We start from the raw sequence: 72,089 nt of genomic DNA, 5'->3' as shown, positions 1-72,089 counted from the left end.
CTAAACTCTATCCTTCCCATAACTGTAGATAACAACACTATCCTCCCTGTCTCAGAGCCAGGGCATTATCTTCAACTCATCTCTCTTGTTCAGCCTACTGATTCAATCTGTCACCAAATCCTGTCAGTTCTGCCCTCTCCTCCAGTCCAAACTGTTATTGCATTGATCCACGCACTTATCATATCCTGCTTTGATTACTGCATCTGCCTCGTCCCCAACCTCCTAGCCTCCTGTCTCTCTCCCGACTCCAGTCCATACTTCACTCTGCTGACTGGATCATTACTTTTAATAAAACATTCAGTCCACGTCTCCCCAGTCTCAAGAACTCCAGTGGTGACTCATCCACAAACAGAAATTCCTTGCCATTGGCTTTAAACCACTCAATCAGCTCTCCCCTCCTACCTCACCTCACTGATTTTCTACTACAACCCAGCCCACACACTTCACTCCTTGATTTCAACTATCCCACTGCTGACCCCTTGCCCGTATTCTTCCTCTGGCCTGGAACTCCCTCCATCTTCATATCTGACTGACAATTACTCTCCTCACCATCAAAGTCTAATTGAAAATCACATTTCTTCCAAAAGGCCTTCCCCAACTAAGCCCTCATTTCCTCTACTCCCTCTCCGTTCTGCATCACCTACACACTTGGATCTGTACCTCTTATGCACTTGATAATTACCTCACCTTTAGCCCCACAACATTTGTGTACGTATCTGTAACTTATTTCATTGTTTGTCTCTCCCTATAAACTCTGAGCTCACGGAGGACAGGGACCGTGTCTAATTCTGTTGCACTGTATTCTCCCCAAGTGCTTAGTACAGTGCTCTATACATAGTGTAAGCCTGATAGTATCATTTATTAATATTCAATAGAATCTCAGCCCAGAGAAACAGCATGGCCTAATGGATAGAGCACGGGCCCGGGAGTCAGAAGGATCCGGGTTCTAATCCCAGCTCCGCCACTCATCTGCTGTGTGACCTAGGGCAAGTCACTTCACTTCCCTGGGCCTCAGTTACCTCATCTGCAAAATGGGGATTAAGACTGTGAGCTCATGTGGGACATGGACCACGTCCAACCTAATTAGCTTGTATCCACCCCAGTGCTTAGTACAGTGCCTGGCACACAGTAAGCACTTAACAAATACCATAAAAAATTACAGACCCTCCTATCCAGCATCTTAATAAGAACAGAAAAACTTTGAGAAACTGTAATTTTTCTAAAAAAAAAAACTAAAACTGAGCATTATAGACCAATCTACTCCAGCAAGAGTCTCCCCAGGGAGAGAGTTGAGACCAGTTTCCCCAGCTCTCAACAGAAGGATCTAATATGTGTCCACCAGGACTTGAAGAAAAGCATCAAGTTCTTTGTACATCTGTAGTCTAATTTTCTAGAGAAACTGATTATCCTGGCCATTCTTATCCTGGCCTAAAATATGGTCTTTATTTTAGGAACTTTAGAGTTGAATTAAAAATATAAAGAAATCTAATCCCCTATAATCCTTTCTCTACTTTAACCCTTTTAACTCTTGCTACAGGATTCCACATTTTTACAGCACATCTCTCTCATCGCCCTAACTTTACTTTCAAATAAAATCCAAAATTATACCAAGGAATCTCATTTTTACCACGTTTTCATGCAGCCACTTCATACAATCAGCATCTCAGCATAATTTCCAATCAACATGTATTCTAATTGCTATCCTAGTGTGGGCACCTGATTTTTTTTGGTGGGGGACAGTGGTATTTATTGAATAAGGTTATCATAGATCATCTTGTTTTAACCCTTCCACTTACTCTCCTGTCCCTTGAGTTCTCAATTAACTTTTCTGAAATTCCATCTTGACGTGTAACCCTTGTTTTGCCAGACCCTCTCCTGTGAGTCATTAACTTAATTGGATAATGATCGCTAACCCATGTATGTTTCTCACAAAATTCCCCATGTACAACTGGATGCAATTTCTTCCAAACTCTCCACAGAAAGAAATCTCTTCCAGATAGAAAGAGTGAGGCCCCAGCATTTCAATTTAAAGTTACAAAAAAGCAACTTACTGGCACTCGACCCATGGTACGCTGAATCGTGGAAATGAATAACTGAATGCATTTTATAAGCTCATTACATTTTCTTGAAAATCACCTCAATTTTCCATGCGTGAGCTTGTAGAAACCATAGAAGTTGAAAGCTTGGATGATTGCTGTATTGTTATGGCATTTATTGATCACTTACTATGTGCCAAGCCCTCTGCTAAGTGTTGGGGTAGATACAAGAAAATTAGGTTGGATGTAGTCCCGTCCCACCTAGGGCTCCCAGTCTCACTAGGAGGAAGAAGGATTTATTCCCCATTGGACAGATGAGGAAATTTAGGCATAGAGAAGTTAAATGACTTGCCCAAGGTCACACAGCAGGCAACTAGTGAAGCCAGGATTAGAACACAGATCTTACAACTCCCAGTCCAGTGCTCTGTCCACTAGACATTGAATTTTGGCCTATGATGAATCTGTGCAGTGATTAACAATCATTCGCATGTCCTGTGTATGTGACTATGCACAGCAGCTGCATCTTCAAAAATAACAGTGCAAAATAATAATAATGACAACAGTGGAAGTCAGACAACCTGGAAGTCAGAGAACTGTGTGACTTTGTGTGAATCACCTAACTTCTCTGTGCCTCAGGTAACTCACCTATAAAATGGGGATTATGGCTATGAGCCCCATGTGGGACATAGACTGTGTCCAGCCTGATTAGCTTGCATCTTACCCCAGTGCCTAGTAAAGCTCATAGTAAGCTCTTAAACAAATATTTTAAAAAAACAAATCTATAGTGAACTTCAGAATAGTTCTTCCTATGTCAAGGAGGGGACACTTAGATGCAAGAAAACCAACCAAATCATGAAGGCATGAATGGTTTCTCAAATTGGAGCTGCCCTCCAGTCAATCCCACGTCCCAGTGTGGGTCACATCTAGCCCAATGCCTTCAACAGGGCCTGGCACAAAGTAAGTGCTTAACTACTATTAAAAAACCAATTAGTCAATGGAATTCACTGAACACTTACTATGTGCAGAGCTCTACAATAGAATAGACTTGGTAGGAATGATCCCTGTCTTCAAGGAGCTTACAATCCACAAGCCAGGATAGATAGGAAAGCACCAGACATTACCAAGCAAGTGGGAACTTGCTCCTCAGAATGCCCACCAAGTTGCTCATCAACATAGGATCACTGAGGAAATCAATCAACAGTATTTACTGAGGGCTTACTATGTGCAGAGCACTGTTCTAAGCCCTTGGGAGAGTACAATACAATTAGCAGACATGTTCTCTGCCCGTAAAAGATGTCTCCATAATCACCATTTTCAACAAAAAAAAGGGAACCTCACAGCTTTTTTTTTTATAAGCTCCTTGTGGACAGGGAATGTTTCAACCAACTGTACTCCCCCAATCGTTTAATACAGTGCTCTGCACACAGGAAGTGCTCAATAAATACCATTGATTGATTTTCCATTACCAGCAAGATTCTTGCTGTAATCCTTCCAAGTGGAATACTGGAAAACATAGCTTGGAACAGCCCGAGTCGCAAAGGGGCTTTAGATCCAAAGTAATCGCTCTTTGGGCAAGGAATCTGTCTGTTTATTGCTGTATTGTACACTCCCAAGCACTTAGTACAGTGCTCTGCACACAGCAAGCACTCAATACGATTAAATGAATGAATGAGAAACTGTTAAAATGCAAATCAATCAGTCCATCATATAAGAGTTGCAGGCCTCTTTCCATGTTCACTGATCTTAAAAAAGGAGAGCCCCATATGGGACAGGGACTGTGAACCTTGAGTGTTTGGCACAAAGTACCATAGTAACAAATAGCAGACCATTTTTATTCTACATCACCAGTCTCTAAGTATTGCTAACCCTACACAAGGACAATAAATAGCAACTTGCACCAAAATTTCTACCTGCTAGTTACCAGAGGAAAAAGTCATGCAGGAAAATCGAAAATGCAAAACTTCCAAGCTGTTGAACTGCTCTTTCTAGGGTAAACAAGACACCCACTGAACTTCAAGAACTGTAATATTTTCACTATGCAAAACATCTGGAATCTCACTCCAAATGTGTCCTTTATTAATTCATTAGCTGAAAAGATCCATTTACAACTATGCCCAATGACTTTTTGTTAAGGGGTACAAAACATGGAGCACTAAACTGTACATACCTTATCTCATTTACAGTCTCTTTTAAAATTTCACATTTAGACTTGATTACCAGGTCATCTCACTGAATGTAGAGGCCAGTAATAAGCACAATCGGATGGTTAGTAGAAAGATCATGGGTTTGGTAGCCAGAGGACCTGGGTTCTACTCCTGGCTTGGCCACATTTCTGCTGTGTGACCTTGGACAGGTCATATGACTTCTCTATGCCTCAGTTTCTTCATATATAAAATGGGGATTAAGTTCTTCTTTCCCTCCCCTGAGACTGACAGCCCCATCATTCAATTAATGGTATTTGTTAAGTGCTTACAGTGTACAAAGGACTGTACTAAGTGCTTGAGAAAGTAATAATTATGGCATTTGTTAAGCACTATGTTCCAGGCAGTGTACTAAGCACTGGGTAGGTGAAAGTAAATCGGTTGGATGCAGTCCCTGACCCATATGATGCTCACCATCTCAATCCCCATTTTACTGATAAGGTAACTGAGGCACAGAGAAGTTAAGTGACTTGTCCAAGGTCACACAGCAGACAAGTGTCAGGGGCAGAATTAGAACCCATGACCTGCTGACTCCCAAGCCCATGCTCTGTCCACTATGCCAAGACTGTGAGCCCACTGTTGGGTAGGGACTGTCTCTATATGTTGCCAACTTGTACTTCCCAAGCTCTTAGTACAGTGCTCTGCACACAGTAAGCGCTCAATAAATACGATTGATGATGATGAACAGAGTTCGTAAACACTTCCCCTGCCAACATCGAGCTTACAGTCTAGAGGGGGAGACAGATGTCAATATAATTTACAGATCTGTGCATAAATGCTGTGGGGCTGAGAGTGGGTAAGTTTTTAACAAATACCAAAATTACTATTGCTACTATTATTGTTACTGAAGTAGTTTGTGGCTTCCCTCCTCACCCCCACCCCACAAAAGCAACCTGGTGAACTCTTCACAATCAGCAATCAAACTCCTTTCATTCAGCTGAATTATAAATAGAATGAGGGAAAAAAAACACACAAATATTTTACCTCAATTAATTCCATTAGAACATTAGAATGTGTCATGCCACCATTATCAACCCTACTATATAATTATAACAAAACATCTTGCAATACATTGTAGCAATCACTCTCATTTTTCATTCCTACTTGATAACTAAATTTACCATTTTAAATCTTAATGAATAGTCCACCTGGATTTTTCTGAAAGTCATGGAGACCCTGAAGAGAACAAACCTGTAAAACTATTCAAATGACTTGTATTTAGATGAGGCACAGATGGCAGACCTGGATATAAAACAAAATAATAATGCATAAGGCTCCCAGATCTGGTCAGACCAATCTTCATTCCAACTAAATTTTCAGTCTCCACCAGGGGTAACAAAAAATGTCTGGAGAAATGATGAATGCAGAGATCACATCTAAATCCATCTTAATTTCTACCATGCTTAGAACAGTAGACTCATGATAAATACAATTGATCAATCAGTTGACTTCTTCAAGATCCATCCAGAAGCTTGGAATGTGTCACCTAATAACTTTAACGTCTCTTCATCCATAAACTTTGGCAATAGCCTCCACGAATCTCTCTCATTCAACCCACATATTCAATCTCTAACCAAATCCTGTCTGTTCTAACTTCACAACATCGCTAAAACCTGTATTTTCTCTCCAAACTGCTACCCACATGAATCTAAGTGCTTATCCTATCCCATCTTGATCACTGCCTCCACCTCCTTGCTTACACCTCCCTGTATCCTGTCTCTCCCCACTCTAGTCCATACTTCACTCTGCTGCCCAGACCATTTTTCTACAAAACAGTTCAGTCCATATCTCCCCACTCTTCAGGAATCTCTCCAGTGGTTGCCCAACCACCTCCACATCAAACAGAAATTGCTCACCATCAGCTTTAAGGCACTCAATAAGCTCACTCCCTCTTAATCTACTTTGCTGGTTTCCCAAAACAGCCCAAAACTTTGCTCTGCTAATGCCAACTTACTCAATGTACTTCAATCTCGTCTATCTCACCACTGACTACTTGCCCGGACCTCCATCTCTCTTCATATACACTCTCCTCACCTTCAAAGCCTTACTAAAACCATATCTCCTACAAGAGGCCTTTCCCAATTAAACCCTCATTTCCCAAACTCTTTTTCCCTTCTGCATCGCCTATGCACTTGGGTCCGCACTCTTTAAGCACTTGATATTCACCCCACTCTCAGCCCCGCAGCGCTTATGAATATATCTGTAATTTATTTTAATGTCTGTCTCCCCCTCCAGACTGTAAGCCTTTTGTAGGCAGGAAACATATCTACCGACTCTGTGGTATTGTACTCTCAAGCGCTTAAATTTATTTAATCATATTTATTGAGGGCTTACTGTGTGCAGAGCACTTGTATACTGTGCTCTTCACAAAGAGCTCACAAAATGCCATTGGTTGATGGACTGGGGTTTTTTTTCCATTTTAAATATATTTCTTGACTTTTCCTGATGATGCCCTGTAGTTTGTTGACCCTCTGGAACTGATCATTTCAAGGATGATCTGTTTCCTGAGCCCATAGCCATGTCATAGTAGCTTGGATTATGATCTGTTCACAGTGAAGCACATCTGCCACTATTCTGCACAAACACTCAGTCTCTGAAGTTTTCTTGTAGTTTGACCCATCTGGACAGGAAAAGTTAGTTTCACTTGAAAATATAGTGATTACATCTCAAACCCCTTCATTTAGGTTTTTTAATGTATCTGTTTAATGGAAAAATTCCCAGCAACAATCTTTGGGGTTCACCCATATTAACACTAACCCATCTTCTTCAGTGTTTCATACCTTGGCAGCAGTTTTCTTCTCGTAGTAGCAGCAGTGGTATTTACTGAACACCTGTTTGGTGTGGTATGCTTTATAAGGCGCTTGGGAATTACAAATTAACAAAGCGGCACATTCCCTGTCCTCAAGGAGCTTACACTCCAGTGGGGGAAGACAAACACTTAAATTTTCCGTGCCTCAGTTTTCTCAACTGCAAACTGGGAATTCAATTCCTGTTCTCCCTCACACTGTGCCCCATCAGTCAATCAGTCATATTTATTGAGCACTTACTGTGAGCACCGTACTGTTCTAAGTGTTTAGGAGAGCACAATATGAACTATGTACGTCAAGGACTGTGTCCAACCTGATTACAGTGCTTGACACATAGTAAGGACTTAAATACCACAATCACTATTACCATTATTACTGTGGGTTCTAATCCTGGCTCTGCCACATCTGCTGTGTGACCTTGGGCAAATCACTTAACTTCTCTGTGCCTCATTTACCTCATCTGTAAAATGGGAATTAAGACTGAGCACCACGTGGGACAACCTGAGTACCTTGTATCTGCCCCAGCACTTAAAACAGCGTTTGGCACATAGTAAGCGCCTAACAAATACCATCAATATTAAATACCATCTCGTGACAGAACATTCTTGCCTATCCATAATTACTCAGGGGTCAATTTTTAAGCCTTTGGTGAGGAATCTTGCCAAAGGCTTTTTGAAAATCTAAATATATATTTGGTCTTCTGACTCTCTAGTTGCATGGTTTTTTACCTCTTCAAAGAATTCTGGAATATTAGTGAGGCATGATTTCTCCTTATAAAAACCACAAGGTCTCTCCTCAACAGATTGCCTTTATGTAAGTGCTACTGGTCCCAAGAATGATAGAGTCTACCAATTTGCCAGGTAAATACATTCATTCAATCATATTTATTGAGTGCTTACTGTGTGCAGAGCACTGTATTAAGCGCTTGGGAAGTACAAATCAGCAACATATACAGACGGTCCCTACCCAACAATGAGCTCACAGTCTAGAAGGGGGAGACAGACAACAAAACAAAACATAAATCCCAGGATCACCACAACAATCCTTCTGTAGATAGCAATTACTTAGTGATCTACTAATCTTCTGGTAAACTTGAGGGCAGAGATCATATTATGCGCTTGTCATAATCATTAGTATTATTAGAGAAGCAGCATGGCTCAGTGGAAAGAGCATGGGCTTTGGAGTCAGAGGTCATGGGTTCGAATCCTAACTCCACCACATGTCAGCTGTGTGACCTTGGGCAAGTCACTTAACTTTTCTAAGCCTCAGTTCCCTCATCTGTAAAATGGGGATTAAGACTTTGAGCCCCACGTGGGACAACCTGATCACCTTGTATCCCCCCCAGCGCTTAGAACAGTGCTTTGCACATAGTAAGTGCTTAACAAATGCCATCATTATTATTATTATTATTGTGGTATTTCTTATGTGCTTACTATGTGCCGAGCATTGCATTGAGTAGATATAAAATAATCCAGTTAGACACTGTTCCTGCCCAACATCAGGCTCACAGTCTAAGGGAGAAGAACAGGAATTTAATCCCCGTTTCTATGGAGAAAACAGAGGCCCAGAAAAGTTAAGTGACTGACCCAAGATCATGCAGGTAGCAGAGCCGGGATTAGAACCCAAGTCTTCTGACTCCCGGGCCTGTGCTCTTTCCACTAGGTCATGTCACTTCTAAACAATTTCCCAAGCGTCTCATCCAACACTCATAACTAGACTGTGAGCCCCATGCAGGACAGGAGCTGTCTCAACCTGTTAACCTAGTGTCTACTCCAGCAGCGGTTACAGCAGTGCTTGGCATATAGTAAGCAGTTAAATACCATAATTATTACTATACAATAAGTGCTTAACAACAGTTGTTGATTATAATGATAAACCATTTGGTACAATGCATTGCTAGTGGATTCATTCATTCATTCAATTGTATACATTGAGCACTTACTGTGTGCAGATCACTGTACTAAGCGCTTGGGAAGTACAAGTTGGCAACATATAGAGATGGTCCCACCCAACAACGGGTTCACAGTCTAGAAGGGGGAGACAGACAACAAAACAAAACATGTAGGCAGGTGTCAAAATCATCAGAACAAATAGAATTAAAGCTATATGCACATCATTAACAAAATAAATAGAATAGTAAATATGTACAAGTAAAATAGAGTAATAAATCTGTACAAATATATATATATGAGTGCTGTGGGGAGGGGAAGGAGGTAGGGCGGGGTGGGATGGGGATGAGGAGAGGAAAAAGGGGGCTCAGTCTGGGAAGGTTTCCTGGAGGAGGTGAGTTCTCAGTAGGGCTTGGAAGGGAGGAAGAGAGCTAGCTTGGTGGATGTGTAGAGGGAGAGAATTCCAAGCCAGGGGAAGGACATGGGCCAGGGGTCGAATGTGGGAAAAGGCGAGAACGAGGTACAGTGAGGAGGTTAGCGGCAGAGGAGCAGAGGGTGTGGGCTGGGCTGGAGAAAAGGGAGATGAGGTAGGAGGGGGCGAGGGGATGGACAGCCTTGAAGCCAAGAGTGAGGAGTTTTTGCTTGATGCTCAATGGATGCTCAGCATACATTATTAGTACTACTAATGAAGATGGCATAATGGCCATTTGTAATGACAGGTTACACATTCATGACATGAGAAAAACAATTTTCCTACAACATTTCATTGGATGCCATCTAGTCATGGTGATTTGTTTGTAACCAGCTTATCAATTTTATTTGAAATGTCTTGGAGGTTAACATACTTTCATCAAGTTCCTTGGACCAATCTGCTCAAAATTACTTGAATCTGGGACTCTCTATTAGCTTCCTCTGTCAAGGAGGAACAAAATAATCCACTGAGCTTTTCAGTTATTTCCTTTTCATCTCTGGGTGTACTTTTTATGCTATAATCAAATAGCCCCACTGATTTCCTAGCTGGCATTCTGCCTTTTCATATCCAAGAATCTTTTAATATTGACTTTGCATCCCTTTGCTCTTCAAACTCTTTTTGGCCTGCATACATTTTTATTTTCTCTTGGCATAACACTTTTTTATGGGTTTCCATTTCTCCTTACTCAAGCGGGATTTAGAATAATACGGAATAAATGTGACCAAGAATTCAGTTTCTCACCATCCTTTTGGAGAGTCACCGCCTTGAAATGTACAGCCAGGTGTAACTTTTCACATTTCCATGATGGAATTACAAGCAACTAAGAGTCACGTACATTGCATTCAATCACCTGAGAAATGATAAAAATAACTTGGGGGAAAGTGCTACATAGACAGATTTTTTATTACCTGATACTCCCTGATTCAAATATACTTTTATTGCCAGGATTCAAGAAAGTGCTGATTAGATTCATAGTTCCACGGCTGTATTATTAAACAAAATAACAAATTTGCTATGATGTAATCTAATCATTAAAGCCAGTTTCCACAGAATGTCACCATGGATGCAACCTTGCATGGGTGGCACTTAAGAATGATGGGGGGCTGGGTCGAAGGGAAGGCTGATGGAGCTAAGTGGAATACACCCTAAACTCCCTCCTTATGCAGAAACCACTAGAGGCTCTGGGAGAAGTTTGGGTGGAGGGAGTGGCAGCAAGGTCAGCAGACATCAAGGTGTGGACTTCTGGATCTTCCCAGGGGTGTGGTCAAATGCTATTTGCCTACATGATTCACATGAACCTTGAAAATATGTACCTCCCCTTCCTAAAGCAAAGTCACAGTCAAGAAACAAAACCATGAAGGAAACCACTGATTAAACACCTTTTGACTTTTGGAAAAAGTCTGGTGGTGCCTGCTTTTTCCTCTGCACTTCATATTTCTACCAAGGCAGGAGTAGAATGCTAAAACCCCATTAGAGGAGGTATTCCTAAAGCGTTGGTAGTCTCCAAAGAAACAGGAAATACTTGCTCTCCTGAGATTTCCAAGCAAGTTTTTCTAGACTCCAGAAATTCAGAATGCTTGGCTAAGTAGTGAAATTTTGCTACGACATCCAAAGCACAAAACCTAAAAAAAAAAAAAAAAAGCCCTCCTGAGTTTCCCAACTGCAATTCATAATGTCACCATAACCCCTTATACAATTATATACTTGCCCGGCACTTTTTATCCATTCTACTATTTATATAAATATCAATTTTCCCTTTCTAACTGTGCCGTGAGTGGGCTGAGAGCACTATAGAATTACAATCAGCCCTGCACGTTTTGTTTGTTTCAATAACAGTAATAATAACTAAAAATATGCAATAAACATGTTTCTCTCCCATCTGGTCGGCATTAAGATAGTCAAATACATTGCAAGTATAAAGGAAGCTTTGGCTGTGTTCATTAAAAGCCTTTCTGAAGCTTTGCTTGACTTCTCATTGTGTGCAGTTGCTGCCTGAATGCATTAAAGGATTGGTTTCCTGCTAGGTCACCTGAACTCCCATTCCAGAGAGATGAAGGAATTCTTCCAAGAACGCCAAGCAGGATGGAAACAAGCAGCAACAAATTGCAACCGAGATTCCATGGTGGTTGAACTTTCCTTGTAATGATTTGAGGCTAATTTCTAGAGGAAGAGCGACTGGTCTACCGCCCACTGAAGGTTTAACTTCAAGGTTGTCATCTCGATGAGCTACCTTCTAGGTTTAAAAGACATTCTGAGATTTTCTAAGCTTCGTGAACTTCCTACCAAATTTATTTTCCTAAATATTAAATGACAGGAAAAATGATTTGAGGATATCTGAGACTATTATTTTGCACATAGCCCTTTGGGCAGGTCTAGACAGAAGGACGGTGGAAGTTGTTCTACACCTTACTGCCTGCTCTGGAGAGCACAGAGGAAAGGAAAGGGAAAGGCACAGTTCCTGGCCTCAAGGAATTTATGCTCTTATGGGTGCATCAGAATAAAGCCCAGAACAATATATCCAGGGACAAGTGACAGATATATATTATAGAAAGAGAAAGTCAGCAAACTGCAACCGAACAGAGAGATATTTTCTTTGAAGGAATCGGAAGAGGGATTAGGGTAGAGTGGTGCTTTGCCCACAGTAAGCACTCAATAAATAACTTTGAATGATTGAGGAAATAAATGCTGTCCTGAGGCCTCAAATTCGGAGACCCTTAGAGATATGGCCAAGGTCATTTCTGGTCAGGACAGGTTCATATTCGTTTCTAACTGCGGCAACTGGATGCATACAGGAACTCCTATTGTTACCCTGTTTTTCAGCCCCCAAGCACCACAGAAATACCAGTAATTAATAAGTGGCATTTACTGAATACTTCCTGCATGCAGAAGACTGTATTAAGAGCTTGGGAAAATGCAAAGGGAAGTGCAAAGTGCTCCTGCCCTCAATCCAACAGAAGAGATATTAAAATAAATTGCAAGTAAGGAAAGGAACTGAGTATAAAAATCCAGGATAGGTTGAGGGGTGGGGTGTGAGGTAAGTACTTACGTGCTTAGGGGCCACAGACTCAAGTACATGTTTGACATAGTAGAGTGGAAACAGGACAGATTTCAGTGACAGATTAGTCAGGGAAGGCTTCCTAGAGGAGATGTAATTTTAGTAGGGTTTGAAGATGGGGAGAGTGGCAGTCTGAAGGATATGAAGGCGGGAGAGGGGGTGAGTGTAAGCAAGGGTTGGCAGCGAGAGAGACAAGATCAAAGCACACTGAGTAGGTTGGTGTTAGGGGAGTGAAGTGTGTGAGTTGTGTTGCAGTGAGAGAGGAGCAAGGTGCTTAGAGTAATGAGTTTCTGTTTAACAAAGAAATGGATACAACCACTGGAGGTCTTCAAAGAGAGTAGATGTGCTCAGAATGTTTTAGAAAAGAGGTGCAGGCAGGAGACTGATGAAGTTCATACTGGAAAAGGGTGAAGTGGAGTCATTGCTAGTCAGTCCATCCAAACCACTCAGGCACATCAGACAGTCACGATACTGGCCGTCGTGACCTGGATTTCCTTAGAAGCTTCAGCTGCCATGTTGACCACCCAGGCCAGTTCTTGGAAGTTCCCAGCATAGTCAAATACAGCATTCTGAATTAACCAAAATGCTAGGAAGTGCCTGTGTGGCTACTACCAAAGAGGAGATGGAAGAACTAGAAAGAGGAGCTGACAAAGGTTTAAAGGAGTCTGCACAGACACTTCTCTTCCTTCCATCCCTTGCTGTTGCCTCTCTACGGCTACCAGCCAGACTGGAAGTGGGACTCGAAACCAGGCAAAGCGCTTTTGGGTTGTGAGATGGGATGCCAGAAAGCAGAGTGGGACTGCATAATATCTGAAGACCAGTTGCATTACCTCCTGGGAGGCTGGACAAAGACCAACACCCCCTGCCAAACAGCCAGAGCTCTGAAGCATCATTTATGCTCATGGGGCCACTTACATATTGGTTCTGCCTCAAACAATTCATTTTAAATTACAGGGATCAGGCAAGGTGGTCCCCAAATTTCAATGCTTTTATGTGTTGGGCCAAACTTCTCCTGGGGTGGGGCTGGTCAGGTGAAACCTTATGGAGCTCCATTGTCTGTGGGACTTCTCGAGAAGCAGTAGGGTCAGGTGGAAAGGGCATGAGATTGGAAGCCAGAAGACCAAGGCTCTAGTCCCAACTCCATATGTCACCTGCTGTGTGACTTTGTGCAAGTCGCTTTACTTCTTTGGGCCTCTGTTTCCTCATCTGTGAAATGGGGCTAAAAAGAATTGTTTTCCCTCAGAGTCTGAGCCCCACATGGAAGAGGAGTTACAGCTGACCAGATTCTCTAATATCTACCCCAGTGTTCGGCACATACTAAGTGCTTAATAACTACTATCATCATACCTTGACAGTGACAGTGGGTTTTATATTTGCTTTCTCTATAATTTCCATTAATCATATTTATTGAGTACTTAATGTGGCAGAGCACTGTACTAAGCACTCAGGAGAGTATAACAGAGTCAGTAGACACATTCTGTGCCCACAGTGAGCTTACGGTAATGAGGGAGAGACAGACATTAAAACGAATAAATTACAGCTACGAACATAAGTGTTTGAGACCGAGAGACGGGTGAATAAGGGTGTAAATCCAAGTGCAAGGGCAATGCAGAAGGGAGTGTAAGAAGAGGAAATGAGGGCTTAGTTGGGGAAGGCCTCTTGGAGGAAATGAGCTTTTAATAAGACTTTGAAGGTGGGGAGAGTGATCCTCTGTTGGATAGGAAGTGGAAGGGCATTCTAGGCAGAGGCAGGACATGGATGAAAGGTCAATGGCAAGATAGACAAGATTGAGGTAGAGTGAGTAGGTTGGCATTAGAGGAGTTACGTGTGCAGGCTGGGTAGAATTAGGATATCAAGGTGGTAAGGTAGGAGGGAGCAAGGTGATTGAGAGTTTTAGGGCTGATGGAAAAGACTTTCTGTTTGACAGGGAGTTGGATGGGCAACCGCTGGAGGTTCTTGAGGAGTGGGGAAATATGGACTGAACAATTTTGTAGAAAAATGATCCAGGCAGCAGAGTGAAGTATGAAATGGAGTGAGGAGAGGCAGGAGGCTGGGAGGTCAGTGAGGAGGCTGATGCAGTAATCAAAGTGGGATAGGATAAATACTTGGATCACATAGTAGCAGCTTGAATGGAAAGACCAGATTCCAGAGCTGTTGAGAAGGTTGAACCAATAATGTTTGGTAACAGATTAAATAAGTGGTTTGAATGACAGAGATGACTTAAGGATAATGCCAAAGTTATGAGATTGAGAGAAATGGAAGGATGGTGGTACTCTCTACAGGGATAGGAAAGTCAGGAGGAGGACAGGGCTGGGGTGGGAAGATATGGAGTTCTGTCTTGGACATGTTAACTCGAGGTGTCAGCAGGACATCCAAGTAGAGATGTGTTGAAGGCAGGAAGAAATGAGAGACTGTAGAGGAGAGAGAGCAGGGCTGAATATGTAAATTTGGGTATCATCTGCATAGAGATGGTAGCTGAAGCCATGGAGGCGAATGAGTTCTCCAACGGGGTGGACCCAAAACTGATCCTTGAGGGACTCCCACAATTAGGGGGTCGGAGGCAGAGAAGAAGCTTGTAGAAGAGATTGAGAATGAGCAGTCGGAGAGATAGGAGAAGGAGGAGGAGAGGAAGATGTCAGTGAAGCCAATGTTGGATAATGATTCCAAGAGAAGGGGTTGGTTGAAGGACTAGGATGGAGTAGAGGTTATTGGATTTGGCAAGGATATTAGTGGCAACCTTTGAGAGGGCAGTTTCTGCAGAACAAAAGGGGTAGAAGCCAGATTAGAGAGGGACAAAGGGAGAACTGGAGAGGAAGTGGAGAGAGCGGGTGTAGACAACTTGCTCAAGGAGTTCTGAGTGGCACGTAGGATACCGTGCCTCACAAGTAGAAGCATAGTAAATGTGATTAGTCTAAAGACTATCGAGGAATGATAACATTAATAACAATATTAACTATGAAAAGTGATATTTGCTGTGTTTACTAAGAGCCAAGCAATGTGCTAAGTGCTGGGGTATATAAGACAATGAGGACAAACACAGTCCCTGTCTCAGATGGAGCTTGCAGTCTAAAGGAGGAAGAATAAGCAACTGCTGCCAATTTTCCTGGGAGAGACAATCTCCTAATCAACACAGTTCATATCCTTGAAGTTAACTCCCTCTTTCTTTGCCCAAGGCATTTTGTCAGTCTGCGGCTGCTTTCTGCAGTCAGCTGTTAGATTATTTACTAGTAGAAAGACTTTCAGAGTCTTTTAGAGAGTCAGACGAATCTAAGTTCTAAACCCAGGTCTGCCACTTGCCTGCTGTGTGACCTTGGGTAAGTCACCTATTTTCTCTGTGCCTCAGTTTCCTCATCTGTAAATACCTGTTCTTCCTCCTACTTTGAGTCCTGAGAAGGGAAGGGACTGTGTCCAATCTGATTACTTTGAATCTGCTATAGTGCTTGGCACACGGTAAGCACTTAACAAATACTAGAATTATTTTAGAACTCGAGCTTTTTTCCCTTCTGGATTTGGAGAAACTGAACAGATCATCACAGTCGTTCCTTTTTCTCTTCAAAGCAGAGCTAAAAATACTGCTGACTGTACTGCAGTCTCCATTTTCCCTCTTTGTCGATTTGCCTCTCTCTGCAGTCATTATCAGTTGCTATTCTCGCACAAGTAAATCAGTCACTGAAAGGCCTTGTACCTCTTTCTGTGAAAACTTAGTAATGTTCAGTGACTAAGGTGATGTAATTAAATCTCAAGAGTGACAAGGTGCAGATACCTGATATCTGAACATGCTGACAGTTTGAGGTTTGAGGTAGACTAGTGAACATGCAACTCATTTCCTCTCCTCTAGACTTAATGATTCTTTTTTTTAAGTTCACACCAAAGTCTTTATTTTTGCACACTGAATTAGATGTAAAAGTGCAATGTTTGCACAGGCTCAATGCAAACACTATATACTTATTTCACACTCAAGCACAGTGCTTGATTGTGCTAGATTAAATCGTGCTCAATATGAAATAATCGGCTAAATTTTTTGTTTTGTGTTTCTACAGTACTGCTCAATTCAGGCAGAAACTTTACATTTCTAATAAAAAAGAATCCGATGCAAAAATTCCACCAAGGAGCATGATCGTACTATGCATAGTATCTCTTTTCATTAGAACTGAACGGTTTTCAAAGAGCAGGCCAAGGCAAGAAGGAGGTCTTTTTGCCTATTTGGAACCAGAATACAGACACAGCACTACTGTTTAACACTGAAATGCTATTTATTAGATAAACACTACATTTAAATAGCACATGAAGCCATTACAAGAGTGAACCTATTTTTATTTTTTTTTTTGCCACTACTTTAAGTCTTTCATGTTACTCCCCTTAAAAGAGGGACTTTCATACAGGAGAAAACTTGGAAAATATGAGACGATAAAAAATGTCTTTCAATGTGCCAGTTTTCTGAGCTTTCCAATCCATTATTTTAGATATTTATTTTTGAACGTGGACTCTTTTTCACAACCAAGTCTTTGGCCTTCGGACTATCCTTCAGTGAAGTTGTAGTCATGTTTGAATTTCCACAGACTGGTGCTTGGAAAAATTGTGCTGCCCATTCAATTTAACCGATTATATTCTGACACTGTGGTTCTTCTTGTATACTTGGGAATACTTTGCAACGAATGTTGCAGACACATGAAACTTTATGCAGGGACAGTAATAACAATTGGGGTATTTATGAAGCATATACTGTGAGCCAAGCACTGGGCTAATCACTAGGGTTGGTATAAGAGAAAGGTTTTATCTGCTGTGCCTCAGTTACCTCATCTGTATAGTGGGGAGATGGCAAGCCCCATATGGGACATGGACTGTGCCCAACCTGATTATCTTATTTCCCTACTGAAGGTCACCTCCTCCAGGAGACCTCCCCAAACTGAGCCCCCCTTTTCCTCTGCTCCTCCTCCCCCCCTCTGCTCTATCCCTCTCCCTGCCCCACAGCACTTGCATATATATGTACATATATATTATTCTATTTATTTTATTAATGATGTATATATATAATTCTATTTATTTATATTGATGTTATTGATGTCTGTCTACTTGTTTTGTTGTCTGTCTCCCCCACCCCTTCTAGACGGTAAGCCCATTGTTGGGTAGGGATTTTCTCTATCTGTTGCTGAATTGTACTTTCCAAGCACTTAGTACAGTGCTCTGCACCCAGTAAGCGCTCAATAAATACAATTGAATGACTGTACTCCAGTGCTTAGAAAAGTGCCTAGTATACAGTTAGCGCTTAATACCATTATAAAAAAAATCATCATCAAGAGAAGGTACTCTATATGTTATTGAAGGATAACTTGATTTTCTCACCCACACTGGAGGGCTCTTGAGTTCACAAAATCATGTGCTGGCATTGTTAGCTCATGTTTATGTGGTGAGGAAGACTATCCCCTTTTCTTTGCCCCGATATTCCAGTAATGTTCAGGCCTCAACCCACATGTAAAATGCTTCAGTGTAGAGCCTGAGGAGGTGGGTGGCAACCTAAACTCTCCAGAACTCTGCAAAGACAATATTTGTGTAAGAAAAGCTCTCCCACTGGCCACAGAAACTCCTTCGCCAATACTCCAATCTAATACTATTTATTAAACTCAAAAACTTAGTAGAAACCCAAATGCCTGGGGCCTAAAGTACTAATAGTAATAGAAGTAGTAGTAAAATTAATTGAGAGCCCATTTGGTGTGATGCACTGTACTAGGCAGTTGAGAAGTACAGAATAACAGAGAAACGGTGTGGATTAGTAGAAAAAACTGGAAGTCAGAGGTCTTGGGTTCTAATCCTGGCTCCACCACTTGCCTGTACTGTGACTTTGGGCAGTTCACTTAACTGTATGCCTCAGTTCCCTCATCTGTAAAATGGGAATTAAATGCCTGTGTGCCACCCACTGGCCCCCACCTCAGACTCAGACCCAGGTGAGATAGGGACTGTATCTGATTCGATTTTATTTGTATGTATCCCAGCCCTAGGCATTTAGTAAGCACTCGGAGTGGCTTAATAGATAGTGCACAGGTCTGGGAGCTAGAAGGACCTGGGTTCGAATCCCAGCTCTGCCATAAATCTGCTGCATGACCTTGGACCAGTCACTTCACTGGGCCTCCGTTACTCATCTGTAAAAGGGGTATTAATACTGTGAGCCCCATGTGGGACAGGAACCATGTCCAACCTGATTAAGATATCTACCCAGTAGTTAGAAAATTGTTTGGCACATAATAAGTACTTAAGTACCATAATTATTACCATAGTTAGTATTGGATCTTCTAATCCTGGAAGTCGATGGCTAGCATGGAGAGCAGAAACTGAAGTGGCAACCAAATCAGCTTAACCAGGCAACAACTTGTTGGTCTATGGTTCAGTATTGGCACTTGTGACCTAGTGGATAGATCTTGGGCCTGGGAATCAAAAAGACCTGGGTTCTAATTCCAGCTCCACCACTTATTTGCAGTGTGACCTTGGGCAAGTCGCTTCACTTCTCTGGGCCTCAGTTCCATCGTCCGTAAAATGAGGATTAAGACTGTGAGCTCTGTGTGGGACGTGATCTGTGTTCAGCTGTATTACCTCGTACCTACACCAGCGCTTAGAACAGTGCCTGGCATATAGTAAGCACTTTAATACCATATTATTACTATATTAATCTGGCCGTAAGCATAATGTGCACCTACAACTTCATGCACTTCACAATGTGTTGCCCCTGCCCTCCAACTGATCACTGTGCCCACTGCCCCAGCAGGAATATGACTGGCACAGACAAAGGATTGTGAGTGTCATGATGCATGAGAGGAGCAGCATGACCTAGTGGCAGGAGCACAGGCTTGGGAGCCAGAGGTCGTGGGTTCTAATCTCAGTTCTGCCACTTGTCTACTGTGTGACCTTGGGTAAGTCACTTCTCTGAGCCTCACTTACATCTGTCAAATGGAGATTGAGACTGTGAGTCCGACGTGGGACAATTGTATTTACTCCAGTGTTTAGAACAGTGCTTGGCACACGGTAAGCGCTTAATACCATAATCATTATTATTATTATTATTATTATGAGTCAGCTTCTTCTCACAGTCCTCAGTCCTGATGCTTCATGACGGGATCAAGGAAAGCCTGTCATACTCAGGGAGACACCACCACCATTTGGGATTCGTAAACAAAATCCACCCCAAAAGTTTTCAAACATGTAGATTTCATTCATTCATTCAATCTTATTTATTGAAGTGCTTACTGTGTGCAAAGCACTGTACTAATCATTTGGGAGAGTACAATATAGCAACAAACAGACATTCCCTGACCACAATGAGCTCACAGTCTTCAAGAGAAAGTCTCTCCATTTTCCAAACTGCCAACCCACCCTGGATGGTGATTCATTTCAGTGATTTACTCTTACGCTACACTGACTCTGCTGAGTTGCATTCTTCAACTTTTAATAACAGTGAATCTCAAAAGTGTCATATCTGCCTACTTCATACGCCCTGTTTCAACGGTAGCTACCAAACTCTTAGCTCCCAAATACAAAGAAATCATTTAGCACGTCTTCTGAAGTTTTTTTTACTGGGGCCAAAATTTTTGGTGGGTTTCTCAGGACTGTAAATCCATTCATAGACCCCTGTGGGCAAAGATCTTCCAAGTAGTGAATTTTTTTCTTAAAATTTCACAACTAAGCTCAACTGAACCGTTAGACCACAGAACAAATCTGGGGTTTGATTCTGTGCCACCAAGTTTGCAAATCCTCCTCTAGATTAGGTCTCCAGATGAAGCTAATTTTTTTAGCATTAAGTCTTAAAAGACTTAGGAGTGAAAAATAAAGAAAGGTGTGGGATCTGATCTTGCCAACAGCCTACGATCTTGTCATCTTAGTCCCAGGGGCCTCTGACAGGGCTTCTTCGCTGTCTTAGGTCTCTCAGCCAATACACCTTGAGAGTTGGTCTGAGTCATTTACTACCTGAGCCAGGTAATGATAATAATAATTGCGGTATTTGTTAAGCACTTACTAGGTGACAAGCACTATTCTAAGCATCGGGGAGATACAAGATAATCACACCAGACACAGTGCGGGTCCCTCATGGGGCTCACGGTCTTAATCCCCATTTTCCACATGAGATAACTGAGACCCAGAGAAGTGATGTGACTTGCCCAAGGTCACACAGCAGATATGTGGCAGAGTCAGGATTAGAACTCGTCCTCTGACCCCAAAGCCCATGCTCCTTCCTAGTGGAAGAAGCCACTTCCGTTACAGGTACGCGTTAAATCTCTGCCATTTGAATAGTTTCTCTTTTGGGGTCTTAAAGGTTAAGTTTCACTGAGGCATCAGTGACTTTCGTTTCTACATTTTTATTTCTCTTTTTTCCTAAATATCTAGACCTCAGTGGTATTTATTATTCATTCATTCAATCACATTTATTGAGCGCTTACTGGGTGCAGAACACTGTACTAAGCGCTTGGAAAGTACAAGTTGGTAACACAGATAGACGGTCCCTACTCCTCAACAGGTTCACAGTCTAGAAGGGGGTGTGCAGAGCACTGTATTAAGCAATTGAGAGAGTATGATGCTTGATAGATCTTAAATACCTTGAGGTCAGGGACTTCGCCTCTTATAATGCACACTCACAACTGCTCATGTCACTGTAAGTGAGACTGTAAAGTTCCTTAAGGGTAAGGGACCATGTCTATCAACATCTATATTGTACTCCCCAAGTACTAGGTTTAGTGTTCTGCACACAGTAATCACTCAAATACCATTGACTGATTGCTTCATGCAGAGGATTCAGGTGCTTAATACTATAATACCTGTTCCCCATCCTAGCCTGTAAATCCCACTTGCGACAGGGGATAATCACTGATTGGTCCTCTAAAATGGTGCCATAAAACAGAACAGACTTGGATCCACCAGATTGCCACATTCCACTCTGATAATAGTGGATGAAGGATAATAATCGTGATATTTGCTAAGTGCTTACTATGTTCCAGGCACTGGATTAAGCACTGGGGTGGATACAAGCAAATTGGGTTGGACACAGTCCATGACTCACATGGAGCTCACAGTCTAAATCCTCATTTTACAGATGAAGTAACAAGCACAGAGAAGCAAAGTGACTTGTCGAAGGTCACACAGCAGACAAGTGGAGGAGCTGGGATTAGGCCCATACTCTATTCACTAGGCCTTGCTGCTTCTCAAGATGGGATTCCTTCATCTGACTTAGCCAGGCATATAATTAGGGAGAAGTATTTGGATATTGGCGAATGTCTTTTTCAAATACACTGATGGTAACATATTCTTGTAAAGTTTCTAAATATAGTACAGCAGTCTTACTTTTACTTTATTCATCTTTATCAGTCACGTGAACAGACTGTGTCTGCTGAGCTTTGGTTTGATGCCACTCTGGGATTCAAGGAGAACATAATTAACACTGTGGTTTAGTAGCCTGTTCGTAAGGACTCTGGCGAGAAGCTTGCTGACAATAGAGAATGGTGAAATAATGGTGTTTCTAAAATAGTGATGATGGTATCCCATTGCTTGTCCACAAAGTTCTGTATGTTAAGAAAAACCTGTGCAGACACCTAAAGTCACTTCTTCTTAGTAGAATTCTGCAGTATTTCTATTAGGCCTAGTTGTTTTATAGTCTTACTAACTGATTGCAATAACGGTGACTTCAGAAGTTGAATTTTGAAGCAATCTTGATTTTCTTTTCATTTATGAGTATAATGGGTTTAATGGCATGAAACTTCAGAGTGTCCTGACTCCTGATAGCATGTCCTTTGTTTCTAAGACTGTACTGCATCCATGAGGGTGTGAATCTTTGAAAGAGAATCTCTGACACACTTGATTCTCTAGACTGTAAACACATTATGGGCAGGGAACGTGTCTGCTAATTCTGTTGTATTGTACTTTCCCAAGTACATAGTAAGGGCTCAACTAATACCACTGATTGATTTAGAAGTTGGTGAAGACTTTGGATTCACCTTGGCCAATTCTTTCAGCTTCTTAGTTTCTCACTCTGTTGAAAGGCATATTCATAAAGAACTGACATTTTTATCATCTTTCCTGACTTTCCAGCTGGTTTTTGATGAAGCTACCTCTTCTCTACAGAAATGTTGGGATTATATTTACAGAGCCAAAAGCAATTTTTGGGGAGGTGTACAGATTTTTAGTTTGGTGGCAGCCACCATAAAACTTAGATCTCTTTAGCTTTGATTACATGCATGATCTCAGTTTGATCTGCATGTCACATCACAGGCTTCCAGAGGCCTCCCTGTTATTGCAATCATAAGGAGTTGCAAGGCATAGAAGGTGCATTTCTTGCTTTCCTTTAGTTTTTAAATCTCAGAGTCATTTCCATCAAATCATTCTTGCTGGTGGTATCTTACCATATCCCCCCATTTCAATCAATAATAATAATAACGAGGGTATTTGTTAAGTGCTTACTATGTGCAAAGCACTGTTCTAAGTGCTGGGGTAGATACAAGGTAATCAGGGTGTCCCACGTAGGGCTCACAGGCTTCATCCCCATTTTCCGGATGAGGTAACTGAGGCCCAGAGAAGTGAAGTGACTTGCCCAAGGTCACACAGTTGACAAGGGGTGGAGCTGGGATTAGAATCCATGACCTCTGACTCCCAAGCCTGGGCTCTTTCCACTGAGCCATGCTGCTTCTCATATAATAATGGCATTTGTTAAGCACTTACTATGTGCCAAGCACTGCTCTAAGTGCTGGGGTAAATACAAGGTAATCAGGTTGCCGCACATGGGGCTCACAGTCTTAATCCCTATTTTACAGATGAGGTAACTGAGGCCCAGAGAAGTGAAGTGACTTGCCCAAGGTCACACAGCACACAGCAGTGGCAATCATTCATATGTACTTCCCAAGTGCTCAGTACGGTGCTCTGCACACAGTAAGCGCTCAATAAATAGGACTGAATGAATGAATTTATTTATTCTCAATGTTTTTTGCTAAGCACTTACTCTGTGCCAGGCACTGTACTGAGCACTAGGTTACATACAAGCCACTCAGGTTGGACACAGTCCCTGTCCTGTGTGGGGCTCACGGTCTTAATTCCCATTTTACAGCTGAGGTTAAATGTACAGAGAAGTGAAGTGACTGGCCCAAGGTCAAAAAGTGGCCAAACCAGGATTAGAATCCAGGCCCTTCTGACTCCCCAAGCCCCTGCTCTGCCCACTAGCCATGCTGCTTCTTTTATTGAGCACAGAGCCCTGTACCAAGCATTTGGCAAAGAACAATATGAGTTGCCAGAGTGACCCACAAAGAGCTTACAGTCAACAGACTGTAAGAAGCAGACTGGAGAAGCAGCGTGGCTCAGGGGAAAGAGCCCGGGCTTTGGAGTCAGAGGTCATGGGTTCAAATCCCGACTCCACCACATCAGCTGTGTGACTTCGGGCAAGTCACTTCACTTCTCTGGGCCTCAGTTACCTCATCTGTAAAATGGGGACGAAGACTGTGAGCCCCCGGTGGGACAACCTGATCACCTTGTTAACCTCCCCAGCGCTTAGAACAGTGCTTTGCACATAGTAAGCGCTTAATAAATGCTATTAAAAAAAAACAAAAAAGGGGAAAACAGACATAATTAATTACAACTAGGGGAAATAGCAAAGTTTAAGGATTTGGCCATAAGTGCTGTGTGCCCGAGGTGAGTATTAAAAAGGGCTTAGGGAGTACACAGCCAAGTGCAAAGTCGATGCAGAGGGGAGGGTTGATAGGGGAAATAAGGGCTTAGTCAGTGAAGGCAAGTTTTTAGGGAAGGGCTCATGTGTGTTTCCCATTAGTATTTGGAAGTGGGGTTCCTTGTTCCAGTAGGGCAGTTGCCAAGACCGGCCAAATGGCTGCTCCCATCAAACACCATGACTCCTTCCACTGACACTGTGGTTTCCATGGCAACAACCCGTTTCAGAAACTGCAGCACCTCACCCCCACCCCACGTTCACCGCAGCTGTCTTTGAGGGGCCGGCTGCTTCACCCTCCAAGGCAGCTGCTGGGGGCTCCCAGTCCCCACCTCTCCCCCGCAAAAACATCCCAGCACACGCCTGGCTTCCGTCTGGTGCTGAGGGACATCATACATGACCGTCCGTGACTTTCAAAAGTCACTTCCTCCCTCCTGTCCAGCTAGCTAAAACTTACTACTCCAGTCCATCTCAGCTCAGGTATTTGTGAGTGTTGTGAGCGTTGTGAGAGAAAGAGAGAGAGACAGAAAGAGAGAGATTGAGTGTGTGTTTTGTGTGGGGAAGTGAGAGTGAGAAACTTGGGGGAGGAGGAGGGAAATGTAGCTGAGTTGTTGGAGAGTGTGTGGGTGTATGAGAGAGAGAGAGAGAGAGAGAGAGAGAGAGAGAGAAACTCCCATCCCTAATTCTCTTACCTGCATTAAAATTGAATTACTCCACACTATTGTGTGTATATGTGTATATGCACACTAATGGAGGTAAACAAATAAGCATATAATAAAACAGTCATTAAGGCCGAAGGAAACCAAAGAGGTATTGTGGCATCTGATCCATTCCTATCGAAAGCAAGCCAAGTTTCACATAAGCCACTTCATGGAAATAATTGTCTATCCTGCCCTTAAAGATCTTACTCCAGTAAAGGAGAGCCCAGGAAACCACTCTATTAATCAATCACTCTGATACTTAGATATGTTTAACACCTGAAGGTAAAGTTGGTGGGGTTCAAAAAAATTTAAAGATTTCTCTTGGTCTTTGTCTCCCTTAGGCAAACTCTTTTTTGGAGAAAAATATTTCCACAGACTGCAAACTGTAAGCTCCTTGTGGGCAGATATCACATCTGCTAATTGATGCACTGTATTTTGCCAAGTGCTTAATGGAGTGCTCTGCACACATTAAACCCTTAATACCATTGATTGAAAAAGCTTAATCTGGGCCCCAGTGTGCAAGAAGCAGACAACAGTAGACACCGTCAAACACTAGCAGTTCATTTATTCAATCTTATTAACTGAGCACTTACTGTGTGAAGAGCACTGTACTAAGCAGTAATTGTGCAGTAAAGAAAAGGCAAGTGCTTTGGGAGCCACATCTGTACTACTGGCCCATCCAAGAAGCAACCCCCAGAACCTTGGAGATCAGCCTGCCTATGTGTTTGACAGCCAGCATTTCCAAGTTTTCTTCTCCTCTCCGAAATCCTTAACCTCCATCTCTCTGCTGCTCAATCATCGTATTTGTTGAGCACATACTGTATGCTGAGCACTGTACTAAGCGCTTGGGAGAGTACAGTATAGCGAATGCATCCCCAACCCACAACAACCTTACAGTCTAGAGGGGGAGACAGACCCTAATATAATGTCTCTCCTATCCTAAAAAAAAAAAAAAACACAAAAATCTTCCCTTGACCCCATGGCTCCCTCCAGTTATCTCCCAATCTCCTGCTTCCCATTCCTCCCAAAAGTCCTCCAGCAGGTTGTCTACACTTGCTACCTCCTCTTGCTCTCCTCCAATTCTGTCCCTCCAGGGACACTGCCCTCTCAAAGGCCACCAGTGATCTCCATCTTGCCAAATCCAATGGCTTCTACTCCGTCTTAATCCTTCTCGACCCCTCAGATGCCTTCTGCACCTGGGCCACCCCTTTCTCCTGGAAACATTATCTAACCAGAGAAGCAGTGTGGCTCCATGGAAAGAGCATGGGATTTGGAGTCAGAGGTCATGGGTTCAAATCCCAGCTCTGTCACTTGTCAGCTGTGTGACTTTGGGCAAGTCACTTCACTTCTCTGGGCCTCAGTTACCTCATCTGTAAAATGGTGATGAAGACTGTGAGCCCTCCGTGGGACAATCTGATCATCTTGTAACCTCCCCAGTGCTTAGAACAGTGCTTTGCACATAGTAAGCACTTAATAAATGCCATCATTATTATCCTTGGCTTCCCTAATACTGTGAGTTCACTGTGGGCAGGAATGTCTCTGTTATACTCTCCCAAGAGCTTAGTATAGTGCTTTGCCCAAAGTAAGTGCTCAATAAATACAACTGAATGAATGAATATCCTTTCCTGGTTCTCCTCATCTCTCTGGCCGCTCACTTCCAGTCTCTTTCAGAGACTCCTCCCCTGACTCCCACCCTCTAAACTGGGAGTCCCTCGAGATTCACTTTTGGATCCCCTTCTATTTTTCATAAACACCCACTCCTCTGGAGAACTCATTTGCTCTCCCAGCTTCAACTACCATCTCTATAGGGTTGATTCCCAAATCTATCTCCCCAGCACTCATCTCTCTAGTCTTTCATTGCCCCTCACCCCCGACTACTTGGGTGTCTCACCAACACCTCACATTTAGCTTGTCCAAAAGGGAACTCATCTTCCCACCCAAACCCTCTTCTCCCCATAACTCCTCTCCCTTTCCCATAACTGCAGACCCTCCCTGTCTCACAGAGACAATAAATTAGAAATTATCCTTGATTCATTTCGCTCATTAAATCTACATGTTCAAGTTACTGCCAAATCCGGTAGGCTCAACCTTCACAATATCACTAAAATCTACCCCTTTCCTCTCCAAACTGTTACCCTGTCAATAACAACAATAATAATAATTGCACTTGCTAAGTGCCAAGGACTGTACTGTGTACAAGGACTGTGCCAAGGAGAAGCAGCGTGGCTCAGTGGAAAGAATACGGGCTTTGGAGTCAGAGGTCATAATAATAATAATAATAATAATAATAATAATAATAATAATAATGACATTTATTAAGCGCTTACTACGTGCAAAGCACCATTCTAAGCGCTGGGGAGGTTACAAGGAGATCAGGTTGTCAGATCAGCTGACAGAGCCGGGATTTGAACCCACAACCCCTGATGGGTTCAAATCCCAGCTCCAATTGTAAGCTGTGTGACTTTGGGCAAGTCACTTCACCTCTCTGTACCTCAGTTCCCTCATCTGTAAAGTGGGGATTAAGACTGTGAGCCCTCCATGGGACAACCTCATCACCTTGTAACCTTCCCAGCACTCAGAACAATGCTTTGCACATAGTAAGTGCTTAATAAATGCTATCATTATTATTATTAAACACTGGGGTAAATATAAAACAATCAAATTCCACCTGGGACTTACAGTTTAAGTAGGAGAGCAAACAGGTATTGAATCCCTGTTTTGCAGATGAGAAGTTAAGTGACTTGCTTGAGATCACACAGCAGACAAGTGGCAGAGCTGGGATTAAAACCCAGGCTCTCTTACCCCCTGGCCTGTGCTCTTTCAGTGATGCTGCTTCCATGCTGTTTGATCCAAGCACTGATAATAATCATAATAATGATGGCATTTGTTAAGCACGTACTATGTGCAAAGCACTGTTCTAAGCGCTGGGGAGGATACAAGGTGATCAGGTTGTCCCACGTGGGGTTCACAGTTTTAATCCCCATTTTATAAATGAGGTAACTCAGGCACAGAGAAGTTAAGTGACTTGCCCAAAGTCACACAGCTGACGATTGGAGGAGCAGGGACTTGAACCCATGACTTCTGACTCCCAAGCCCGTGCTCTTTCCATTGAGCCATGCTGCTTCTCCAAGTGAGATAGTGATCCTGTTTCACTTCAACTACTGCATAAGCATTCTGGTTGAATGCCCTGCCTCCCATCTTTCTCCACTCTAGTCCCTACTTCACACTGCCACCCGGATCATTTTTCTAGAAAAAACATCCAGATCTCTCCACTCCCCAAGAACCTCCAGTGGTTGCCCGTCTACCTCCACATGAAAAAGAAACTCCTTACCATAAGCTTTAAAACATTCAGTCAGCTTGCCCCACTTCTATCATCTCCTAGATTTCCTATTACCACCCAGCATTTTCACTTTCTCCTCTAACACCAACCTATTCACTATATCTCAATCTCGGGTATCTTGCCACTGACCCCTCACCCATGTCCTGTCTCTGACCTGGAACTTCCTCCCACTTCACTTCTGACAGACCATCTCTCTCTCCACCTTCAAAATGTTATTAAAATCACACCTCCTCCAAAATGCCTTCCCTGACTAAGCCCTCATTTCCCTTACATTCTCTCCTTCTGTGTCATCCTTGTACTAGAATTTGGACCCTTTATTCTTCCCACAGGATTTATGTACATATTCATTCATTCAGAGTGCCTTCCCAGACTGAGCCCCCTCCTTCCTCTCCCCCTCGTCCCCCTCTCCATCCCCGTCGCCTTACCTGCTTCCCCCCCATAGCACCTGTATATATGTTTGTACATATTTATTACTCTATTTATTTATTTTACTTGTACATATCTATTTTATTTATTTTATTTTGTTAGTATGTTTGGTTTTGTTCTCCTTCTCCCCCTTTTAGACTGTGAGCCCACTGTTGGGTAGGGACTGTCTCTATATGTTGCCAACTTGTACTTCCCAAGTGCTTAGTACAGTGCTCTGCACACAGTAAGCACTCAATAAATACAATTGATTGATTGTATATATATATATATATGTTTGTACATATTTATTACTCTATTTTACTTGTACATATTTATTCTATTTATTTCATTTTGTTAATATGTTTTGTTTTATTGTCTGTCTCCCCCTTCTAGACTGTGAGCCCGCTGTTGGGTAGGGACCATCTCTATATGTTGCCAACTTGTACCTCCCAAGCAGTTAGTACGGTGCTCTGCACACAGTAAGCGCTCAATAAATATGATTGAATGAATGAATGAATGGGCCTGGGAGTCAGAGGATCTGGGTTCTAATTCCCATTTGGTCACTTGCCTGCTGTGTGACCTTGGGCAAGTCACTTAACTCCTCTCTATCTCAGTTTCCTCATCTGTAAAATGGTGATTTAATACCTGTTCTCCCACCTCACCCTCCTCACGTGGAACAAGGAATGTGTCTGACCTGATTTATCTTAAATCTACCACAGCACTTAGAACAGTGCTTGGCACACAGGACACATTTAACGAATACCGTAACCCATCTGCAGGGCCTAGAGTTGGGAAGAGAGGTGGAGAGGAAATGGAAAGCATTCCACCTGACAATGGAGATACCAACTGGGGCAGAGTACTGATCAAAAGTTCGATCTCAGCCACAATCCTTTGTCTACGTGACCTGAAGCTCTTGATTTTTAAGCCCTGATCTCCTCACTTAGAACAAGAAATACTTGAAGCAAATTCCTCTATAATTAGCTGCTTAATAAGTCACATATGAGCCACAGATATTCCAGGATTCCTTGGTCTTTCAACTAGGCCCTGTTGCTCCGCTTCGTATCTTACATATCTTACATACCCTATTTCTTACACACCAACTCCTGCACACAGTTCACTTTTTCTCCTTTCTCCTAACTGTAGCTTTACTGTCTGTCACTACATTGTAAATTCCTGGCGGGTAGGAAATCGTATCTACTAACTCTACTGTTCTTTCCTGAGGGCTTAATGCTCTGCACTCAGTAAGCATTCAAATACCATTGATAAGTTCTAAGTTCCATGAGAAGCACACACTGTAAACTGAGAAATAGATATCAAATGGGGTAGTCAAAATAAACAATTGAACAGGTAAGAAACTTATGATAGGTATAAATGCAATTAATTCAATAATATTTATTGTGCACTTACTCTCTGCAAAGCACCATACTAAGAATCTGGGGGACTACACTAGCGATACTAGATATGATCCCTGCCTTCAAGGAGTTTACAATCCAATGGGGTAGACAAACACTAAAATAACAGTTAGGGGAAGCAACAGAATATCAAGACATATCCATAAGTGCTCTGAGGGTAGGATGGCAGAAAATTGAGTAAAGTGCTTAGGGGAAGTGAAAGTAAGGGGAAAACCAAACTGGAGAGATAAGCAATGAATCAAGGAAGATCTCCTGGAAGAGTATGATTTCATAAGTATGATTTCATTGAAGCTGGGGAGAGCAGAGGTCTGGCAGATGCCCCTTCAAAACTTTATTGAAGGCACATTTCCTGCAAGAAGCCTTCCCTGACTAAGGTCTCCTCTCCCCTCTCTCTCCTGAGCCGCTTTTACTTTCTCCTTTATTCCTCCTCCCTCCCATCCTCACAGCACAAACGCATATATTCATCCATTCATTCATACATATTTATTGAGCGCTGAGTGCAGAGCACTGTTCTAAGCACTTGGGAAGTGCAAGTTGGCCACATATAGAGACGGTCTCTACCCAACAACGGACTCACAGTCTAGAAGGGGGAGACAGAGCACAAAACATGTAGACAGGTGTCAAAACCGTCAGAATAAATAGAATTATAACTATATGCACATCATTAATAATTTATTTATCTATTTATTCATATTAATGTCTGTCTCCCCCTCTAGACTGTGAGCTCATTGTGGGCAGGGAATGTGTCCATTTGTTGTTACATTGTACTCTCCCAAGTGCTTAATACAGTACTTTGCACTCAATAAGCTCTCAATAAATATGATTGAATGAATGAATGAAACATGAAGCAAGAGAGAGGTCCAAGCAGAAGGGAGAATGTAAGTGTCCAGCAGCAAGGGAGACAAGAACATAGTCGCTAGAGGTGAATGTATTCAATTATACGGCTAGGGTGCAGCTAAGTTTTGGCAGGGTGGGGAAGAGGTCACATTTCTAATTAAACTACAAATATGTAAATGTTTTGAAATGTCATAGAGAAGCAGCATGGCTCAGTGGAAAGAGCCCAGGCTTGGGAGTCAGAGGTCATGGGTTCAAATCCCAGCTCCACCACTTTCATTCAATCATATTTATTGAGCACTTACTGTGTGCAGAGCACTGTACTAAGCACTTGGGAAGTACAAGTTGGCGAAATATAGAGATGGTCCCTACCCAACAATGGGCTCACAGTCTAGAAGGGGGAGATAGACAACAAAACATGTGGACAGGTGTCAAGTCACCAAAGAGAAGCAGTGTGGCTTAGTGGAAACTTGTCAGCTGTGAGACTTTAGGCAAGTCACTTAACTTCTCTGTGCCTGAGTTACCTCATCTGTAAAATGGGAATTAAGACTGTGAGCCCCACGTGGGACAACCAGATCACCTTATATCCTCCCCAGTGTTTAGAAAAGTGCTTTGCACATAGTAAGCACTTAACAAATGCCATCATTATTATTATGAAACCAGATACAAGAAGACAGTATGGAATAGCAGAGTAAATGCTGGTTGCCAGCCTCCATCCTTAGACTTCAAATTGATCCAATTCTGGCCCATCTCAAGGACAGGGGGAGGAGCTCCACAGTGGAGGGCAGTAGAAGGGGAGCCAGGGGTCTAAGTCACATCCAGGCTAAAGGAGCCCCCGGGTGACTGGACAACTACCAGCCAGTTAGTTCATGTCCCCTCCACAGCTGGCCAAAAGGCTCTGGAGTTTGGCCTGGATTCCCCTGACTAGACTTAGATTTCCTAAAGTCCTCCTGTCTTCCTGGTGTCCCAGAAGTGTTTGATGCTGGGTTGACCCCAGGACAGATCAGCCTCTGCTGGGCCATCAATCTGAGGAGTCCTCCCCAACATCTATGTCAAAGACATTTATTAAATGTTTATTGTATGCTGAGCATTGTACTGGGAGCTTGGGAGCAAATACCACAGTAGATTAGTAAGGAGAAGCAGCATGGCTCAGTGGGAAGAGCATGGGCTTTGGAGTCAGAGGTCATGGGTTCAAATCCCAGCTCCGCCAGCTGTCAGCTGTGTGACTTTGGGCAAGCCACTTAACTTCTCTGGGCTTCAGTTACCTCATCTGTAAAATGGGGAACATGACTGTGAGCCCTTTGTGGGACAACTTGATCACCTTGTAATGCTTAGAACAGTGCTTTGCACATAATAAGCACTTAATAAATGTCATCATTATTATTATTATTTGTCAAGGCTCGATTTAGATTGTGAGACCTCCCCGGAGACAGCAACTAGGTCAAGTTCCCACCTGTGTATTCTCTCCCAGCACTCAGTATAGTGCTTTCTTCACACAGTAAGTGTTTAGTAAATGTTATTTAATAATAATAATAATAATAATAATAGTATTTGTTAAATGCTTACTGCGTGCCAAGACCTGTTCTAAGTGCTGGGGTAGATACAAGGTAATCAGGTTGTCCCAAGTGGAGCACACAGTCTTCATCCCCATTTTACAGATGAGGGAACTGAGGCACAGATAAATTAAGTGACTTGCCCAAGGTCACACAGCAGACAAGTGGCAGGGCCGGCATTAGAACCCATGTCCTCTGACTCCCAATTCCATGCTCTTGCCACTAAGCTACATCTCCTCTTCAGCCTGCACACACTCCAGTCTATACTTCACTCTATTGCCCGGATCATTTTTCTATGAAAACATTCAGGACCTGTCACCCCTCTCCTCAAAAATCTCCAGTGGTTGCCCATCCACCTCCGTATCAGACAAAAACTCCTCACTGTTGGCTTTAAAGCACTCCATCACCTTGCCCCCTAGTTCTTCGCCCCTCTAGTGCTAACCTTCTCACTGTGCCTCTATCACATCTGTCTGGACACCGATCCCTCGCCCACACCCTGCCTCTGGGCCAGAACGCCCTTCCTCCTCAAATCCGACAGATAATTACCCTCCTTCCCCCTTCAAAGCCTTATTGAAGGGATATCTCCTCCAAGAGGCCTTTCCAGACTAAGCCCCACTTTTCCCTCATCTCCCTCTTCCTTCTGCGTTGCCCTGACTTGCTCCCTTTGCTTTCCCCATGCCCACAGCACTTTTATATTTATCTGTAATTTCATTTATTTGTATTGATGTCTGCCTCCCCTGCTCCACCTAGAATAGGAGCTCGTTGTGGGCAAGGAATGTCATTGTTCAATCAATCATATTTATTGAGCGCCTTACTGTGTGCAGAGCACTGCACTAAGTGCTTGGGAAGTACAAGTTGGCAACGTATAGAGACAGTCCCTACCCAACAGTGGGCTCACTGTTGTACAAAGTACTTTCCCCAAGGACTTAGTACAGTGCTCTGGACACCGTAAGTGCTTAATAAATACGACTGAATGAAAGTGCTTAATAAATGCTATTTATTACTTCTGCTCATTCTCTGCTCAGAGAGTTCACAGTCTAGAGGGTGAGGTAGACATTAAGATATAGTACTGGTAGTAGAGTGAGGAGAGTAGGGAACATGTCTACCAACACTGTTATAGTGTACTCTCTCAAGCAGTTAGGACAGTGCTCTGCATACAGTAAGTGCTGAAAAAATACAATTGATTGATGTACTCCAGAACCTTCTGGTTTGGATTTGTGTTTCAGACATATTCCAAATCTAGAGTCAGGTCCAGAGGTGGCGTGGTTCACACTGTGTGCTATTCTTTGCCAGAAAGTCCCTATGAACAAATCACCTCAGCACACCAATTTATCAAGGCAGCAATTATTCTAACTAAACCGAACACTTCCTTCTCTGCTTTTATCAGATGAGGGCACACTGTTTCTGATTCAGCCATGACATCTTAAGAGGCACTGTCAATTATGCAATATACAGATGAGAATACACATCCTTTCTAGCAGAATTCAGCTGCACTTAGGTTCCAAGAGGAGTGGAGGAGAAACCATATGTCAAACTTACAAAATCATTTCTCTATTTCTGAGCATGCCTGCTGCTCCATGGTTTCTGGTGCCAATTTAGTGCACTTAGAGCATTTTGAGATGGCAAGATATGGTAGCACAGACTATTCCACACTGTCCACAAGAACTAGAACAAGGGCCAGTCTTCCTCTTCATTTGCTCAAAAGCCACTTCTTTGATGTGGCTAATTACGACCTCTCAGGGCACAGATCCATTTTATCAAAAATCAACCTCTAATCTTGTGAAAATATCTTCTCTCCTTTGCTTTATTACTACTCTCCCTCCAACGATGTTCTCTGCACTGTGTAATCAGATAGGAATGGCTTTATAACCAATGGGTTTGACGCAAAAGACAGACAACACAAGACGTGAAAAAAGCAGGTGAGAATGTTGGCAGACTTGACAGGTGAGAAGTTTGTTTCATTTTTTTCCTTTTGTACTTTGTCATCTAGACTCATTAGCTGTTATTAAAAATGTCACAAAAGCAGTGAATTTTTTGGAGGAACTTAAGAGAAGATCTAAAACAGACCTAAAGAATTACAAAGATGGGAACGGGGAGAATAGGGAATGGCAAGAATCAGGTAACAGGGAGATATGAAAATCTGGTAGAAATGAGACAGACTTGTAAACTGGAGAAGTGGAGGAATGGATTGAAAAGTGCCATACGATAGCATAGCAGAGGGAACTTAATGAATGGAGGGATGTCAGAGTAATGAGGAAGATGAAACTGACACCACAATTATATGTGCACAGGTAAAAGGAAGAGTGGGAGGACACTGTACCAGTTAGAGAGAATGATAATCAACTTGCCGTGAGCCTTCTAGCGATAGAGAAAAGCGGTGGGCTTAGCTGATGTTCCCTTAACTGTAGGAAGAAGAGCAAAAGAAAAAAGAAATAATAAAGGGGGTATTTGTTAAGCACTTACTATGTGCTAAGCACTGGGGTAGATACTGTATAGGCAGATAGGACACGGTCCTTGTCCCACAGGGGGACTCACTGTCTAAGAGGGAGGGAAAACGGACATTCTATCCCTATTTTACAGATGAGAAAATTGAAGCATAGAGAAGTGAAGTGACTCGTCCAAGGTTACACAGCAGGCAAGCGGCAGAGCCAGGATTAGAACGCAAGTCCTCTTTCTTCCAAGCCCGTGCTCTTTCCACTAGGCATGAAAAGGAAGTGATCCTACTGAGCTCTGTAGTTGAGAGATGAAGGTAAACACAAAATGTCCAATAGCGACCAAAGAAAACGAGCCAGAGGAGACAGGAAAAGCCCACAAGGTATTAGAAAAAGCAGATTTGAAGAGTTCCTCCACCTGACTGAAGTCGTCTTGTGAGCAGGAATTGGGTGTACAAACTCTATTGTGCTCTCCCAAGTACTTAGTATAGTGCTCTGCCCACAATAAGGGCTCAGTAAATGCCACTGGTTGAGGTAGATTTTCACAGGATGGAAATTGAATAGGGATATACTTAGAAGAAGCAAGAGACAGGGGTACAGAACAAAACACTCCACTACAGATGCTACACTATCCATTTCACTGAACTTGGAAAATGCTCAAGTTGACAAACTGGATATAAAAGGGGGAAAAAGGCCGAGCACTTCAGTGCCAAGAGCCTATGAAACCAAACATCATCATCATCATCATCATCAATCGTATTTACTGAGCACTTACTATGTGCAGAGCACTGTACTAAGCGCTTGGGAAGTACAAATTGGCAACACATAGAGACAGTCCCTACCCAACAGTGGGCTCACAGTCTAAAAGGGGGAGACAGAGAACAAAACCAAACATACCAACAAAATAAAATAAATAGAATAGATATGTACAAATAAAATAAATAAATAAATAATAGAGTAAAAAATATGTACAAACATATATACATATATACAGGTGCTGTGGGGAAGGGAAGGAGGTAAGATGGGGGGGGATGGAGAGGGGGACGAGGGGGAGAGGAAGGAAGGGGCTCAGTCTGGGAAGGCCTCCTGGAGGAGGTGAGCTCTCAGCAGGGCCTTAAACATCCCCGTGGGTGTTTGAGTGGTTTGCCTGTCCAGCTAGTCTCAGCCTTCTTCATGTTTGGGAGTGAGCAAGGGGTCTCAAAGAAGAGCAGCCAGATCCCAGATGTTCTGCGGTGTCCTGCGGCTTGAAGTTCTGGACAAGGCCACCAAAGGGAGCCTTCATAATCATGCAGGCAGAGCCTTCTCTGAACACCCTCCCGACCCTTGCTACCATTGCTGAGAAGCAACATGGCATGTGATAAGAAGCACGGCCTAGTGGATAAAGCATGGGCCTGGGACCCAGAAGGTACTGGGTTCTAATCCCAGCTTTGTCACTTATCTGCAGTGTGACCTTGGGTAAATTATGTCACTCATCTGGGACTCAGTTCCCTCATCTGTAAAATGGGGATTGAAACTGTGAGCCCTAAATGGGACATGGACTGTGTCCAAACCGATTATTTTGTGTCTACCCCAGCACTTACAACCATGCCTGGCACATAGTAAGTGTTTAACAAATACCACAATTATTATCATTATTATTGCTAGCTCTGAGAGGCACAAACTTTGGCTTCAGAGAACTCAATAATCTCCCACTTCCGTAGTTCCATGAAGGCTTTCATTTTAAGTCCGGGATCTTTCACTACTAAACCCAGAAAAATACTCTTCTAGGGAATTTGCGAACCAGTTCCTATGAAAACTGAGGCTTTGTGACGCTTAACATGATGTGTACGCTGATATAATGATTTGTTAATTGATATACTAGGAAGCCCCTCTCAGGGTCACACCTGGAGAGTTTCCAGTACTCTACCAATCTCGACTATGGGAGGGAGGGTCAAGCAGAGGCATATCCATTCTATTCTTAGGTTGGGCAGTGGCTAGCGAGTGGAAGGCAATCTGCTACAAGTCAAAACTCACCTGTGCTGGGCAGAAGCAGCAGGGGAGAGAGTCGAGGGTGGAAACTCAAGTTTATTGCACAGAAGGTGGCAATGGAAAACCGCTTCCGGGTTTTTACAAAAAAAAAATTGTATAGATACACTATATTGTATGGATTGCAGATGGAGGTAGAGCGTTCTGGGAGAGAAGTGTCCATGGTGTCGCTTTGGGTCAGAGGTGACAACAGCATAAGACAACATTAGGAAGCCCCAGAGGAGAATTCACTAATGTCCAACCCCATCTCTTTATACAAAACACGTACCTGGCCTTGGGAGAAGATGGAGGAGAATTGGGCCAGACAAGAACTGCTGAGCCTGGACACTAAGTATCTTGGTGGTCTTGAAAAAGCCACTTGTCTTACTCTGTGCCTCAGTTTCCTCATCCATAAAATAGGGCCTCACTTTGTTCACAAGGGCGTTGGGAAAAATAATTAGTGTCTGTCAAGCTTTGAGATCTTCAGATGAAAGGAGTGACATAGGTGAAGAGCATTATTATTGTTATATAAAGTATGGGTGACAATTTAGACACAGGTTGATACTTCACTGTCTACAGTAGATCTCTGGATAAACAAAAAGGGCAGTAGACTGTTATTATCTTCCTACTTTTTCCCATGTCAGTTAAATAACATTTTTCATTTTTTTGGTTTTTCTAATTTTGCAAGAGATTTCCCCTTCAGCAAACAATGAGGTGATGGATTTTTTTTTGTTTAATTGAAGTTCAGGTCACTGGAAAGATAAACTTCAGGTGCGAAACCAGTGGAGTTTTGCTCATGGCTAAAGAAACTCTATGGTACCAAACACATTATCACAATCCCACTGCAGACAGAACCATCCTCATTACAAAGTCAAGCTCTTACACATAGCGAAGACATCATAGTGATTAGCAGTGTGAGAAGCAGCAGAGTCTAGGGGAAAGATCATGGGCCTGGGAATCAGAAGACCTGGGTTCTAATCCCAGCTCTGCTATTTGTCTGCAATGTGACCTTGGGCAAGTCACTTAACTCTCTGGGCCTCAGTTACCACATCTGTAAAATGGGGATTAAGAATGGGACCCAATGTGGGACAGGGACTGTGTCCAACCTGATTAACTTACTACAGTGTCTGGCACTTAAATACCATTAAAAAAAGATTAAAATAATAATAATGATGATGATGGTATTTGTGAAGCGCTTACTATGTGCCAAGTACTGTTCTAAGCGCTGAGGTAGATACAAGGTAATCAGGTGGGGCTCACAGTCTTAATCCCCATTTTACGGAAGAGTAACTGAGGCACAGAGAAGTTAAGTGACTTGCCCAAAGTCACATAGCTGACAAGCAGCAGAGCCAGGTTGAGAACCCATGATCTCTGACTCCCAAGCCTGCTCTTTCCACTGTCACGCTGCTTCATGTTTGTACATATTTATTACTCTATTTATTTTACTTGTACATATCTATTCTATTCTATTCATTTTATTTTGTTAATATGTTTGGTTTTGTTCTCTGTCTCCCCCTTCTAGACTGTGAGCCCACTGTTGGGTAGGGACTGTCTCTATGCTGCCAACTTGTACTTCCCAAGCACTTAGTACAGTGCTCTGCACACAGTAAGCGCTCAATAAATACGATTGATTCATGAGCATGAATGATGATTACACTATCCATAATCAAGGAGGAAGTAGGCTTTCAAAGCCTGAAAAACTAGCCAAAATCGAAAGATATAGGCTTAACTCCCTTTTTCTGAGTAATTTCCACAAAGCCACACACACACAAAAAAATAAGAACTTTAATGACATACCTGAAGAACTCCGCAAGCAAAGAAGGGACTTAGTTTTCTATCAATCATTCATATTTAGTAAGCACTTACTGTGGGCACAGCAATTCTAATTGCTTGGGCACGTCCAACATACGTGAAACACTATTTCCTGCTCTCAAGGACCCTACAATCTGATTGGAGAGACAGGCAGAAACAAATTATTTACAAAGAGTGGGAGGAGAAAGGAGAACAAGGATATAACTGGTAATAGAGATGAGTAGGTTTATATAGATGATTAAGTAGGATACACAGATTGACACATTTCACCAATTATCTGCCCCAACCCTTAGAATAGTGCTTGAAACCTAGTAGATGCTTAAATACAATAATTATTATTATATTTGGAAGTGAACATAGGTGCAGATATCACAGTTCTCAAAAGTGGATGTAGAGGCTGCTATAACTTGGGGTGACAAGAATAAGTCAAAACCTTTTCTTAGGCAAGGTGGGATTTCACAAGGTTTTTGAAGATGTGGAAAGCTGGTGGATTTGAAAATAGAGGGAGTTCTTGGCTGGGGGGTCAGGGGGACAGCAGGTTCAGTTTAGAAGAACTTCAAAGATGTCATCATAATCTCATCCTGAAAGTGGGGGTTGAGGGAGAAGAAAGAGACACACAAACGGACAGCGAGAAACCAACTTTATATTGAATTATCTCCAAATAATAATAATAATAATAATAATAATAATAATGGCTTTTGTTAAGCACTTACTATGTGTAAAGGACTGTTCTAAAAACTGGGGAGGATAAAAGGTGATCAGGTTGTCCCATGTGGGGCTTACAGTCTTAATCCCCATTTTACAGATGAGGTAACAGAGGCAGAGAACTTAAGTGACTCGCCCAGAGTCACACAGCTGACAAGTGGCAGAGCCGGAATTAGAACCCATGACCTCTGACTCCCAAGCCCAGGCTCTTTCCACTGAGCCACGCTGCTTCCCAAGTGCTTAGTACAGGAATCTGCACACAATAACTAATAGTAATAATAAATAAAATGGTATTTCTTAAATCCCTACTACGTGCCAACCTCTGTACTAAGTGCTGGGGTAGATACAAAATAGTCAGGTCCCACATGGGGCTCACAGTGTGAACAGGAGGAAGAATACGTATTCAATCCCCATTTTGCAGGTGAGGAAACTGAAGCACAAAGTTAACTGTTCAAGGTCACACAGCAGACAAATGGGGAGTCACGATTAGAACCCAGGTCCTCTGACTCCCATGCAGTGCTTTTTCTACTAAGCCACACTGCTTCTACCAATGATTGAGAGACACAGAGCAATACACACACACACACACACACACACACACACACACACACCCCATGGGGAACTACTAGGAAACACTTTTCATTGTCAATAAGATTCCAGCCCAATGTCCTTCGGAAAAAGACTATGGAAGAATACAGTCAGCTTGTACTATCTGCCTCCCATTGTGGATTGAGACCAATGTATAGCACAGCAGATGTGATCTTCGTGTCACAAAAGATATAGGAAAAGTGCTGGAAGCAACCCGGAGGCTTCAAAACTATTTTCAGAGACCTTTCAATGCATTTGTCTCCATTAGCCGATCAGGCTCTGACAATTTGCTAAGTAAATTCAGCTGCTCTGGAAGTGTGCCAAGATCCTTAGGGTATGATTGGTTGAGACAGAGTTGAAGAGGCCTCACCTAACTTTCCCTCAGCCCGAACACCACCAGAGTGAAGTGGGTTGTGGAAATTTTCAGTCCTGTTCCTATTTTAAGTGCTTAGTACAGTGCTTTGTGCACAGTAAGCACTCAATAAGTGATTGAGTGTTGCCATGCTTGAGTCTGGAAGTTGGCATTAGAATACTCTTTACTTTGTGCATTTGTCCTTGTCTTACGTTGCTTTACTCTTTTATTTTTTTTAATGGCTCCTTATGTGTCTGCCTCCATTCCCTGCATAATCCTGCAACAGTGTCCCTGGCTTTCAAGGAGCTCACAATTCAATTCCCTCCAGTGGGTTCTTCCCCATTTTTTAGTGCACCTACTAAACACTTAATACTATTACTATTACCTTGAAATTCTTCCAACTCAAAAGATTATGGACATCATTAAGAGTCTTTGCGACAGTCATGCAGGAACTGCTAACAATTGTGTTTGAGACATGGCCCTATAATACCTAATAATAATAATGGTATTTAAGTATTCACTATGTATCAAGCAGTGCACTGAGCACTGGAACAGATACAAGACAATCAGGCCCTGCAAGGGGGTCACAGTTTAAGTCTCTACCTGGATGTCCACCCACCACCTAAAACTCCACCTGTCCAAAACTGAGCTCCTTATCCTCCCTCCCAAACCTGTCCTCTCCCTGACTTTCCCCATCACTGTAGACAACACTACCATTCTTCCACTACCATCCTTCCCATCTCACAGTTCCCTCATCTGTAAAATGGGGATGAAGTCACTTCTCTGTGCCTTAGTTTTCTCATCTGTACAAGGAGGGTTTCAATACCTGTTCCTCCTATTTAGACTGAGTCCTGGGTAGTAATAATAATAATAATAATAATAGCATTTATTAAGTGCTTACTATGTGCAAAGCACTGTTCTAAGCACAGGGAAGGTTACAAGGTAATCAGGTTGTCCCATAAGGGGCTCACAGTCTTAATCCCCATTTTACAGATGAGATAACTGAGGCACAGCAAAGTTAAGTGAATTGCCCAGAGTCACACAGCTTACAATTGGCGGAGCCAGGATTTGAACCCATGACCTCTGACTCCCAAGCCCGTGCTCTTTCCACTGAGCCACGCTGCTTCTCGAGTGGGACAAGGGACTGTGTTCGACCTGATTATGTTGAATCCATTGCAGCACTTAGTACAGTGCCTGGCACATAGTAAGCACTTAATACCACAGTTATTACAACACAGTTTCACTGGATGGGAAGTGTGAGGAGAATGGATGATGCAGGAAAGCCAAACAGCTGTTATATGATGACCCAAAAGGGGTTCATGGAAGCTAAGTGGGCAGAATAAATTATTTGAAGACAGTGTGACAGAGTCTCAATGTGATTTAGCAGTGGATGGACCGTCGGGCCATACTGCGTGGCTCAGTGGAAAGAGCCCAGGCTTTGGAGTCAGAGGTCGTGGGTTCAAATCCCAGCTCCACCACTTGTCAGCTGTGTGACTTTAGGCAAGTCACTTCACTTCTCTGGGCCTCAGTTACCTCATCTGTAAAATGGGGATTAAGACTGTGAGCCCCCCGTGGGACAACCTGATCACCTTGTAACCTTCCCAGCGCTTAGAACAGTGCTTTGCACATAGTAAGCGCTTAATAAATGCCATCATTATTATTATTATTATTACTGCAGGACATAGGTAAGTCTAGAGGCAGCAATCACCAGGATACACTATCTCCTTAGCTGCTCTGATTGCTCTCTGCTACACTTGGCTCGTCATCAGACTGATCACTAAATCTCTCTGTGGCTCAGTTGCCTCATCGGTAAAATGGGGATAAGATACTTAAGACTGTGAATCTCATAAGGATCACAGGCACGGTGCCTGACCTGGCTATGTGTATCAACCCCAGTATTTAAAAACAAGTGTGTGCCCCCACAGGAAATATTATATTAGTACGATTTCACAGGGAATGGGATAGCAAAGAATCAATCTTGACAATTGAGACATACTGAATGGGGCAAAAACTGTACTAATTGTGGTATTTGTTAAGTACTTTCTATGTGCCAAGCACCATTCTAAACACTGGAGTAGATTCAAGATAATCAGGCCCCACATGGGACTCACATCAATCTGGGAGTCCAAAGACCCAGGGTTTTATCTCAAATTGTGAATTGAGACAAATAACAATCTCTGCCCCAAGGGGTAAATCCACAATAGAAGAACATGATTTTCAAAGGAAATTAATCCAGAATTTTCAGAAATTTTACCATACCAAAACAGTTTAAAGTTTGAATGACCCCAAAATCCACCTCTCAGTAACAACACTTGCACCTTTCGAATGACCTCACTGCCCAAAGTGAATGAGATCTATGTGGAATTAAGATAATAATAATAATAATAATGGTATTCGTTAAGCACTTACTATGGGCCAAGCACTGTTCTAAGAGCTGGGATAGATACAAGGCTATCAGCTTGTCCCACTTGGGGCTCACAGTCTTCATCCCCATTTTACAGATGAGGTAACTGAGGCACAGAGAAGTTAAGTAACTTGCCCAAAGTCACACAGCTGACAAGCAGCAGAGTTGGGATTAGAACCCACAACCTCTGTCTCCCAAGCCCGGGCTCTTTTCACTAAGCCACGCTGCTCCTCAGCATATCTGCTGATATCTGATCTGATATCAGATAAGATATCTGAACCTATAAGCCACTTGATAACACCATCATTTTTTGAACAAATTTGTTTAGGTTGAAAGGATCAATTAAAGCCAAAGAAATGCAACAGGGAGTCAGGATTAGCATGGAGAACATTTCTAATAACTTAATCATGGCATTTATTAAGCACTTACTATGTGCAAAGCACTGTTCTATGCGCTGGGGAGGTTACAAGGTGATCAGATTGGGGGCTCACAGTCTTAATCCCCATTTTACAGATGAAGCAATTGAGGCACAGAAAAGTTAAGTGACTTGCCCAATGTCACACAGCTGGCAATTGGCGGAGGCGGGATTTGAACCCATGACCTCTGACTCCAAAGCCCGTGCTTTTTCCACTGAGTCACGCTGCTTCTCTACACTGATTAAATGGGGAACAAAATTCCTAATTCCTCTAGTGCACATTTAAGAAATGTTCAAAATTAGTTTTACATGTGGAAACCAGTGGAGAGCAACTCGAAAACCTATGAGCTTAATTGAGAAGGTGTAGGTGTTCATTTCATTTAGAATAAACCCCTGAAATTTTTAATGCTTTCTAAAGTATTCAAAACTCATTTAAACTGCAGAAAGTAGCTGGAAGTCCCATAAGACCAGGTTCCCTTGTGTGTTTTATAGTACTTCCTGTTGCCAATAAAGTTGAATGCACTTCAAGGTTCTCACAATACATTTTGTTACTAGGCTTGCCCAGAATCAGGAATCACAAAAGCATGTGAAAAGGAAATAGAAAAGGAAGGTTAAATGATGCATTTCAAAAATCCCAGAATGTTTACCTCAGGGAGAAGAAAAGTCATTATATTCGCTGATCCAAATTACCTTTGGCTATGGGGTTTTGGAGAGGAAAATTGTGATGGTGTTCACTTCTGAACTGTAATCTGCTGGAATGTTATTGTGGAATGCTTCGTACAGTGCTCTGCACACAGTAAGTGCTCAATACAATTGAATGAATAAATGGAACAAGAGAGGGAAGAGAGAGAGAGGGAGTCCTGGGATTTGCCATACAATTTTCATCCTTCCAGTTGAAAAGAGCATCTCCTTTAACTAGTGGAGGATTGGTGGGGGGACCAGTCAAGGATCCCTGCTGTCCTTGAGCTGAGGGAAAGGCTGTGAAAGTGAGACCTTTACAAGAAGCACTGTGGCCTGATGGACATTCATTCAATCGTATTTATTGAGTGCTTACTATGTGCAGAGCACTATACTAAGCATTTAGAGAACCTGAGTGGGTGTCTAGAACCTTGGTTCTAATCCCAGCTCTGCTCCTTGTCTGCAGCATGATTTAGACAAAGTTATTTGACCTGTCCACCCTCTAGACTGTAAACTCTTTAATCAGCAGGGAACGTGCCAGCTAACTCTGTTGCATTGTATCCATTGTCATATTTATTGTGTGCTTACCATGTGCAAAGCACTGTTCTATGTGCTTGGGAGAGTACAACACCAGGCACATTTCTGCCCACGAGCTCACAGTCGAGAAGGAGAGACAGACATTAATATAAATTAGATATATACATAATACGCAGATATATACATAAACACATTTATATTGTAATCAATCAATCAATCGTATTTATTGAGCGCTTACTATGTGCAGAGCACTGTACTAAGCGCTTGGGAAGTACAAATTGGGATCACATAGAGACAGTCCCTACCCGATAGTGGGCTCACAGTCTAAAAGTCTATTGTACTCTCCCAAATGCTTAGTCCAATGCTCCGCACCTAGTAAGCCTTCAATAATTAGCACTGACCGATTCTCTGTGGTTCAGTTTCCAAATGAGCATTAAATATCTGTTCCCTTTCATGGTGGGACTGGGACTGTCTGACCTTATTCTGTATCTACTTCAGCATTTAGCACATAATAAGCACTTATATCACAATTATTGTTGTTATGTGAATGAGCAACTGGCAGGGTTTTGTTTTCCTAAGGGGCTCAGAACAAAGCATGAGTGAACACAAGCCCTGGTTTTTCTTCCATAAGGGGCTTACAATATCCTCTGTTCTGTTTCTCAAGATATTTCTAGCATGCTGTAAGTTAAACTGCCCTATGCTCAGAACAAAGACAATCTTGGCTTTCATTTCCTAAGTGGGAGCAACACTAAGTCAACCAATGGTATTTACTGAGCACTTACATGTGCAGAGTGCCATATTAAACACTTGAAAGAGTACAATGCAACAGAGTTGGCAGACATGTTCCCCTGCCCACAAAGATGCAAGAGTGTTAGATTCAATCCCAAATTGATTAAATCTCACTGACTTTGTCATCTTTTGCTAATTCTGTTGTATTGTACTCTCCCGGGCACTTAGTACAGTGTGCTGTACATAGTAAGTCCTTGATACCTTTGATTGATTGATCTTTGAGCAGAAAAGACATATTTCTATGTACCCTTTGAAACAAGGATGACTTGCCATTTTGAACCCAGTGCATGAGTTTGCACCAAAGCTCCCCAAAGAATGAAGTGAGGGGGAGGAAAAAAATGAAAGCCAAAGACAACCACAGACCTGGGGAGGGAGAGGGGGGAGACAGGGAAATGCACTAACAACAGCTGTGCTAAATGCTACTAAGCACTGGGGTAGGTACATCAGATCAGACAGTCCTGTCCCACAGGTGGCTCACACACTAAAGGGAAAAGAAAACGGGTATTCAATGTCCATTTCACAGATAAGGAGCAACATGGCCTAGGGGAAAGGAGCAGGGGCCTTGGTGTCAGAGGACCTGAGTTCTAAACCTGTCTCTGCCATGTGTTCACTGTGCGACCTTGGACAAGTCATTTAGTTTATCTGAGCCTCAGCTACCTCATCTGTAAAATGAGAATTAAGATTGTGAGCATCTTGTGGGGGACAAGGACTGTGTCCAACCTGATTATATATGTATATATATAATACATATATATATATGTATATATGTTTGTGCATATTTATTACTCTATTTATTTATTTTACTTGTACATATCTATTCTATTTATTTTATTTTGTTAGTATGTTTGGTTTTGTTCTCTGTCTCCCCCTTCTAGACTGTGAGCCCACTGTTGGGTAGGGACTATCTCTATATGTTGCCAATTTGTACTTCCCAAGCGCTTAGTACAGTGCTCTGCACATAATAAGCGCTCAATAAATACAATTGATGATTAGCATGTACCCACCCCAGCATTTAGTACAGTACCTACCACATAGTATGTGCTTCACAAATACCATTAAAAAAAAAAAAAAAGGAGGCACAGAGAGGTTAAGTAACTCCCCAGGGCCATGCAGAAGGAAAATGGCAGAGCTCAGATTAAGATCCTAGTCCTGGGCTCTTTCCACTAGATCACACTGCTTCTTCACAGATTTGTGAAGGGCCAGTGGGGCACGTGAGGAAAGCAATCTGATTGTGAAGAGCCCCATTCCTGGCTAGAGGTCAAAACCACCTGGGATTTGGAGTACCCACTGTTGCTTGAGGCCAGAGCAGGGAGATGGCTGAAGCCAGATCCTATCAGAGGCCCAGCTTCCAGCAAGCCCCCATCTTGATACAACAGGTAGGCCACAATTTCATGGAGCAAAAACCCCCATTTGATTCCAGGGTGGGCCCCGAGCTAGGAACTCATTCTCCATCATGGTGTAGTGGATTAAACACCGGCCTGGGTGTCAGAAAATCATGGATTCTAATCCCAGCTCCTTCACTTGTCTGCTGTGTGGCCTTGGGCAAGTCACTTCACTTCTCTGTGTCTGTTATCTGTAAAATGGGGATTAAGACTGTGAGCCCCATGTGGTGCAGGGACTGTCCAGCCACATTTGCTTGTATCCACCCCAGTGCTTAGTACAGTGCCTAGCACATAGTAAGCACTTAAATATAACAATTATTGTTGACCTTATGAGCAAATTAAGGGGCAGGGGGAGGGTTGTATTATTTTCAGTGGAATCGTTATAATGGAAGCTGGAAAAAAATGCAGTACCAGCTTAGCTAGCCAACTACTAGCTGTGTGACTGGGAGCAAGACACTTAATTTCACTGTGCTTCAGTTTCCTCAACTGTAAAATGGGGACTCCATACCTGTTCTCCCTCCCACTTAAGACTTTGAGCTCCATGGCATCAGGGACTGTGTCCAGACTAATTGATTTGTACCTCTTCTGGCTCTTAGAAGAGTGCTTGACACAAAGAAGTGCTTTAATAAGTATCATCAAAACTCACCTGTGCTGGGCAGCAGGGCATGGGAGAGAGTTAAAGGCAGATACTCAAATTTAATGAGCGGGTGGCCATGGTAAGCCACTTCTGCATTTTTACCAAGAAAACCCTATGGATAGGTTCCGGATATGGACACCAGAACTTAAGGTGAGGTGTTCTGGGGGAGATGTGTCCATCGTGTTGCTATGGGTCGGAGATGACTGGACAACATAAGACAAACAAACTTAAGGTCTATACCAAATGTCCCCCTAGTATTCTTATAATAATAATAATACCAAATAATAGCATTTGTTAAGTGCTTACTATGTGCAAAGAACTGTTCTAAGCACTGGGGAGAATACAAGGTGATCATATTGTCCCAAGCGGGGCTCACAGTCTTCATCCCCATTTTACAGATGAAGTAACAAGCACAGAGAAGTTAAGTGACTTGCCCAAAGTCACACAGCTGACAATTGGCAAAGCCAGGATTTGAACACATGACCTTCCTCTCCCCCTCGTCCCCCTCTCCATCCCCCTCATCTTACCTCTTTCCCTTCCCCACAGCACCTGTATATATGCATATGTTTGTTCATATTTATTACTCTATTTATTTTACTTGTACATATCTATTCTATTTATTTTATTAGTATGTTTGGTTTTGTTCTCTGTCTCTCCCTTTTAGACTGTGAGCCCACTGTTGGGTAGGGACTGTCTCTATATGTTGCCAACTTGTACTTCCCAAGCACTTAGTACAGTGCTCTGCACACAGTAAGCACTCAATAAATACAATTGATTGATTGACTGACCTCTGCCTCCCAAGCCCGTGCTCTTTCCATTGAGCCACACTGCTTCCCTATGCTGCTTATGCCTTAACCTTCTATCATTTAGTCTCATATTTAAATAATTTGGATATAGGTTTTTCTGGTCCCATAGTAGAACCCAGAATTGTTAGAAAGCTTTGTGTTTCCCCTAATACTCAAGAAGCTTCCCTCAGTTATATGAAGAATCACGTTAAACAAATCACTTTTCTGGAATTGATCTCTGAGGTACCTGAGCAACATATTGCAAACAGTGACACACACATCTCAGTTGTCATTTAACAAGCTACATTATCTTTCTTGGTTCTTTCCCTCTAAGACCTTACTCATATTTGGGGTGAAATGAATGTTCTTCAACTAAGCATTGAAAAAATAAAATGTTGAGTCAGGAAGTGCAGGATTTGGAATACTTTACTCTCATTATCATCTTGCTTGAAAGACACCACCAATTTCCTTTCTCTTCTGTTCTGCAGAAGCAGCATGGCTCAGTGGAAAGAGCACAGGTTTTGGAGTCAGAGTTCATGGGTTCAAATTCCAGCTCCACCACTTGTCAGCTGTGTGACTTTGGGCAAGTCACTTAACTTCTCTGTGCCTCAGTTACCTCATCTGTAAAATGGGGATTAAGACTGTGAGCCCCACGTGGGACAATCTGATCACCTTGTAACCTCCCCAGTGCTTAGAACAGTGCTTTACACTTAGTAAGCACTTAATGCCATTATTATTTTTCCAAATGACACTTCTTTCAGATTTTTTTTAATGGAGGGGTAGAGGACTGCTGGCATAGCAATATATGAGTATCTTTCCAATCCAGATTCATGTCACTTTCTGCTCATCTTTAAAAATTTATGAGAACAGGCATCTTACAGTTTTTTTCAGTATTCCCACCAGTACAAGAGTAAGGAGTTGAGGCTCTCATGGAAGAGTAGTTCCTGGAATTGAATAACTTTTCCCATCTCCTTTGTAATCAGAGTGTAGAAGCTCAAGGAATTCAAGGGAATAGGAGTGGCACTTCAGGGATTGTTTCAGCTCCAGCTGTGCTAGCTCTTCAGTGGAGCAGCAGGTAACTAAGGGGAAAATGACTAATTGTTTCACTGAGCCCAGTAAAAAACAGGTGGTCAGAGCTGTAGGTCTTGACTATCAAGAAGTGCCTGGTGGAGTTGAGGGGTTTAGTTAACAGGGGAATAGGATCAATGGTATTTATGAGAATTATTTATCCAGGAACTACAAAAACTACAATTGACTTTCTGCTAAATCATGAGCTCTTTGGTAAATGATTCCAAAGTGAGTTTATTATGAGCATATATACCCTTTGGGTTTGAAGAACACAACTAATGAGATTTTTATTGGTGTGTGAAAAAGTGACTGATGGGGCCATTGCACACCTGACAATCCTTTCCACATCGGGTGTAAAAGATTTTCCCTCCCTGTGTGGTCTCATCTCTTCCCTTCAGCAGTTGGAGATACAAATATCGATGGGTAAGGCAAAAAGTTGTACAGCTACAGGAAGATAATAAAACCTGCTGAAAAGATTTTCTAGTCAAGTGTAAAGCAGTATGGCCTAGAGGAAAGAGCTCAGACTTCTCATCCTGGCTCCCCCATTTACCTGTTGTGTGACCATGGGCAAGTCAGTTAATTTCTGTATGCCTCAGTTTCCTCATGTGTAAAATGGGGATTCAATATCTATTCTCCCTCCTAGACTGTTAGCCTCTATAAGGGAAAGGAATTGTGTCCAAACTGATTCTCTTGTAACAAATCCAGTGTTTAGTACTGATTGAGCACACAGTAACTGTTTAATACCACACAATACCTCTAGACTGTAAGTTCATTGTGGGCAGGAAATGTGTCTGTTATACTGTACTTGCCCAAGAACTTAATACAGTGTTCTGCACAAAGTGCTCAATAGGACTGACTGAATTACTTATTACTTTGTGTTACCATTACGAGAAAGTAGAACAAAACAAAATGGATTATGGAAGTCTTTCTTTGATTGTCGATTGGCATTTATGTATAGGATGAGATCAATGTTTCTGTACAGTTAAAGGGAGAGCTGTCAGTTGGGCTCAAAGATGACACCAGTGATTGCAAGATGTTATATACATCCACACTGAATGCCCACACATGTATGTTTCCTCTCCGGAAGTACTGTGACATGGTAGACCACATAACATAGAAGGAAGGTGGAATTTCCTTCTCTGTAAAGATTTCAAAATAGGATAATTTTGGTTGAGTCCTGCTAAAAAGATCAGTACCATGCAAAAAGACTTATGGTTCAGGGCTCTTTGCACATGATCTGGAACACATCTGCACAGCATCAATCTGCACACATTTTGAATGTGTGGCTATTGGAGTAGGCACAACATGAGAAACAGTGTGGCTTAGTGGACAGAGCACAGGCCTGAGAGTCAGAAGATCCTGAGTTCTAATCCCGGCTCTGCCACATGTCTGCTGTGTGACCTTGGGCATGTCACTTCACTTCTCTGGGCTTCAGTTACCTCATCTGTAAAATGGGGATTAATAATAATGGCATTTGTTAAGCACTTACTATGTGCCAAGCACTGTTCTAAGCACTGGGGAGGATACAAGATAATCAGGTTGTCCTACATGGGGCTCACAGTCCTAATCCCCATTTTACAGATGAGGTAACAGGCACAGAGAAGTTAAGTGACTTCCCCAAAGTCACTTGAGAGTGTGAGCCCTATGTAGGACAGGGACTGTGTCCTGATTATCTTGTATCTATCCCAGTGCTTTGAACAATGCTTGGCATTCATTCAATCATATTTATTGAGCACTTACCGTGTGCAGGGCACTGTACTAAGCACTTGGAAAGTACAATTCGGAAACAGATAGGGACAATCCCTACCCAACAAAGGGCTCACAGTCTAGAAGGGGGAGACAGAAAAAAAAAAAGTAGACATGCATTAATAGCACCAAACTAGATACAGAATTATAGATACATACACACCATTAATAAAATTAATAGAATAATAAATATGTACAAATGTACACAAGAGCTGTGGGGCAGGGAGGAGGAGCATAGCATAGTAAGCACTCAACAAGTACCATAATTATCATCAGTGATGTCATGACCACATTATTTGGATACAAGGAGATGAATCCCCAAATCCTTACTTCCACTGCATAATTAGACCTGTGAAGAAAATGACTCTCTGAACACCATGTTAATGAACTTCTTGAGAGCATGGATCGTGTCTACTAACTGTAATGTACTCTCCAAAGTGCTTAACTCAGTGTTGCGCATAAAGTAAGCCCGGAATACCACTGATTAAGAACTGGAAAAAGTGAGTGAGGTAGAAGAGCCAAACAGATCCTGAGAAAGCTTTACTTGTCCAAAATGATGAACTTTGCTCACCAGTTTAGCACCCTCCACTGCACCCCCCACCCCCGTATAAAAGTTTCTGAACTTTCCCCATATTCAGCAAAAACTGTGTTTTCTTTTCACAGTGGAGAGCAAAGGTTCAAGACGTAAATCACACTTGCTGAGTCACATTTCAGGGTCTAACTTCTGGTGCGTTGGAAACTCAGGTTCTTCTGGAAATTCTCACCATTATCTTAAAATACAGAGTCAGGAGGTGGAAGGTGTTTTTCTTCCTATAAATAACTTATTCAGATATTCATACCACTTAGAAATATCATTTTTTAAATTGTACTTAAGGACTTATTATGTGCCATGCCCTGTACTAAGCACTGGGGTAGATACAAGATCAATCGTATTTATTGAGCACTTACTGTGTGCAGAGCACCGTACTAAGCCCTTGGGAAGTACAAGTTGGCAACAATCAGGTTGCACACAGTCCCTGTCCCACATGGGGCTCACAGTCTAAATCACTGTTGTGATATTAATCAATAACTTGCTAAGTGCCTAGTCTTCTGGGAAGAGCACTGTACTTGGCATTTGAAGAATACAATAGAGTTAATAGACATTTCCCTGCCCTCAAAGAACTTCCAATCTAACAGGAGACACATAGAGAATAATTTACAGATAAAACAAGAAAAAAAATTGATATGGATAAAAGTAAATGCTTAAGTAATGGGGTGAGCTGATCTGTACAGAATTGCTGTGGTTGAGTTTGAGTGCTGATGAGGAACTTGTCTTATGACATTAAGTACCAGGGAAGCTCAAAGAATAAAAATAATAGTTCATTCAATCCTATTTACTGAGCACTTAATAAATAGCACTGTACTAAGCACTTGGGAAGTACAAGTTGGCAATATATAGAGACGGTCCCTACCCAACAACGGGCTCACAGTCTAATAATAATAAAAATGGTAGTGGTATTTTTTGCTAAGCAATTACCACATGCAATCAGATCAGAAGCAGTCCCTGTTCCAAAGGTGGTTAAAAGTCTAAATAATAACGATAGCTTTTATTAAGTACTTACTGTGTGCAAAGCACTGGGGAGGTTACAAGGTGATCAGGTTATCCCACGGGGGGCTCACAGTCTTAATCCCCATTTTACAGATGAGGTAACTGAGGCACAGAGAAGTGAAGTGACTTGCCCAAAGTCACACAGCTGGCAATTGGGGGAGAAAGGGGAAAGAGAACAGGTATTCAAGCTCCATTTTACAAATATGGAAACTGAAATATTAAGCGACTTGCCCAAGGTCATGCAACATGCAAATGGTGGAGCTAGGATTGGAACCCAGATTTCCTGACTTCCAGTTCCACGCTCTTTCCAACTAGGTCATGCTAATATTGTCATCTACCAAGTGCTTAGTACAGTGCGCTGCACACAGTAAGCACTCATTGATTGGTTCTCACATCAATGAATGTTATTTGTTGAGCACTTGCACGTTGAGGACTGTACTAAGCACTTGGTAAATACAATGCAGAGTTGTTGGTAGGGATGTTCCCTACATTTGGGAAGAAAATAAGTTACTTTGCTTTGTTCTTCATAAGTACCACAAATATCACATGGCAGCCAGTGGGTGCTCAATAATAATTATTTGTTAAGCACTTACTATGTGCAAAGCACTGTTCTAAGCGCTGGGGGAATACAAGGTGATCAGATTGCCCCACGTGGGGCTCACAGCCAAATTGTAATAATAATGGTATTTAAGCGCTTACTATGTGTGAGCACTGTTCTAAGCACTGGGGGGATACAAGGTGATCAGGTTGCCACACGTGGGGCTCACACTCAATCCCCATTTTACAGATGAGGTAACAGGCACAGAGAAGTTGTTACTTGCCCAAAGTCACACAACTAACAAGTGGCGGAGCCGGGATTAGAACCCATGACCTCTGACTCCCAAGCCCATACTCTTTCCACTGAGCCACCACCTTCTCCAAACACTGATATTACCAAAAGTTAATAATAGTATTAGCTTGTAAAGAAGTTAGCAACGAGATTTAAAAACTGTTTCACCATCAAATGAGCATGAGCATCTCATTTCAAACCAGGATCCATGTACCCTTTGGGAAAAGGGCCATATGGGAAAACCAGCACATTCAGCAAAGTAAAAGTACTTTAACTACTCAAATAGTATTTTGCTGTGGTTCACTTGCCAATTAAGGAAAAACACACAAATGCAACAGTGATGGTCAGCACCTTGGTAAAAGAGCAATCCTAGAATTTCTCAAAGATAAGCACGGTATCTGCTAATTCTGTTGTATTTCACTCTCCCAATTGCTTAGTATAGTACTATGTACCTAGTAAGTACTCAATAAATACCACTGATTGACTAATGAAAGATGGCCTATCACTAAGCAAACAGGAAAGTTTTAATGGGTTTTGTTGAGGGAAGGCTAGACTATTGTACTGAGTTCTTGTTGTGTGCAGGACACTGTACTAAGTACTTTGGAGAATACAATATAACAGACATTCTCTTAAAGAACCTGAATGGAGAAAGAAGAAATCTGCAGAAAAAAAAGCAACTAAATACACTGAATTGTAGAAATAGTCCAGACTCTGTCACTAATGATAGAATTTGTTGAATACTTACTATGTACCAAACACTATACTAAACACAGGGATGGATACATCAATTAATAGTTGTTACTGAGTACTTACTGTGTGTAGAGCATAATCAGGTTGGACTCAGCCTCTGTTCCATATGAGGCTCTCAGTTTAAGTAGAAGGATAGCATTTCAAGGAGGAGGGAGAAAAGGTATTGAATTCCCATTCTGCAGATTCATTCATTCAATCGTATTTATTGAGTGCTTACTGTGTGCAGAACACTGTACTAAGCGCTTGGGAAGTACAAGTTGGCAACATATAGAGACAGTTCCTACCCAACAGTGGGCTCACAGTTGACAATGCAGATGAGAGAACTGGGGCATAGAGAAGTTAATTGACTTGTCCAAGGTCCCACAGTAGGCCAGGGGCAGAGACCAAATTAGAACCCAAGTTGTCCAACTCCAAGCCTGCCTATTTCCACTAGGTCTCCCTGCTTCCGGGAATCTACTCCCAATTATTCAGGAGTTGGTGATCCAATTTGTAGATGATTTCAACTTTTCAAAAGAAGTAAAAATCAAGTCAACCTGACCTGCTATAATTATTCTAGCAAAAAGAAAAGGAGTTAGAAGTTTGAGTTTTGATAAAGATTTGGGGGGGGTGGGGGGATTATCTGCAGCCAACACTTACCCATGTGCTTGATTTCTCTCGTGGCCATAAACAATTGAGTGTTGAAGAGACCAAGCAGAATGGAGATGGAGCTTCTGGAATTCCCAGGGTTCTATAAAGGGGCTCGAGCACAGCTCTTGAGTTAGGATAAGGTTGACCTTTTACATAGGGGCATGGCTTCTCCACCACCCCACAGCCTAGAATATCAATCCCAGCCCCGTGGCCTCAGCTGATTCCACCTCCCAAACAGGCAGGCCTAATTCTGACCTCCTTACAGCTGAGAGGAGGACTCCTCTCCTGAAACACCTGAAGCTCCCAAGGCCATCTAGTCCTAGAGTCCTCTCCTCCTCTCTGGAGCTTGGAGGCCTGGCCTTTTTTCCAGGTAACACTGACCCCTCAGCATGCTTTTTCCCAAGCAGGAAGTCAGGGATTATTATTAATAATAATAATAATGGTATTTGTTAAGCATTTACTATGCACCAAGCACTGTTCTAAGCAGTGGAGTAGGTACAAGGTAATCAGGTGGTCCCAGGTGGGCCTCACAATCTTAACCTTCATTTTATAGATGAGGGAACTGAGGCACAGGAAGTGAAGTGACTTGCCCAAGGTAACACAGCAGACAAGTGACAGATTTAGGACTAGAGTCCAGATTTCTAGACTGTGAGCCCACTGTTGGGTAGGGACCCTCTCTTTATGTTGCCAACTTGTACTTCCCAAGCGCTTAGTACAGTGCTCTGCACACAGTAAGTGCTCAATAAATACTATTGAATGAATGAATCCTCTAACTCGCAAGCCCACGCTTTTGCAATTAAGTGCTTAGTACAGTGCTCTCCACGCCATAAGTGCTCAATAAATTCAACTGATTTTCTCAGGGGCCTGTCAATATAGTTTCTTAATTGCATTTCTACAAAGTCTACTCATCCCATGAAGCTTGGAGTTCATTCATTCATTCATTCAATTGTATTGAGCGCTTACTGTGTGCAGAGCACTGTACTAAGCGCTTGGAAAGTACAAGTTGGCAATATATAGAGACAGTCCCTACCCAACAATGGGCTCACAGTCTAGAAGGGGGAGTTAATAATAATGATAGCATTTAAGTGCTTACTATGTGTCAAACATTGTTCTAAGCCTGGGGGTAGATACAAGCTAATCAGGTTGGACATAGTCCATGTCTTACATGGGGCTCACAGTCTTAATTCCCATTTTACAGATGAGGTAACTGAGGCCCAGGGAATTGAAGTGACTTGACCAAGGTCACACAACAGACACATGGTGAAGCATCCTAGGATATTTTCATCTGCGTACGGCTCTTTCCCCAAGCAGAGGGACCAACTTTTCCTTCGAGAGTGGGGTCAAATTTGGAGGGTGGTAATGAGGCAGGGGTTGAGGGAGTGGAGGAGGAAAAGAGAGGAATGGGGTTGGAAGCCTTGACTGTACAAGGCTTGAGACGCAGAGGAGAAGGATATGGAGGTAGAGAGGAAAAGAGGCAGGGAGAAAGAGAAGAAAAGGAGGAGGGCGAGAAGAAGGAGGAAGAAGAAAAGGGAAAGGGGAGTCAATGTGCTGAAATGGTGCCTTCCAACTCCACTGAACTTAATCTCCAAAATGCTTAGTATAGTGTTCTGCATACAGTAAGCATTCAATAAATACCACTGATCAATTGGTAAACGATAATAATTATAATTAATAATAATTATGGTACTTGTTAAGTGCTTACTATGTGTTACGCTCTGTTTTAAGTCCTGGGGTAGATACAAGTTAATCAGGTTGGACACAGTCCCTGCCCTACACGAGGCTCACACTCTTAAATCCCCATTTTACAGATGAGGTAAGTGAGGCCCTGAGACATGAAATGACTTCTCTGGTCACACAGCAGACATGTGGTGGAGCCGGGATTAGAACCCAGGTCCTTCTGACACCCAGGCCTATGCTCTGCTCTCACCCTCTCTTCCATACGGCTTCCAGAGAAGCAGCATGGCTTACTGGAAAGAGCTCGGGCTTGGGAGTTAGAGGACATGGGTTCTAATACCTACTCCACCACTTGTCAGCTGTGTGACTTTGAGCAAGTCACTTCAGTTCTCTGGGCCTCAGTTACCTCATCTGTAAAATGGGGATCAAGATTGTGAGCCCCAAGTGGGACAACCTGATAACCTTGTATCTATTCCATCACTTAGAACAGTGCTTGGCACATAGTAAGCACTTAATAAATACCAACATTATTATTATTATTATTATAATACTGTCACTGCCGCCCCTGCTACCAGAGAGGCATTCAGCGTCCGCAACTCTTTGGAGAAGGGGGAATGAAAGTGGAGGGGAACAGAGTAGTAGACCAGCACCACCAAGACAATTCCCCACCTCACCCTTGAAGGATCCCCTGGGCTTCCTGGCTAGGCAGACAATCTAGAAGGCACTTGACCAGTGCCTATAAATCAGCTAACAATTTTAAACAATGGCTATCATTGATTTTAAAGTAAGTCCATGAACTAGATCTTTGGGTCAGAAATGTTCCCGACATTAGTCCTTTTTGTTCTTTTTTTAATGTTATTTGTTAAGTGCTTGCTGTGTGTCAGACACTACACTAGGTGCTTGCTTGGGTAGATACAAGATAATCAGGTTGGATACAGTCCATGCTGCAAATGACAATGACAATAGCATTGATCACTGACTACAGGGCCAAGCTGGCCCAGAGCCTACAGTTATAATAATATTAATAATAATAATGGCATTTGTTAAGCACTTACTATGTGCAAAGCACTGTTCTAAGCACTGGGGGGGATACAAGATTATCAGGTTGTCCCACGTGGAGCTCACAGTCTTAATCCTCATTTTAGAGATGAGGGAACTGAGGCTCAGAGAAGTTAAGTGACTTGTCCAAGGCCACACAGAAGACATGTGGTGGAGCTAGGATTCGAACCCATGACCTCTGACTCCAAAGCCCATGCTCTTTCCACTGAGCCACGCTGCTTCTCTATACAGCACTTGTATATATATCTGTACAGATTTATTACTCTATTTGACTTGTACATATTTACTATTCTATTTATTTTGTTAATGATGTGCATCTAGCTTTACTTTTATTTATTCTGATGACTTGACACCTGTCCACTTGTTTTGTTTTGTTGTCTGTCTCCCCCTTCTAGACTGTGAGCCTGTTGTTGGGTAGGAACCGTCTCTATATTTTGCCAACTTGTACTTCCCAAGCGCTTAGTACAGTGCTCTGCACACAGTAAGCGCTCAATAAATACGACTGAATGAATGAATGAATGAATGAATGAATACTGCTGCCTCTCTTATACCACTCTGAACTAGAGAAATACGAACAGGTGATCTTTCTGCATGGAACAGTTTTTATCCTATGAATCCTCATTGTTTGACAACAAACCCTTCCCCTTTCCCCCGCTTGCCCTCTCCCCAAATTTACCTTTTTTCTTTCCTGGCACATAACAGGGAATGCCTTGATTTGTAAAACGTAGGAGGTGGTGGCAGAGTTCTACTGGTGAAAAGCAGTGTGGCCTGGTGGAAAGAGCCTAGGCGTGGAAGTCAAAGGACCAGGTTCTAATTCCGGCTCTACTGATTGCTTGCTGTGTTGCCTCAGGCAAGTCACTTCACTTCTCTGTGCCTCAGTTTCCTCAACTGTACAATGGGGATTAAATCTTATTCCCTACTCCTTAGACTGTGAGCCCCATGTGGAACAGGGACTATATCCAGCCTGATGAACTCATATATACGTCAGTGCTTAGAACAGTGCTTGATACATAGTAAGCACTTAACAAATACCATAATAAAAAAGGGGGCTCACAATCTTAATCTCCATTTTACAGATTAGGTTACTGAGATGTTAAATGATTTGTCCAAGGTCACAGAGCAGAGAAGTGGCAGAGTCAGGATTAGAACCCAGGTCCTTCTGATTTCCAGGCTCATGCTCTACCCATTAGGCCAAGCTGCTTCTCTGATCCTCCCGTCATTCTTAGCTGTACACATCCTAAACCTTCCCTCTGCCTTCCCCAAGTTCACAACCCTTGTTAAGTGCTTACTATGTGTCAAACACCAGTCTAAACACTGGGGTAGATACAAGTTGATTAGGTGAGACACAGTCCCCTTCCCACATGGAGCTCGCCAGCAAGTATGAGGGAGAATAGCTTGAATCCTGATTTTGCAGTTGAAGGAACTGATACACAGAGAAGTTAAGTGATTTGCCCAGTGCAACACATCAGGCAAGTGGCAGAGCTGGAATTAGAACCCCAGTCCTCTGGCTCCCAGGACAGTGATTTATCCACTAAACCACACTGATTCCTTCCATTTAATCATCCTATAGCCATCCTCTACATATGTATCACTTTTTATCTTTTCTCTCACAAATCAGTCCTTCATTCCATTTATCATTCCGGCCTCTGAACTTTTTCCATTGTCTCAGGGGATTAGAGTAAAAGACTCCTTCTTGGAGAAGGATAGTAGTGGTAAAGTTATTTATCGAGCACTCACGGGCAAGCTGTACAGTTCTGACCTCATCGTTTGAGAAAATTCAACAGAACTGGAGATATGTTCTCTTCCCACAAGGAATTTACACCTTAATAGGGCAGATAGAATAATGTTGACCAATAAATGAATAAAAGAAAACTGACTTCAGATCTGCTTCATCTACTGAACTCACCTGTAGCCTTGCTGGGTCGATTTTGTGCTTCTAGAACCCAGTGCTGTAGCAGTGCCGTGAGATTATATCACCCAGCCCAAGTGCAATACCAGTAGGGCTTTCCCTTTCTCAATCCAGAGGGAATGAAAATCTAACCAAGTCGTGAAAAATAGAATTAGAGAAAAAACTGATGGGTCTGAACCTTCCTACTCAAAAATGCCCGAGCTCTAGATTTGTTTTTACCCATACCAGTAAGCGCTAATTGTACCGTCCTCAGTAAAGCAAAGCTTTGTTTAGGCTGCGACTTCCAGAGTAAATCCTTGAATTGCCCTTAAATTTTTATCTTGACAGGCACAGGCAGGAAAAACCTAAGAAAGAGATAGCCCCTTCTCCCTAGAAACGATACTGATGAATTTGTATAGTACAGTTCTCTTTAGCCTGTGATACGGATGCAAGTTTTCCTCCATTGGATACATAAGAAATGATCTCGTCCTGTCTTTACAGATCTCTTCCTAACAGGTTTTTGTTGAGCTATTTAATGAGACCATGTAATGAATCTGAGTATGCTTAAAACTGAAATGGAGCTGATATTGCAATGTCAGCTTCCTGTACCAAGATCTTGTCTGCCAGCTTTTGAGAGCTAGCTACATCTTTTGAGAGTCCAGAAAGGGGCTAGTCATGGAGCAGACTTTTCAATCAATCAATCAATCAATCGTATTTATTAAGCGCTTACTGTGTGCAGAGCATTGTACTAAGCGCTTACCCAACTAGCTTCCTACTGGCTTGAAAGAGGTAGTGCAGTTCATAAGGAATACGACTCCCCTGGGAGAATCTGCCTCAACATTATTATCATTTTTACAGTCATTACAGATTTAGCGAACCTTTCCAAGCCATCCAAAACAGTTCACAATCCCACAAGCTCGTTGTGGGCAGGGAACACATCTACTTATCCTGTTGTATGGTACTTCCCAAGTGCTTAGTACAGTGCTCTGCATACAGTAAGCACCCAATAAATTGTTTTGTTGTCTGTCTCCCCCTTCTAGACTGTGAGCCCGTTGTTGGGTAGGGACCATCTCTATATGTTGCCAATTTATACTTCCCAAGCGCTTAGTACGGTGCTCTGCATACAATAAGCGCTCAATAAATACGATTGAATGAATGAATCTACTACACCGGCGCCCTTCCAAAACTTTGATAAACATACCCTAACTATCCGTGTTAAGAGTTTTTGGCTCTTAAAAGCAAGATGATTTCTAAAAGGGTGTCACCTTCACTTAAAAATGAATCTCTGTTTCTCTCCCTCATCCCTCATCTCTGTCAGGTGGATTTGAAAAGCACTTGATATATGTCTTCAGAGACCTAGGGAGACATTCAAGTGACCCGCTTTCCATTTGCTAGTCGGTAACTAATTCTGACAATCTTCCACTGATTAGATTACCAAAGGCAATCTGGCCAGTAGACAAAGGAAGAGGAGACCTCTAAGATGTGTATAAAGGACACAAAGGTGGACTGAAGAAGAGCAGCATGTGTAGTTTTGAGGCATGCAATCAGAGGGAAAGGGAGAGAGACCTGATCCTATAGATAAAATTGAATGATGAGTGATTATTCCTTTCAATGGAGGATGGGAATCCTGGCCTGGAAATACTCTATCAGCCCCAAACAATGCAGTGAGCTGAAACTGGTCAATCAGTTGAAGCACTTCCTAATGCATTTTGAAAAATGATCTGATATTGTATTCTTCTTCCAAAACAATCAAGGAGGAACCTCTAGAAAGCATTAAGCTGACTCAAAAATCTTTTCTAGTCCAGTCTGAAGGTCTATAAAAAGGGACAGAACTCGTTTCTCATTTTCTGCCTTAAAGCAACTTTTCTTTCAAGCTTAGAGATATATAGCAGAAGTGGATTTCTTCCTTTCTTTGACAAATTAGAAGGCTGTATGTTTTTACCAATATGCTAACTTTGACAGTTAATTAAAGAGCAACTGGGAAACTGGCACCTTTGAAAGTGACAAGGTGCCTTGTAAGCATCCACTGAAAAGCTTCTCTCATCTGGGGAATTGTGACTTCCTCAGTTTACCTAATCGTCGACACCTCATAGAAGGTAATTAGAGTTCTGCTACAATGCACCTTTTAGATGACTGAGTAAAAAAGCATAAAACTTGCATTTCCTCCTTAAGCCCCACGAAAGGCCCCAAGGAGGTTGACTGCAAAGCAGAGCTTTGTGAAAATCAGAGAAGTTTACCGCGACACTACACATAAGTCAATTAAATGAAAAACATATTCCAAAGTATGTGCATGGAGCCCGGCTATTTTATCCAAGTCTCCAAAAGGTGCAGACATTCATTCTTTGGAAGCTGTTCTATACCTCTGCTTCCAGCAGTAGTAGTAATAGTAGTATTCATTCATTCAGTTGCATTTATTGAGAACTTACTGTGTGCAGAGCACTGTACTAAGTGCTTGGGAAGTACAAGTTGGCAATATATAGAGATGGTCCCTACCCAACAATGGGCTCACAGTCTAGAAGGGGGACACAGACAACAAAACAAAACATGTGGACAAATGTCGTCATCAGAATAAATAGAAATAAAGTTAGATGCACATCATTAACAAAATAAATAGAATAGTAAATATGTACAGTAAAACAGAGTATTAAATCTGTACAAACATATATACAGGTCCTGTGGGGAGGGGAAGGAGGCAGGGCGGGGTGTGATGGGGACAAGGAGAGGAAAAAGGGGGCTCAGTTTGGGAAGGCCTCCTGGAGAAGGTGAGCTCTCAGTAGGGCTTTGAAGGGAGGAAGAGAGCTAGCTTGGTGGATGTGCAGAGGGAGGGCATTCCAGGCCAGGGGGAGAACGGGGGCCGGGGGTCGACAGCGGGACAGGTGAGAATGAGGTACAGTGAGGAGGTTAGCAGCAGAGGAGCAGAGGGTGCGAGCTGGGCTGTAGAAGGAGAGAAGGGAGGTGAGGTAGGAGGGGGCAAGGTGATGGACAGCCTTGAGGCCGAGAGTGAGGAGGAGGAGGACTAGCAGTAGCAGCAGTAGTAGTAGTAATAGTAGTAGTAGTAATTTAGCTTGTTGTGGGCAGGGAATATGTCTGTTTACTGCTGTATTGTACTCTCGTTCATCATTTATTCAATCGTATTTATTGAATACTTCCTGTGAGCAGACCACTGTTTACTAAGCACTTGGGAGAGTACAATACAACAATAAATAGACACATTCCCTGCCCACAACGAGCTTATGGTCTAGATGCAGGGAGACAGACATTACTATAAAAAAATAAACTACAGACATAAGTGCTGTGGAGCTGGGAGTGGGAAAGAAGAGAGGGAGTAAGTCAGGGCAACACAGAAAGGAGTGGGAGAAGAGAAAAGCTGGGGTTTAGTCAGGGAAGGCCTCCTGGAGGAAATATGCCTTCAATAAGTCTTTGACGGCAGCAAGTGTCTGTCAGATTTGAGGAAAGGGCATTCCAGGACAAAGGCGAGACATGGGTGAGGAGTCAGTGGTGAGGTAATAATAATAGCGATGGCATTTATTAAGCGCTTACTATGTGCAAAGCACTGTTCTAAGCGCTGGGGAGGTTACAGGGTGATCACATTGTCCCACGGGGAGCTCACAGTCTTCATCCCCATTTTACAGATGAGGTAACTGAGCACAGAGAAGTGAAGTGACTTGCCCAAAGTCCCACAGCTGACAATTGGCAAAGCAGGGATTTGAACCCATGACCTCTGACTCTAAAGCCCATGCTCTTTCCACTGAGCCATGCTGCTTCTCAGGTAGGCGAGATTGAGGCACAGTGACCCAAGTGCTTAGCACAGGGCTCTGCACACAATAAGCGCTGAATAAATACAATTGAATGAATGGATTTATTGAGAGGTTACTGTGTGCAGAGCACTGTACTAAGCACTCAGGAGAGTACATTAGAATTTGTAGACGTGTTCCCTGCCCAAAAGGAAGGAACCTTGCCCTGGGTTCTAATGCCAACTCTGACACTTGTCTGCCGTGTCCTTGGGGAGGTCACTTAACTTCACAGTTACAGTTACAGTTCTCATTCCAGTTCTCTGTGCCTCAGTTTCCTCATCTGTAAAATAGGGATTAAGACTGTGATCCCCATGTTAGACATGGACGGTGCCCAGCTCGATTTGCTTGTATCGACCCCAGCGCTTAGTGCAGTCCTTGACACATAGAAAGTGCTTGACGAATACCATAAAAAGGAGATTACAGTCAAGAGGGAGAGACAGACATTAAAATAAATTATGCATATATACATAAGTGCTGAGGGGCTGAGAGTGGGGTGAATGAGTACAAATTCAAGTGCAAGGGCAATGCAGAAGGGAAAGGGAGTAGGGGAAATGAGGACTTAGGGTAGTAGTAGTAATAATATCTATTAAGTGCTTACTGTGTGCAGTGCCTATACTTCACTCTGCTGCCCAGATTATCTCTGTACAGAAACACTCTGGACATGTCATTCCCCTCCTCAAAAACCTCCAGTGGTTGGCTGTCAACCTATGAATCAAGCAAAAACTCCTCACTCTTGGCTTCAAGGCTGTCCATCACCTCGCCCCCTGCTACCTCACCTCCCTTCTCTCCTTCTACGCCCAGCCCGCACCCTCCACTCCTCTGCCGCCAACCTCCTCACTGTGCCTCATTCTCACCTGTCCCGCCATGGATCCCGGGGCCCCATCCTTCCCCTGGCCTGGAATGCCCTCCCTCCACACATCCGCCAAGCTGGCTCTCTTCCTCCCTTCAAAGCCTGAGAGCTCACCTCCTCCAGGAGGCCTTCTCAGACTGAGCCCCCTTTTTCCTCTCCTCCTCCCCATCCTCCCCTGCCCTCCCTCTTTCCCCTCCCCACAGCACTTGTATATATTTGTACAGATTTATTATTCTATTTATTTTACTTGTACATATTTACTATTCTATTTATTTTATTAATGATGTGCATATAGCTATAATTCTATTTGTTCTGACGATTTTGACCCCTATCTACATGTTTTGTTTTGGTGTCTGTCTCCCCTCTCTAGCCTGTGAACCCACTGTTGGGTAGGGACCATCTCTATATGTTGCCGACTTGTATTTCCCAAGCGCTTAGTACAGTGCTCTGAACACAGTAAGCACTCAATAAATACGATTGAATGAATGAATGAATGAATGAGAGGAGCGGGGAAGAAGAGGATGACGATGAGGAGAAGTATTCATTCATTCAATCAATTGTATTTATTGAGCACTTACTGTGTGCAGAACACTGTATTGATCGCTTGGAAGAATACAATATATCAATAAACAGACACATTCCCTGCCCATCATAGTCTAGAGGAAGAGAAAGACATTAAATAAATAAATTACAGGTACATACATAAGTGCTGTGGAGCTGGGATGGGGGGTGAACAAGGAGAGCAAGTCAGGGTGATGTGGCCAACACAGGAGAGAGTGGGAGAAGAGGAAAGTGGGGTGGGGGGAGTGAAGTAGTATCAATTGTAGTTGTAGTAGTAGCATTTATTGAGTGTCCACTTGGTGTCGTATGCTGTTACGCACTTGGAAAGTACAGAATGAAGAAGTACAAAATAAAGACCTTACGTTCTGACAGAGAAGACAAACAAAAATAATTACAACTAGTGTGGTCAAAATAAATAATTGCGCCCATATATTTACATGACGAGCATTTGTTGAGCACCCCTATATGCAGAGCGGAATTAAGGGGACAAACATTTATTTGTATACTACATAATTGTCTTTGGTTACCAAACTGCAAGACAAAAGTAAATTTCTAGTCCATTTTGCAACTTCCTCCCAGATAATGAAAGAATTTCTTCCTCTACAAACACAATGACAACCAAGCTGGCCCAGATCCAAAAAAGTGTCCTTTGCTTCCAGTCGATGCACACTAGAATTTTTTAGACGCCTTCTGAGGACCACAAAAAGTGTTTTCAGGTACTTGTTTTCTTTACTCAAAACATCATCATCATCATCATCAATAGTATTTATTGAGCGCTTACTATGTGCAGAGCACTGTACTAAGCGCTTGGGAAGTACAAATTGGCAACATATAGGGACAGTCCCTACCCAACAGTGGGCTCACAGTCTAAAAGAGTGGGCTCACAGTCTAAAAGAGCGCTTTTAGGCCTCCTAAAACATACTAGCCCTCCTTCACCTCCCTTCTTCATTCAATCGTATTTATTGAGCACTTACTGTGTGTGCAGAGCGCTGTACTAAGCACTAGGGAAGTACAAGTCGGCAACAAATAGAGACGGTCCCTACTGACTAAAAGTCTAAAAGATGGGCTCACAGTCCCTGTTCCCCTCCTCCCCCCATGCATCCCAAACCCGGCCCTGTGAGCCCCCCCCAACAGACCGAGGCCTTCCATGACTGGGACAGTTCTACTTCCCCCATCCCTGGGGCTCCTAATAACAATAATGGTATTTATTAAGTGCTTATTATGCGTCAAGAACTGTTCTAAGACTGGGGTGAAATACAAGATAATCACATTAGACACAGTCCCTGTCTCACATGGGTCTCACAGTCTTAATCCCCATTTTACAGATGAGATAGCTGAGGCACAGTGAAGTTAAGTGCCCAAGGTCACACAGCAGACGTGGAAGTGCGGGGATTAGAACCTAGGTCCTTCTGACTGCCAGGCCTGTGCGGTATCCACTAGACCATGCCTAGACCTCACCTTCCTTTCCCAGCCAGCCATCCCAAACTGCTTTTTTTAAGAGCTGGGAGATCTGGGCTGCAAGGAAGGCATGCGAAAGGGGAGGACTGGGACCCCCATGACGGGGCAAGAAGAAAAAAGAAAGCTGATGATTCAGGATGAATTCAGGGTCAAGGAACACGTCCAGATTCAGGAGCTAGTGGGGCAGAGGATGCTGGGCGGCCGCTGGGACGGACGTTTAAGGGAGCTTCATGTCAGGCAGGGGGAAGAGGAGGGGCCCTATAAGTAAAGAAAATATATCCATGAAAAAGTCTTATGTGGTCAACACATGGGCCTAGGAGGTGCCGTGACAGCTCGTGACCCAAAAAATGGCTAGAATGCAGAAAGACCATGGCTCTGGGAATCAGAGGATCTGGGCTCTAATCCTAGCTCTGCCACTTGCCTGCTGAGTGGGGCTCAGTTCTCTGGGCCTCACTTTCCTCACCCTTAAAATGGGCATTAACTACCTGTTCTCCCTCCTACCCATGTGGGTCAGGGACCAGGTTCAGTCTGCTTATTTTAGTACAGTGCTTGGCACATAGTAAGCACTTAACAAAGACCACAATCATTATTATCATTATTATTGTTGTTATTATAATGTAGTAATAATAATATTATTATGACTCTATAGACTGTCATGGAACCATCTGAAGCAATCATCTGGATAATCCTGGACAATATCTACCTTCAGAGTTTGCCATTCTAGTCTCATTGGATGATAATTTCCATCCAATATTAATCAAGATGCAAAAATAGATTGAATAAGTATACTATCCCAAAGAACTCCCGCATAGCAAAACAGATGAAGCTCCATTTATCTCTCTCAAAATAATTATTAAAAAAGGTAAGAAATACAACTAGAAATTACATTTCAAAGCATTGAGTTGTTCTCTTTGTAATGTTGCTGTGTGGTTACTGTTCATAACTTCTGAAAAGATAGAAGTCATTTGTAGCATTCTTGTACTTGATAGGAGTAATGGATGCAGAAAAATAGAAAACATTCCAGGGAGGAAATATGTTGTTAATGTCACTGAATGTGAATAGGAACTAGCCCGATTACATACAATCATTACTCCTAGCTCAATCAGACAACTCTCATTTTAATTTCCATTCAATTTAATTGCAACCATTGTAATTTAAAAAGGGATTATCAGTATGAAATCCAATAGTGCTTTATATTAATTGCAGTTTATATTATTCTGCCCATAGACCATTCTCTCACAGGAAAGATGAATAATTGATGACATGATCTGTCACAATTATCTGATGAATAATCAATCAATTTGTTTAGCAATTGAATTTTAAACTGTACATTTAAATAGAGGGGAAGAAATCTTCCCTGTACTTAAATAATGAAAATGGTTAAATACTTTTAAAATTGAAATGTAAGATGACATTTAAGTAATCAGAATTATGGCTCACACTACACTTTCACGCATGCCATTGCAATGATTGGAGAGCAGGATGTCTGCAAAATGTTGGAAGGGGGCTGGCATGAGAAGATGGAAAAAAAGCAATACCATTTGCATTTGAGGTGGCATTTATTCCTCCTATATGAATGGTCTAGATTTTGTGAATTTATGCAAAACCTTCATATGATCCCTTTAAAGTGGAACCATGTCAATCAATCAATGGCATTTATTTAGCACCCACTGAATGCACTTTCCTAAGCAGTTGGGGTAACAGTAAATAATAATAATAATTGTGGTATTTATTAGGTGCTTACTATGTGCCAAGCACTGTTCTAAATGCTGGGCTAGATACAAGGTAATCAGGTTTCCCCACATAGGGTTCACGGTTTTAATCCCCATCTTCCAGATGAGGTAACTGAGGCATGGAGAAGTGAAGTGGCTTGCCCAAGGTCACACATCAGACAAGTGGCAGAGCCAGGATTAGAACCCATATCCTCTGACTCCCAAACCCGTGCTCTTTCCACTAAGCCACACTGCTTCTCTAGATTAGACTGTGAGCCCACTGTTGGGTAGGGACTGTCTCTATATGTTGCCAATTTGTACTTCCCAAGCGCTTAGTACAGTGCTCTGCACACAGTAAGCGCTCAATAAATACGATTGATGATGATACAAGGGGTGTGTTCTCTGCCATTAAGGAACTCATGGTTTTGTGGGGAATTATTATTATTATTATTATGGTACTTGTTAAGCACTTACTGTGTGCCAAACACTGTTTTAAGTGCTGTGAAAGATAAAGTTACTCAGGTTGGACACAGTCTCTGTCCCACATGGGGATCACATTCTTAAACCCCATTTTGCAGATGAGGGAACAGAGGCCCAGAGAAGTGAAGTGACTTGCCCAAGGTCACACGGCAGATGTGTGGCAGTGTCAGGATTAGAACCCAGGTCCTTCTGGCTCCCAGATCCATGCTCTAACCACAGACAAAAATTATTTACAGATAATGACAGACGGAGGAAGAAAAAACTCTTAAGCAGAAAGCAGTACAAACTCTTCAGGACACAATGACTAAACGAAGAACCAAATGCACAGCTAAAAATACGCTCAATAAATACAATTGATTGGAATTCTGCCTCTGGGAAGCCTCATCCATCCCTACTCAATCAATCAATCGATTGTATTTATTGAGTGCATATTGTGTGTGTGGAACACTGTACTAAGTGCTTGGAAGAGTACAACATAATGTAAAGGGAGCATCCGGGTGTCAAAATTCCCTTAAACCCAATTTATTTTCTCAGTCATTACTGTAACCCACCTCCCTGCAATGTTACCTTAGTTTCCCCTTTCTCTCTCCTGAATAATCAATCAATTTGTTTAGCAGCTGCATTTTAAAATGTACATTTATATAAAAGGGAAGAAATCATCCAGGTAATTAAAAATGAAAATGGTTAAATAGTTTGAAAATTGTAATGCAAGATGACATTTAAGAGAATCCAGCATAGTCATCTAAATCCTCAACTCTAGCAAGTTCAGCAGTCATATTACACATGTGTAAATTAATCAGTCAATAGTATTTATTGAGAGCCTGTGTGCAATTCATTCATTTATTCAGTCATTTATTGAACACTTACTGTTTGCAGAGCATTATAGTAAGGTCTTGGGAGAGTATTATACAGCAATAAACAGTCACATTCCCTGCCCACAACAGATGTACACTCTCGAATGGGGGAGACACACATAAATATAAATAAATAAAATTATAGATATGTACATAAGTGCCTTGGGGCTGCGAGGGGGGAACAGCAAAGGGAGCAAGTCAGGACAAGGCAGAAGGGAGTGGGAGATGAGGAAAAGGGAGGCTTAGATTGGGAAGGCCTCTCGGATGAGATGTGCTTTCAGTAAGGCTTTGAAGAGTGGGGAGAGTAATTGTCGGATTTGAGGAGGGAGGGAGGGATTTCCAGGCCAGAGGCTGGACCTGGGCTAGGGATCAGCGGTGAGACAGGCGAGATGGAGGCAAAGTGAGGAGATTAGCACTAGAGGAGCGAAGCGTGCAGGCTGGGTTATAGGAGAGAAGTGAGGTGAGGTAGGAGGGGGCAAGGTTGTGGAGTGCTTTAAAACCAAATTGTGAGGAGTTTTTGTTTGATGTGGAGATGGATGGGAAACCACTGGAGTTTTCTGAGGAGCGTGGAGTGATGTGTCCTGAACATTTTGGTAGAAAAATGATTTGGGAAGCAGAGTGAAGTATGAACTGGAATGGGGAGAGACAGGAAGCTGGGAGGTCACCAAGGAGGCTGATGCAGTAATCCAGGCGGGATAGGATGAGTGATTGTATTAACGTGGTAGCAGTATTAAGCATTTGTAGTACAACAAAATTAGTAGACAAGATCCCAGACCTTAATGAACTAGTAGAAAATCTTTCTTCACCTCTACACACCAAAATAACTTTACATTCAATCAATCAATTGTATTTTTGAGCACTTACTGTTCATTCAATAGTATTTACTGAGTGCTTACTGTGTGCACAGCACTATACTAAGTGCTTGGGAGAGTACAACATACCAATGTAACGGAGTTGATAGAACCATGCCTTACCCACATTGAGTTTACAGTCTAGAGGATAGTATTTATTGCATCTTTATTCCGTGTAGAAATTATAATTGTGGTATTTGTGAAGTGAAGCATCAAACACTGTGTTAAGCTCCGAGGTAGATAGAAAACAATCAGCTCAGTCACAGTTCCTATCCCACAAGGGATTCACAGCCTAAAGGGGAGGGAAAACAGGTATTTAATCCTCATTTTACAGGTGAAGAAACTGAGGCCATAGACATAAGTGCTCGGAGAGTGAACCAGAATTAGTTGCCATGCTCACATTCACATACCCACACAGGCCTGCCATTCCAGACTCCCTTTTCAAGACTTTGGGTTACCAACCTACGGACCTCAGTAGCCCCATTAATTTCCTCTCCCTGTTGCCCGCTCTAAATTATTAAACTGATTCTGCCAGTTTCATCATGCTGTGGCTCCTCCAGATGGCAGGGGTGGTTGGGACACTAGTCATTACAGCAAAGTCCCTTCTTGGTAGGATAATGATAATAACGATGGCACTTGTTGGGACAATAGTCATTACAGCAAAGTCCCTTCTTGGTAGGATAATGATAATAACGATGGCATTTGTTAAGCACTTACTATGTGCGAAGCACTGTTCTAAGCACTGGTGGGATACAAGGTGATCAGGTTGTCTCACGTGGGGTTCACAGTCTTAATCCTCATTTTACAGATGAGATAACTCAGGCTCAGAGAAGTTAAGTGACTTGCCCAAAGTCACACAGCTGACAAGTGGTGGAGCCGGGAATAGAACCCATGATTTCTGACTCCCAAGCCCGTGGTCTTTCCACTGATCCACTCTGCTCACCAGCTGGTGCAATGAGGCTGCTAGGGGAAACCACAGACAGGAAGGTTACATAGTTAAGTGATGGTGATGATTTTCTGTGCCCTCCAGGGAAAATACTTTTATCAACAGCTCTTAAAGAAAATAAAGGTGCAAACTTCTGGATTTTTGAAAGAAATGAATATAATGTTTTCCAGGGGTCTGTAGTGTAATAAATTATATTATGATTAAAACAGCTTCATAATAAAAAATAATTTAACATACCTCCTTTATTTCCTCCCCTAATCCACAACCAAATTTATTCCATGATCTAAAAAATAGATCTGGCGATCAATCTTCATTATAAACAGAATCAATTAATCAATCAATCAATCTATCAATCAATCATATTTATCAGAATATTATATGTCTATATGTATATATGTGTATATATTTATACAGACATACATGTATAATAATAATAATAACAATAATAATGGTATTTGTTAAGCACTTACTATGTGCCAAGCACTGTTCTAAGTGCTGGGGGAGATGTAAAGTAATCAGGTTGTCCCACTTGGGGCTCAAAGTCTCAATCTCCATTTTACAGATGAGGTAACTGAGGCAAGGAGAAGTTAAGTGACTTGCCCAAAGTCACAGAGGTGGCTAATGGCAGAGCCAGGATTAGAACTCATGACCTCTGACTCCCAAGCCCATGCTCTTTCCACTAAGCCACACTGTTTCTCCTATACAGAGAAGCAGCATAGCCTAATGGATATATCATGGGCCTGAGGGTGAGAAAGACCTGGGTTCTAATTCTGGCTCTACCACTTGTCTGCTGTGCGAGCTTGGGCAAGTCACTCACTTCTCTGGGCCTCAGTTACCTCATCTGTAAAATGGGGATTAAGAGTGTGAGCTCCATGTGGGACAGGGACTGTGTCCAACCTGTTTATCTTGTATCTATCTCAGTGCTTAGAACAGTGACTGGCACATAGTAACTGCTTAACAAATACCATTAAAAAAATAGAAAGCGAGAGAGAGAATTTAATCATAATAGTCATATAATGATTATACATAAATTACTGTGAAATTTTCCTGCTTTGGAAAACCAGGAAAAGAATGAATACAAGAGTGACTTTTTCCTGATTTTCCGTAACACAGGAGAGGTTGTTTAGAAAGGATGAGAAAATAAATGGGTTTTGGTTTTGGGGTGATGTTCAATTTCAGAGGACTAAATATGTTTAGATCATATTTAGGAATAATGTATGACGGATTGCCTCTGTGGTGAAATGGTTTTTAGGAAGGACATCTGGGAATTCAGTCCTGGAACCCTTTAACAGAACAAATCAACAAATCATTTAACAGTATGCAAATGATTAATCAATAACGCGCCATGGTTCCCAAAGAAAAGCCTGTCTATCTCCACTTTTCTCTGAACAGATGGAATGACTAAAAGCTAAATCTTGTACCACATTGCTTGAAGTTTTCTATCAG

At 42.4% G+C, this 72,089-nt stretch overlaps 1 long non-coding RNA gene across 2 annotated transcripts; it reads left to right on the top strand.

Moving 5' to 3' along the window:
• The first annotated feature begins 24,455 nt into the window (after positions 1 to 24,455).
• LOC119923286 lies at positions 24,456 to 66,619 on the top strand. 2 transcript variants are annotated; one of them, XR_005448810.1, is made up of 3 exons: positions 24,456 to 24,623; positions 34,240 to 34,307; positions 66,450 to 66,619. It is a non-coding gene; the product is annotated as an uncharacterized LOC119923286 (long non-coding RNA). The 2 variants fall into 2 exon arrangements; XR_005448814.1 differs by having other exon boundaries at positions 34,240 to 34,332.
• The last annotated feature ends 5,470 nt before the right edge of the window (positions 66,620 to 72,089 follow it).

This window comes from Tachyglossus aculeatus, chromosome 2 (genome assembly GCF_015852505.1).
Source record: "Tachyglossus aculeatus isolate mTacAcu1 chromosome 2, mTacAcu1.pri, whole genome shotgun sequence".
Lineage (NCBI taxonomy): Eukaryota > Metazoa > Chordata > Mammalia > Monotremata > Tachyglossidae > Tachyglossus > Tachyglossus aculeatus.
Note: the sequence above shows the minus strand (reverse complement) of the source record. Positions and strands in the feature narration are given on the sequence as shown.